Source organism: Bos taurus, chromosome 14, assembly GCF_002263795.3.
Source record: "Bos taurus isolate L1 Dominette 01449 registration number 42190680 breed Hereford chromosome 14, ARS-UCD2.0, whole genome shotgun sequence".
Taxonomy (NCBI): domain Eukaryota; kingdom Metazoa; phylum Chordata; class Mammalia; order Artiodactyla; family Bovidae; genus Bos; species Bos taurus.
In genome coordinates, this window is record NC_037341.1 from 61813097 (window position 1) to 61884951 (window position 71855).

Below are 71855 nucleotides of genomic sequence, written 5' to 3' on the forward strand. Positions count from 1 at the left end.
GCCAGGCCTGGCCATGGAAAGCTCCTGCGCCTGCTGCTGCTGCTGCTGCTGCTGCTGCTGTTAAGTCGCTTCAGTCGTGTCCGACTCTGTTCGACCTCACAGACGGCAGCCCACCAGGTTCCGCCGTCCCTGGGATTCTCCAGGCAAGAACACTGGAGTGGGTTGCCATTTCCTTCTCCAAGACATGAAAGTGAAAAGTGAAAGTGAAGTCGCTCAGTTGTGTCTGACTCTAAGCAACCCCATGGACTGCAGCCTACCAGGCTCCTCCATCCATGGGATTTTCCAGGCAAGAGTACTGGAGTGGGGTGCCATTGCCTTCTCCGATGGAAAGCTCCTAAGGGGATCTAAATGGTAAAGACCTGGATCCTGCAAATGCAAGACATCACAAAACCTGAGACTCAGGCACCAGGAAGGGGAGCCCCCTCAGGGCGGACCAGCGAGGGTCAGCTCCCAGGCCCTGGGCAGTGGGCCAGGCAGACAGGGCTTGCGGAGGAGCAGAATTGCTGACTGATACGTGTATGACACAAGCAGAGGCTGGAGGGCTTTTATGGGGGTAGAAAGCAAAAGCCCAGGAGAGCAACCTCTTCACCTGGCTGGAGCCCTCTGCAGGAAGAAAAGAAGGTGACTCCAGAAAACACCCTCTTTTAGATGTCCCCTCTGTCTGGGCTGTTCTCATATACTTTGTAGGCTCAGTGGAGCTTGTGACTAGGACTAAGAGTATTCAAGGGTTTCATTCTGCCATCTTTATTATCGTTATTATTTATTTATTTTTTTTGAAAGTGAAAGTCTTGGTCGCTCAATCGTTTCCAACTCTTTGAGACCCCATGGACTGTAGCCCGCCAGGCTCCTCTGTCCATGGGATTCTCCAGGCAAGAATACTAGAGTGGGTTGCCATGCCCTTCTCCAGGGGATCTTCCCAACCCAGGGATTGAGCCCTGGGCTCCGGCACTGTGGGCAGATTCTTTACTGTCTGGACTTCCCTTGTGGCTCAGCTGGTAAAGAATCCGCCTGCAATGCAGGAGACCTGCGTTCGATCCCTGGGTTGAGAAAATCCCCTGGAGAAGGGAAAGGCTACCCACTCCAGTATTCTGGCCTGGAGAATTCCATGGACTGTATAGTCCGTGGGATCACAGAGTCAGACACAACTGAGTGACTTTCACTTTACTTTACTTCACTTCTTTACTGTCTGAGCCACTAGGGAAGCCCCAGTTGGGGGTTAATTGCTTTATGGTGTGTTGGTTTCTGCCACACATCAACATGAATTCTTCTGCCATCTTTGAACTCAGTTTAGGTCTTCTCAGATTCAGTCATAAAGCATAAATTGAGAGTATTTTTAGAATTAATTTGCATATCGAAAAGTGGGTTAGAATATAATATGTATTCTTTTGTATCTTCCTTTTTCTCACTTAAGCAATTCCCTCCAATACAACTGGCCTGGTGCCCATGCATCCTTCTGTGGCTGTCGCATAATATTCCACGGTGTGTGTATTCTATTCCTGTTCATGAGTGTCTGCAGCATTTCCAATTTGTCTTTTTTAACGGTTATGAAAATTTCTACAATAAACGTTCTTGTACATCTGTCCTGAGGCACAAATGCTTTTATTGCCATGTAATGGATTCCCAAGAATAAAATTACTGCACCATAGATGAACCTTGAAAAACACAATTCTAAAAGACTGAAAGAAGCCAGTCATGGAGGACCACATGTTGAACAATTCCATTTACATGAAATGTCTAAAAATAGGCAAATCCAAGGACACAGAAAGTAGATTGTTGGCGGTTGTCTAGGGGTGGGTGGGGAGAGTGGTGGTAGAGAACTGGACTGATTGCTCATAGATTCGGGGTGGGGGTTCTTTTGGAGTGATGAAACTTCTAAAATTGGTTGTGGTGATGGTTACAAACTGAATATACTAAAACCATCAGATTGTATACCTTAAAGGGACACGTGAATTATATGTGTGTTTTTTCTGTTTTGTTTTGTTGGGGTTTTTCAGTTGAACTGTGCAGCATGCAGAATCTTAGTTCCCTGACCAAGGATCAAACCCATGCCCCTGAAGTGGAGCGTGGAGGGTTAACCATTGGCTCGCCAGGGAAGTTCCAATGATGTGTTTTTATTGTAGTAGATGCCATCAGACTACTTTCCAAAAAGGCTATATAGCTTTTCCCATTTCTACTGAATGAGAATAAGTAAAGATAGTGCTAAGTGACTCTTGCAATCGCACAAACAGTAGCCTGCCAGGCTCCTCTGTCCATGGGATTCTCCAGGCAAGAATACCGGAGTGGGTAGCCATTTCCTTCTCCAGGGGAACTTCCTGACCTAGGAATTGAACCCAGATCTCCCGCATTGCGGGCAGATGTTTTAACAACTGAGCTACACAGAAAGCCCTGATACCCCCACCCCTCTATTGCTGCCAGCAAAATGTTTTATACATTTTTCCAATTTCACCGATCTTGATTTATAAAGTGATATCTCATGTTTACTTTAATTTGTATCTCCTGGGTAGATTCTCATTATAAAAGTTTAAATAACACTTCAGTGCACAAAGTAACCAGAGAAGGCAATGGCACCCCACTCCAGTATTCTTGCCTGGAAAATCCCATGGATGGAGGAGCCTGGTAGGCTGCAGTCTGTGGAGTCATGAAGAGTCAGACATGACTGAGAGACTTCACTTTCGCTTTTCACTTTCATGCATTGGAGAAGGAAATGGCACCCCACTCCAGTGTTCTTGCCTGGAGAATCCCATGGATGGAGGAGCCTGGTAGGCTGCAGTCTGTGGAGTCATGAAGAGTCAGACATGACTGAGAGACTTCACTTTCGCTTTTCACTTTCATGCATTGGAGAAGGAAATGGCAACCCACTCCAGTGTTCTTGCCTGGAGAATCCCAGGGACGGGGAGCCTGGTGGGCTGCTGTCTATGGGGTCACATAGAGTTGGACATGACTGAAGCGACTTGGCAGCAGCAGCAGCACAAAGTAACAAGTACAAAACTCTTTTCGCCTCTCAGGTCTCCCCTGAAATAATGCTTCTCAACAGTTAGTTGGGTTCCCAGGCAAATTTTGATTGCTTTTAGTGTATTTATAAACTAATCCACGTAGACATATCATTGTATAATTGATAAGTTGAATCACACTATAGTGCTATTCTATGACTTTTTTTTTTTCATATAAGGGTATGTCTTGGGAGACCTTTCCAAATTAGGATGTATTGCTCTAGCCCATTCTCTTGTTGAATGAGACAGCACGCTGAGGAGAGTCCTAAAGGATTGCTCTCTCATCCTGCTCTGTCCCGCCAAGGCAGCCTCCCAAAGAAAAACTTCAGTGGAAACTTTCCACCTTGCCCTGACCTGGGCACGAGAGAAGGCTGGGGGGTTACAGCTGATGGTGTCCCTCCTGGATGACAGGCTCGGGGCGGGTGCCCGGGGCGGGAGGGACACGGGCGCTGAACCCAGGGCGCGCAGGGACCGCTGTGCGCCCGGCGTCTGTCGTCTGTTAGCAGAAGTGCGTCTGGCTGTGACCTCAGCGGCTCCACTGAGGCTGGAAGCCCCCAGGACGGGTGGGAGCCGGTGCACTTGCCCGCCCCTCGCCTGGGTCAGGAGAGGCTTCTCCTGAGAGACCGAAGGCCCCACCAGCTTGGGTGGAAGTGGTGCGAGCCCCAGAGACGGCTTACCCCACTTAGAAGGTCCCCCGCGGGCCCTTAGTGGGTCAGCGCTGTGGGTTATTTTTAACCGTGGCTCGGGTTTCAGACGGCCTTTATCCCACGGTCGGAACAAGCCCTGCGGGCAGACGGCCTGGCGGGTGGAGCTGGCAGGAGAGGGGGGGCCAGCTGCGGCCAGGCCAGGCTGACAAGCGGGGAGCCGCCAGCGCCTCTGGCTGAAGTGCAATTACCGCCGGCACGAACTTCAGAAACGGCCAGCCCCCCCGCGGGGTCCCCTTTCCCCTCGGGGTCCCCTCTCCCCTCGGGAATTCCACACTTTTAATAAGAAAGGCATCAGAGGGTTCAATTGCTGAAACTGGAAGGAGCAGGCGTCATCACATCTGCAGTGCAGGGCAGGGGCGCACTAGGGCCAGATCTCAGGTGCTCCCTGGGGGCGGCCTCTGGCACATCTCAGCAGACCCGGTCAGGGGCCGAAAGAGTTTATAAGCAAATAAGCAAAGGGCTGCGGAAGCAGAAGTGTGGTGCGTGGGATGGGGTGGGGGAGGGACTTGTGGCTGGGAGACAGGAGAAGGGGGCTTGAAGGCTGGACCTTGGAGGGTGGATAGAATCTGCCAGGCAGTTGGGAGTGAGCAAGAACTGAGGAAGAAACAGCCCGAACCAGAAATAGGAGGGATGAGGACCGCTGGGGGACGGTCAGAGGTTCCCGTATGCTGTGTTTAAGGGAGTAGTCCTGAAGAAAATGCTGGAAGGGTAAATTATCAAGGAATTTAAGCCAAAGGCAAATGGAATCAAAGGGTTCTGAACAGGGAGTAATGTGATCTGAGTTATTCTTTTAAAATGTTTCTTGGATGGCTGTGGGTCAGGCTGGGCTGGAAGGGGAGAGCTGGATGCAGGGAGACCAAGCAGGAAGCTAGCAACCGAAGAACAGCCCAACCCAAAGTTTTATAAGCAGAAATGTAATTCACTAGCTCACCAAACTGTAAAGGCCAGGGGTTCTGGCTTCAGGCACTGCTTGATCAGGGGCTCCCATTTTGTCGGTTCAAGCTTGCATGCTAAGTCGCTTCAGTGTGTCCGACTCTTTGCGACCCTGTGGACTGTAGCCCACCAGGCCCCTCTGTCCATAGGATTCTCCAGGCAGGAATACTGAAGTGGGTTGCCAGTTCCTTCTCCAGGGGATCTTTCCAACCCAGGGATCGAACCCAGGCCTCCTCCATTGCAGGCAGATTCTTTACTGTCTGAGCCACCAGGGCTCAATTTATGTAAAAATCCTTAGGAGGCTTACATAAATCAACATTTATGAAGTGCTTAGAACAGGGCCGAGCTCAGGGTATGCACCATATAAATATTTATTGAACAGATATGTTGACTGGGCCTGAGTCGCACGTCTCCTGTGGCCACTCCCTTAGACCACGGTGACTGTGTGGGGAGGAATAGCAGGTGTGGGACAAAGGGGAAACAGACCCAAAGCAGGCAAGAGACTGTGTTCTCTAAAGGGCTGGAGAAAGGGGAATGGAAGGACTCGTGGTTGGATATCGTGGAAGGACAGATTAAGGAGGAGGGGTGGTGACTGTCGTCAGAAAGGGGGTTGGAGGCCTTAATGTTCCCTGAAACTGGGCTCACCTTTCGGTTGGTGTTGAGCCAGTAGGCACAACCAAGCCAAAGCTCAGGAGAAGGAAGGATTTATTATTACTTTCAGCAAGTAAGAAGAACCCTGGGGATCTTGCCCAAAGCAACGTCTCCCCAAACAGCAAACTTGGAGAAATTTTAAGCTAAGGGTATCCATTCACGAAGGGGCTTGAGCAGAAGAGAGTTCAACATAGAAATGGGGCAAAGGTCCAGAGTCCAAGCTTTAGTGGATTGAAGTCACAGACTTACTGTTATGTAAATATATCCCTTGAGGAGGAGGAACTAGGGCTCTGCACCAAGGTTTGACTGCTTTTTTTTCTTTTGCTGCATTCCTTTGTTCCTTTGAGATTATTCCTTTGTTCTGAGACTTGTTCAGAGACAAGCAATTCGGCAAGGCTTAGATCACAGAATGGTGTGTGTATGCTAAGTCACTTCAGTCCTGTCCGACTCTGCGACCCTATGGGCTGTAGCCTGCCAGGCTCCTCTGTCCTTGGGATTTTCCAGGCAAGAGTACTGGAGTGGGTTGTGGTGCCCTCCTGCAGGGGATCTTTCTGACCCAGGGATTGAACCAGCATCTATTATGTCTCCTGCATTGGCAGGCGGCTTCTTTACCAGTAGTGCCACCTGGGAAGCCCTAGATCACAGAATGGCTTAGGCCAAAATGGATTCTCTTTTGTCAAGAAAGCCATTCCTGGTTCTTTTCCCCCTAACTTATCTGCTTAACATTACTGATGTTGCAATTCCATGATGAAGAGGATGCAAGAGTGGAGATGTTTTGGGTTACAAAGCAGAGTTGGGAGGTGAAGACAGCCTTAAAGCCAGGTTATTGAAGATTTAATCTGTGACAATCCCTGGAGACCTTTATCAACTCAGGCTGAATTTTGTTCTAAAAATGATATTTTCAAAGATTTTTTTTTAATACTCTAGGTTCTAAATATAAATATTTGGGGTTAGGATTTAAATAGCTCAAAGTTTCTTTTTTTGTTTTTTCTTTTGTAAGTGACCTGTCTTTCTATAGTTTTTTTCCTCTAAATCAATTTCACAGAACTTTAGAGCCCAAAGATGTCTAAGAGCCCACATCCAGCTCCTTCAGGTCTTGAGAGTCAAGGGTTTTAATAGGATAGTGGTGGTGGTGGTTAGTCGCTAAGTTGGGTCTTACTCTTGCAATGCCCTGGACTCCAGCCCACCAGGCTCCTCTGTTTTTGGGTGGTGGGGAGGATTTACTGGAGTGCTGGGCCCAATCCCTGGCTGCTCCCCTCCCCTTCCTCTCCCACTTCTGGGCTTTGGCAGATAGACAGGAGGAACCACAATCAGCAAATTAAAGCACCAGTTTCATTACAGGTGAAATTAAACCTAAGAACTCAGAGGATACTCGGAATGGAATTCTTCTTTGAACGTCTTTGGGCTTCTTTGAACGTCTCCTTCCAGAGCGGATGCTGCAGGTGGGTCCGTGGCTCCAGGGCAATGCAAGCGGGTCTATCTGGATTCTGTTTTGTTTTTGTGTTTAATATCTATTCATTTGGCTGCACTGAGTCTTAGTTGAGGCACACAGGAGCTTCAGTGTTCATTGCTGCTTGTGGGATCTTTCACTGTGGCACGCAGGATCTAGTTCCCTGACCAGGGATCGAACCCAGGCCCCCTGCATTGGGAGCCTGGAGTCTCAGCCCCTGGACCACCAGGGAAGTCCCAGGCCTATCTGGATTCTGAGGCAAGGCTGGAACCAGGAATAAAGTGATCACAGGACTGGGGATTGCTAGGAGAAATATCAATAACCTCAGATATGTGGATTACACCAGCCTTATGGCAGAAAGCAAAGAGGAACTAAAGGGTCTCTTGATGAAGGTGAAAGAGGAGAGTGAAAAAACTGACTTAAAACTCAACATGCAAAAAACTAGAATCATGGCACCTGGTCCCATCACTTCATGGCAAATAGATGGGGAAAATATGAAAACAGTAACAGACTTCATTTTCTTGGGTTCTAAATTCACTGTGGACGGTGACTGCAGCCATGAAATTAAAAGATGCTTCCTCCTTGGAAGAAAAGCAACGACAAACCTAGACAGCGTGTTAAAAAGTAGGGACATTACTTTGGTGACAAAGGTCTGTATAGTCAGAGCTATGGTTTTTCCTGTAGTCATGTACAGATGTGAGAGTTGGACCATAAAGAAGGCTGAGCACCAAAGGACGGATGCTTTTGAACTGTGGTGTTGGAGAAGACTCTTCAGAGTCCCTTGGACAGCAAGGAGATCCAACCAGTCCATCCTAAAGGAAATCAACCTTGAATATTCATTGGAAGGACTGATGCTGAAGCTGAAATTCCAACTCTCACATCTGTACATGACTACTTGAAAAAACCATAGCTTTGACTATACAGACCTTTGGCCACCTGATTCAAAGTGCCGACCCATTGGAAAAGATCCTGATGCTGGGAAAGACTGAGGACAGGAGGAGAAGGGGGCAACAGAGGATGAGTTGGTTGGATGGCATCACTGACTCAATGGACATGAGTTTGAGCACACTCTGGGAGACGGTGAAGGACAGGGAAGCCTGGTGCGCTGCAGCCCATGGGGTCACAAAGAGCCAGACTTGACTGAGCGACTGAACAACAACTGTAAGGACTGGGGAGCAGGCAGAGCAGCCCCTCATCTCCAAGGGGAGCCGGAGGGAAGGAAGAGAAGGTTGAGTTTGCCAACTCGAGCATCCCAGCACTGCTGTATTTGTGGTTCTCATCCTCTTGAACCATGTATCTATGGAGAGTCCTTGGAAAACCCAGATTATTCTTTTGCTAAAGCATTGCAACTTTCTTGCATTTTAGTTTAGAAATCTGATTTGGGAGATTTCATCCTCCTTCCCATTTGTATTCCTGCTCTGCTTTCTCTCAGTGTCAAAACTTGACTAAAGGGGCGGGGCCGGGGAATTAGAAGCTGGGGCTTTGTCATCGCACACCTGGACTGAACCCCAGTTGCTCCCGAGCCTTGTGACTTGGGAGAGACTTTTCTGGGGAGAGATTCTCTGGTCATCAACTTCCTTATGTGTAAAATGGGGGTCCTAGCAGCAGTTACTTCATGGGGCTAGGCAGGGGGGAAGGAATTGAGAGGTGGTTAGATGGAATAGTATCTGCAAAGTGCCCCCACATGGCCCCCAGTAATTAGTCAATAAATGTGAGTGATCGTTTTATTTCCTGGAACATCTGTAAGAGATTCACATGGAGGATTCCTCTTTGTTTGGGCCCTGCCCTCGGCCTCACTGGGGAGTACTCTCCTGAAACTTGAATCTTTGTTTTGCAGAGTCCCAGTGGTTTAGTCCCCAAGTGAGCTCACAATTGTGTAGTCTCCAAACCACTTCCATAGCGATCTTGCTTGCCCAGCGTTCATCCTGTTTTTAAGCAGTTGCCTCTAGTGATTAAAACAGAAAAACATTGCAAGAGCAAATAGAAAATACGTGCTACGTCAAAAGCTGTTTTGAGGTGTAGTATTTCTTCTTGAAAATTTTTTCGTTTCTCATTTCATGAGAAGCAAAGATTTGATAGCTGGGACAATTTAATAATAAAAATGCATTTTGATGTCTGAAATAAAAGTGTAGTCACCATAATCCAGTATAACGTCCATATGACAAATACGCTTAGAACCTAAAAATAGAAACATTTAGAGGGCTATTTTATTACTTGATTTCATTTTTAATATATCAAACCTGAATTTATTTTAGATTTTACCTTGTTTAAAATGTATTTTATGATGTTATAAATTTTAAAAAGTCCTATTTTGAGGCTTAAGATGGAAGTTTTTCCTGGGCGCAGATTACTAGGGAAACAGCTTATTTTACTTTGGCATTTTCTATGGCTATGAACTTAAATCTAGTAGCTGGCATCCATGTTCTAAAAAGCAGAATATTCTTTCTACTTTCTTTATTTTTGAACTCAAACTATTTAACTTTTATACAAATGGAAAAAATAGTTCAAAAGCAACATCTCTTCTTTAGTGTTATATATCAGCAATTAACATCTAATTTACAGCTCTAAGTGGGAAAAAAAAATCAATCCCTCCCTCAAATATGAGAGTCAGGTCTCTTATGCTGCAGGGGCTTCCCAGGTGGTCTAGTGGTAAAGAACCCACCTGCCAAAGCAGGAGACACTGGAGACACAGTTTCAATCCCTGGGTCGGGAAGATCCCTTGGAGGCGGGCATGGCAACCCACTCCAATATTCTTGCCTGGAGAATCCCATGGATGGAGAGTTGTGGTGGGCTACAGTCCATAGGGTTGAACAGAGTCGGACACGAGTGAAGTGACACCATGCACGCACGCTCTCGTAGTCTGCAGCTAGACTCAGCGCCATTTCACTAGATTGGTTTTTTGGCTGTTTATTTTAAAAATAACCTTTCCTTTTTCTGATTGAAATGTAATCAATGCTTTTAAGGCAACTTGAAAAACAGCATTATCTCTCTCATTAAAAATTTTTTATTGGAGTATAGTTGATTTACAATGTTGTGTTAGCTTCAGGTATACAGCAAAGTGATTTAGTTATACATGTATACGTATTATTCTCCACATTCTTTTCTCAAATAGGTTATCACAGAATATTGAGTAGATTTCCCTGTTCTCTACAGGAGGCCCTTGTTGGTTATCTATCTTATATGTAGTAGTGTGAATATGTTAATCTCAAGCTCCTGATTTATCCCCCCGACCATGTTTCCCCTTTTGTAACTGTAACTTTGTTTTCCATATCTATACGTCTGAAAAACAGCATTATCTCTTGATAATTTTGAAATAATTTGTCTTTTAAAAATCTTTCCTCCAAGTTGAGGACAAAAACAATATGTGGCTCCTAAAGCAATGATTTGAAATACAGGTAGAGATTTAATTCAAAGATATTGTTTCATTACAGCAAGATGATGTAATAAACACATTTTTCATTAATTATGATGAAAAACTTCAAGCCACCTAGATGTTAGGAAAATATGGTCAATCCATGTAAAGTGCACCTACTATAAATAATTGTTGAAGCTCCAATACTTTGGTCACTTGATGTGAAGAGCTGACCTCATTGGAAAGAATTCTCATGCTGGGAAAGATTGAAGACAGGAGGAGAAGGGGGCGATAAAGGATGAGATTGGATGGCCTCACCAACTCAGTGGACATGAGTTTGAGCAAACTCTTGGAGATAGTGAGGGACAAGGAAGCCTGGCCTGCTGCAGTCCACGAGGTTGCAAAGAGTCGGACACGGCTTAGTGACTGAACAGCAATATAAAAAATATAGTGTGTAGCATTTTCCCTTTTCATTAAAGCTTCTTTTTATTTATAAATTAATTCCATACAGTACATGAAAAAGCTTCATAACACAAAGGCTACAAAGAAAAACACATTTTTTAAGGACTTAGAGAAATGCTCACAATTCAAATGGAAAAATGAAAACATAAAATTCAACACACATCTTGATTTTAGTTACAGGCCTAGTGGTGATATTCCATAAATAAGACAGGCTTTCTCTGGCTGGTAGAATTCAGATGATTTGTCATTTTCTTTCCTTATTTTACTATTTCACGTATTCCCACCTTTATGGCAGAAAACAAAGAAGAACTAAACAGACTGTTGATGAAAGTGAAAAAGGAGAGTGAAAAAGTTGGCTTAAAACTCAACATTCAGAAAACTAAGATCATGGCATCTGGTCCCATCACTTCATGGCAAATAGATGGGGAAACAGTGGAAACAGTGAGAGACTTTATTTTTCTGGGCTCCAAAGTCACTGCAGATGGTGACTGCAGCCATGGAATTAAAAGATGTTTGCTCCTTGGAAGAAAAGCTATGACCAACCTAGACAGCATATTAAAAAGCAGAGACATTACTTTACCAACAAAGGTCCATCTAGTCAAAGCTATGGTTTTTCCAATAGTCATGTATGGACGTGAGAGTTGGAATATAAAGAAAACTGAGCACCAAAGAATTGATGCTTTTGAACTGTGGTGCTGGAGAAGACTCTTGAGAGTCCTTTGAACAGAAAGGAGATGAAACCAGTCCATCCTAAAGGAAATCATTCCTGAATATTCATTGGAAGGACTGATGTTGAAGCTGAAACTCCAGTACTTTGGCCACCTGCACAAAGAACTGACTGAGTGGAAAAGATCCTGATCCTGGGAAAGATTGGAGGCAGGAAGAGAAGGGGAGGACAGATGATGAGATGGTTGGATGGCATCACTGACTCGATGGACATGAGTTTGAGCAAGCTCGGGGAGTTGATGAAGAACAGGGAAGCCTGGCGTGCTGCAGTCCATGAGGTCACAAAGAGTCAGACATGACCGACTGACTGAACTGAACTGATATTCCCAAATCTCTATAATAAGTAATGTATACTTTTATAATCAAAAGGTAAACTTTAAAAAAATGTATAATAAAAGTGATAAAGAAAATACAGAAGCCAAAGAAATGTTTAGACATTAGGGCCACAGGCCACACCAGTTGATAAACATGTTTTGGACTACATGAACAAACCTCAGCCCAGGGATAGTTTCTGCTGTCACTAACAAGCTTCCTTCCACCAGTAATGTTGCTCGCATCTTGGCCCAAGTGCAGACATGCCTAGCCACTTCATCCTCAAGGCCTCAGTTTCCTCTTCTGAAGGGTCCATATGGTGTTAAAGTCCTAAGATTCAATTTGATAGAATTTAATACTTATTTTTATAACACCATCCATTTGAAAATATTTCCGTTTGGCTAAGAGGGTGGCATTCAGTGGAACAAACTTGCTGGGGGGAGCTGGGAAGGAACATCCCAGCTTTAAAGACGTTTCCATCTGACAAGAGGGCTGACTGTGAATAGGTGGCGGGACCTATTAGAAATACTCAGGGAGCTGAGAGCACGGAGATGTGAGTCTTGACCAGCCCTGGGTCTGGAGAGTCAGGGGAATCAGAGACGTTCTCCTGGAAGAGAGGACACCCAAGTTCGGTTCTAAAGGAAAACAAGGTAGCCAGAACCGGGAAGGTACAGATGGCTTTCCATCCCAGCAGCATACTGGCAGTGCTTACAGAGTGAGAGTGATCAGTTTAAAATGTTAAGGAATTTGAGGCAAAAAGACTTTCCAGTGGTTGCCCAAAAAGAAGGCCACAGTGACCACAAATAACAAATGTTGTGAGGATATGTAGAAAAGTAGGAACCCTCATACACTGTTGGTGGGAATGTAAATTGGTACAGACACTTTGGAAAACAGTGTGGAGGCTCCTCAAAAGACTAAGAATAGAATTACCAGTAATACATTATTGCTGGATTACCATCAGTCCCAAGAGTAGAACATTCAGAAAAAAATGAAAGCTCTAATTTGAAAAAACACATGCACCCTAATGCTCATAGCAGCACTGTTTACAATAGCCAAGATACCGAGGTAACCAAAGCATCCATCAACAAATGAATAGATAAAGAAGATGTGATACATGTATAAAATGGAATACTACTCAGCCATAAAAAATGTTTTGCCATTTGCAACAACATGGATAGGCTCGGAGGATATGCTAAGTGAAAAAAGTCAGAAAAACAAAGACATATACAGTATGTTATCACTTATTTAGAGAATCTAAAAAATAAACTAGTGTATATAACCGAAAGGGAACAGACTCAAAGATATAGAGAACAAACTAGTGGTTATAGGTGGGGGGAGGGACAAAATAGGGGGAGGGGATTAAGAGGTACAAACTTTGGGTATAAAATAAGCTGTGAGGGTTCATGCTCAGTCACTTAGTCACGTCTGACTCTTTGCGACCCCATGGACTATAGCCCATCAGGCTCCTCTGTCCATGGGATTTCCTAGGCATGAATACTGATGTGGGTTGCCGTTTCCTACTCCAGGGGATCCTCCCAACCCGGGAATTGAACCTGAGTCTCCTGTGTCTCCTGCATGTCCTGCACTGGCAAGTGGAATCTTTGCCACTGAGCCACCTAGAAAGCCTGCCTCTTTATTCACCCCCAAATAAATTCAGATATGTCAAAGATTTTTCTTATTGCCTTGGAGTAGGGAGGGCCTTTCTAGAAATGATTCAAAACCCAGTATAATCAGTCTGACAACATAAAGATAAAACACATCTGCATGGGAAAAAAAATAAGCATAGTGAAAGAGAAATGACAAGCTGAAACCATACCCAAAGGACTAATTTCCTTAATAAATAAAGAACACCTATAAATCAATAAGAAAAAAAACCCCTAACAAACTGAAATGGCCAAAGGCTACAAATAGTTCCCAGAGAAGAAAATACAAATGCCTTTCCTTTAAATATTGAAAAGATGCCCAACTCAGTTAAATATAAATTAAAACTATAATTAGATACCAATTTAAATGCTTTCAAATTGGCAAAGACCAGAAAGTATGATGTCAGCATTAGTGAGGGCGTAGGGAAACAGATCTGTATATATATGTTGCTGATGGGAGTGAAACCAAGTTACCCTTTATGGAGAGTAATCTGGTAATTCTGTCAGAATTTAAATTTCATGTACCCTTTGATATAGTAGTGCCCCTTTATGAATTTAAGGGGCACAAATAAAAGGATGGTTAGTTAAATTACAATAATGGCATATAAGTGAATACAGGGTCAACCCTATATATGCTAACATGTAACATTTCCCAAAGTAGGAAAAAAAAAAAAAAAAGAACTGTATGCATTTACAGTGTGTTCTTCTCTTTGTTTTTTAAAGAGTAAGTTGTATCATTTCCATGGACTTTCCAGGTAGCTCAGTGGTAAAGAATCTGCCTGCCAAACAGGAGACTCGGGTTCCATTCCTGGGTTGGAAAGATCCCCTGGAGGAGGAAATGGCAACCCACTCCAGGACTCTTGCCTGAGAAATCCCATGGACAGAGGAGCCTGGTGGGCTACAGTTCATGAGGTCACGAAGAGTCAGACACAACTTAGTGACCAAATAGCAGCAGCAGCGGCATCACCCCCATTCTACAATTGCAGAAAGTGAGGTTTGGAAGAGCTAGGTAGCTTGCCCACAGTCATCACACAGTCAGTAGTTAGATAATGGACAGAGTCTGGGCCAGGCCAAGAGTGTCTGGTCTCTTTGGCAATAAAATCCAAGTCTTTGGGGTTTTTGTTTTGTTTTGCTTTGCTTTTTTTGGGCTGTGCTGCTCGGCTTGCAGGATCTTAGTTCCTCAACTAGAGATGGAACCCGTGCCCTCTGCGGTGGAAATGCAGAACCCTAACCACTAAACTGCCAGGGAAGTCCTGAAATCCAGGTCTTTAACCACAAGCATTAGAGCCTTCCCTATCGTAGAATACAAGAAACTCTCCTACACCATTTTCTGCTTCTCCCCATCACATACCTTTCCATAAGCTAAACTGAATTTTTCCACATTCCTCCACACATCCCTTTTCCCCAAACCTCTACATCTGGTTCATGCTGCTTGAGCCAGATCAAATGTTACCTCCTCCAGGAAGCCTTCCTTTGTTCTCCCAGGCAAATTAATCTTGCCTCCTCCAAATGCTTGAGCATTTCATCTCTTTCAAGGAAATCTTTGGAGGGTAGGGTCTAGAAAGAATAAAAGAAAGGAAAGGAGGAAAGAAACTTAAGTATTTATCATGGGCCTGTGCCCTTTGGACTGTAGCCCACCAAGCCCCTCTGTCCATAGGATTTCCCAGGCATGAATACTGGAGTGGGCTGCTGTGCCGTTCTCTAGGGGACCTTCCCAACCTAGGGATCAAATCTGTGTCTCTTGCGTCTCCTACGTTGGCAGGATGATGCCAATTTACCGCTAGCACCACCAGGGAACCCAATCGTGGGCCTACTTTGTGTTAAGCATAATGTCACTGCTTTCACACGAGTCTTCTCATCTGGTATTTAAGTATTTATCATTGGGTCATGTGTTGTTGGTGGCAGGATCCACGTCTGATGGACGTGGATATCTCACTGAAGACCTAGCACAGTTCCATTCCTCATGCAAACAATTTTTGTTTAACTTTTTACTTTGGGGACTTCTCTGTTGGCTCAGATGGTAAAACTTCTTATTTTGTATTGGGGTATAGCTGATTAACAGCATGGTGATAGTTTCAGGTGGACAACAAAGAGACTCAGCCATACACACACAGATATCCCTTCTCCTCCAGGGTCCTCTCCCATCCAGGCTACCATGCAACATTAAGCCAAGTTCCCTGTGGTATACAGTAGGTCCTTGTGGGTTATCCATTTAAAATATAGCAGTGTGTACATGTCCATACCAAACCCCCTAACTGTCACTTCCCCACAACATTCCCTTCAGCAGCCATAAGTTTGTTCTCTAAGTCTGCGAGTTTCTTTCTGTTTTGTAAGTTCATTTGTATCATTTCTTTTTAGATTCACATACAAGGGATGTCATATGATATTTCTCCTTCTGTCTGACTTACTTCACTCAGTATGACAATCTCTAGATTCATCCAAATTGCTGCAAATGGCATTATTTCATATTCTTTTTAATGGCTGAGTGATATTCCATGGTGTAGATGTACCACATCTTCTTTATCCATTCCTCTGTTGATGGACATTTAGGGTGCTTCCATGTCTTGGCTGTTGTAAACAGCATGCAGACAGTTTTTGAGATGCTACTGCGTATCAGGTACTGTGTGTAGTGCTGGGAATACAAAGATGAGTAGGATGAACAGAGCAGAGTCTCAACTGTCTGTCTAGGAGGGAAGCCAAATGTATGACCCAGTAAATCACATTTACTGTTAATAAGGTGGTGGCAGAGGTTTGTTGGATGAATGGATGCGTGCTTTTGAATGCGCCCCGTCTTATCCCTCCTTTCACTTCAAAACTTGCTCAATTCAACTTGCATCCAGTCCTGAAACCACCCTTTTCCTGCACAGCCCTGGGGTTACAAAGTGTTCCTATTGTCTCTCTAGAACTATATGGTCCAGTACCATAGCCAGTGTCCACATAGGGCTGTTTAAACTTAATGACAACTTCAAAGAGCTGGAGAAGTTAGAGTTGGGCAGCAGCATTGCCCTGGTCTGTTTTCCAGCACACCCACAATCACAGAGAGCTGTAGCCACGGCCTAGAGAAGGGGGCAGGGCGGCAGGCTCTGGGGTCCCCCGGGGAAGCTCACCCAACAGGAAAACATTGTCTCTGCTTGGGATCGCCCCAATCTTCCCTCCTCCCACTAGGAGGAGGGAAACAGAGACTCATGAATGGAGGGCCTGCCAGCAGCCCAGCTGGGTGACCCTGTGAATGTGGGACATGGGACCACAGAGGATTTTCCCTTCTTATGGCATGCCCAGAGGGGTGCAGATGGGTGAGGGGTGCCCTGAGGTCTCAGGGCCCCTGTGTTCGTGTTCCACCTGCAGCACAGAACCTTGAGGCAAGGGAGTTTCCACACTGCCTCCCCTGGTGTGTGCCAGCCTTCCCTCCCAACCTCCCCAGGGCTCAGGGCCCTCTGGTTTTTCTTCCTGGGAATGGGGAGGGCACCAGAGGGGCTGGCAGTCCGGTGGGAGGGATTTTCCTTTCTCCCTCTCCTTCAGCGCTGGGGATCTTATTTCTCCCTCTCCCCTCTCTCTGCTGCTGCTGCTGCGTCACTTCAGTCGTGTCCAACTCTGTGCGACCCCACAGACGGCCCCCCACCAGGCTCCCCCGTCCCTGGGATTCTCCAGGCAAGAACACAGGAGTGGGTTGCCATTTCCTTCTCCAATGTATGAAAGTGAAAAGTCAAAGTGAAGTCGCTCAGTCGTGTCAGACCCTCAGCGACCGCATGGACTGCAGCCTTCCAGGCTCCTCCATCCATGGGATTTTCCAGGCAAGAGTACTGGAGTGGGGTGCCATTGTCTTCTCGCCCCTCTCTCTACTCCATGGCTTTTGCCAGCTACCGGGACCAGAGCTGGCCACTAGAGGGTAGCAAAACCCCTCTTTTTAATTCTGAACTCGGTGATTGAGAAGGACAGCTCCAGGGAGTTCATGGCTCCCCAGCCCTGCGGAAGTGAAAATGAAAGAGCAAACATTTAAGGAAAAAAAAAAAGAATGCAAACCCTATTTTCATGTTTTACAGAAATTTCCAGGTAGACATGAATCAAAAGAAATTCCTCAGGAACCAAATAAGAAATCTCCCAAAGCAAGATGTTCCATGTCCAATTATTATTGTGGGATCTACAGTAATAAATTCTTCTAATAAAGGGTTCTCCAAAACCCTGGAAACTTAATAACATTGCGATCTAATACCGTGTGTTCTTAGAAGGTATTTTACACAAGACCAACATGCAGGTTTCTTTCTCTCCCTTGGCATTCAGCAGTCTCTTTCATTGTATTTGTCACTTGGTTTAAAAACTAAATTTAGAAATGAAAATTCAACACCTGCCTCAGCCTAGTTCTTGACAATTAGCTCTGTGCTGTCTCTTGGAACTGCTGCAGGGAGAGCAGAATCACTTTGCAGTCCTGTGTTTTATTTCTGCAAACTGATGCCTCCTAGTGGCAACACCAAAGCCCAGATGTTGACATGACCTTTAACCTTTCACCTGGCAAAGTTGGGTTTTGTTTTTTTAATCAATAGAATTGAAAAATTCATCCATCTACTTTACTGTCTATCTTTTGGGCTATACTGTGTATCTCTATTTTGGAGAAGGCAATGGCACCCCACGCCAGTACTTTTGCCTGGAAAATCCCATGGGTGGAGGAGCCTGGTGGGCTACAGTCCATGGGGTCACTAGGAATCAGACACGACTGAGCAACTTCACTTTGACTTTTCACTTTCCTGCATTGGAGAAGGAAATGGCAACCCACTCCAGTGTTCTTGCCTGGAGAATCCCAGGGACGGGGGAGCCTGGTGGGCTGCCGTCTATGGGGTCGCACAGAGTCGGACACGACTGAAGCGACTTAGCAGCAGCAGCAGCATGTATCCCTATTTATTACTTCTTCATCTCCTGTTTCTTTGCAGATCTTTGTTGTTGTTTACCCACTAAGTCACATCTGACTCTCTTGCACCCTATGGACTGTGGCCTGCCAGGCGCCTCTGTCCATGGGATTCTCCAGGCAAGAATACTGGAGTGGTTTGCCATTTCCTCCTCCAGGGGATCTTCCGACCCAGGGACTGAACCTGTGTCTCCTGAACTGCAGGCAGATTCTTTACCACTGAGCCTCCAGGGAGAGAAGTAAATTCTACCCTTTACGATGTGGTTCCATGTCTTCTTGACAATCAAAACAAAATAAAAAAATCTTATTGTGTAAATCCTGTTAAAGAGAAAAACCACAGGCCCCAAACTGTATCGCTTGTGCGCATGATACCAAACCTAGACCCAGCTGCAGCTTCAACCTTTCCCAGGTACGTAGTCTTTTTTTCATAATTTTTATGGGGAGTATGGTTAATTTACAGGGTTGTATTAGTTTCAGGTGTACAGCAAAGAGAATCAGTTAAAACTGGGCAGTCTGGAACCTTCTGGCCCTCACCACTGAGGGCCCCACGGGACTTCTCCACCATCAGCACCAAGCCCCACTCCAAGGGAAGAAGAGGTAACCTGCATGGGAGACCCTGTCCTTCTTCCGAAACAAGGTGCCAGACCTGAAACAGTCCTTTCTTTTCTCTCGCCAGTGCCTTCCTTGCTGCACCCTCCTTCTTCCTATTAAAACCTCCCATTTTGTGCTGCCCCGCGGAGTGCCCTTTACCACCATCACTGAATAAAGCTGGTCAGATCTTTGAATTTGCTTAGCTGAATTGTTGTTAACAATCCTAAGAGCTGGATTGCACTGTGTAATTTTCCAAAGGGCCCTGAAGAAACATATTATTCTCCCTCTTTTGTAGATGGAGAAATGGGTCCCCTGGACGTGTGTTGGCCACAGCCACCCAGCTATTCCCTGGTGACATCCAGGTTTGAAACCTGATTGCTTTGGTCTCCACTCTGATGAACTCTTTGTAGGAAGAGAGTGTGTTGGGTCAGAATCCCTGAAACCCATGGCACTTGGCTGCCCAGCTGGTACCTCCTAGGCCCTCGGAGCATGTGGATTAAGAGGAGGGCGTGACCAATATGGAGAGAGATCAGAAATCACCAGAACCCTAGGGCCCTGCAGGATGGTCTGCTTTGGTTAGTGCACTGCCGGAGGGTGGGGGAGGGGTGGAGAGGGGGGGTGGGGGGTGGGGTGGAAGGCCGGGTGGGGGGGTAGAATGCGTGGTCTGCGGTCTTCGGGCCCTTTCTGATGCTGATTTCATTTTGCAATTCTCAGCTCCAGCCTAGTCCTCAGAGAATGAAGGATATGAGATGATGGCCCAGTGTGGGCAGGGAAGAAGGCAGAGGAAGTCCAGGGACTTGCCTGGTCATATCCCAGCTGATGCTAGCCCCACTGTACCTGGAGCTACAGGGCTTTCTCACCTTCAGCCAGAACCAGTGTTTACTGAGGACCTGCTTGGTGTCTAAGGTGCTTAGCAGAATTAGTTTCTTTAGTGCTTTCAAAACCCAGCAAGGTCGTATCCTTGTTACAGTAGAAAAAGGAACCCTCAGAGAAGCTAGTTCTTGTCCAAGAAGTAGGGAAACTTTTTTATTTTAACACACATGTTTTATTTAAATAAGCTACTTAAAAAAAAAAAAAAGCAAATGAGAGGGAAGGAAGTGGAGAAACTGTGGATGTTCTGTTGCTGAGAGGCAAAGGGTGGAGGAATGAGCTGTTGTGGTTCTGTTAAATCAGAGCCTCTGGTCAGTGCACTGCTACAGCAAGAGAGGAAGGACCAGCCCGAGGCAGGCTAGGGGTTGTGGGCCTGTGAGCAGGAGAGGGGACAGACTCTGGTGCCTGGGAACCAGCGGGGCTCCACAGGGTGCAGGCAGGAAGCCACTTACTTTTTTTTTCTCCCAATTGCCTTTTTCACCCACACTGTAGGCAGTTCCTTCCAGGCCCTGAGTGAGATCTCAGGCAGATCCCACAGCTTTTCAGCTTATCTTGGGTGGGGAAAAAAAAAATCCAGGCTGGGCTGATGTGGAAACTGACTTCGGGTCCAGCTGAAAAGCTCTTCCCCACTCAGCTTGGGCCTGCTTTTCACACACTGGGTGAAAAAAGAACTGTGCTCGTTACTCTTCTCTGTCCCTTCGTGCCTGTCTTGTCACCCCCCAGCTGCTGCTTTGGGGGGCCGAGAGGGTGGAGGGAGGGAGGTAATTAGCCGAAAAGGTCGTCCGTGAGTGCTGCAGGCCTCAGGTGGCCATGACTGTGACCGTGACCTGGGCGAGTGTTCCACCAGATTTTTCCTCAAGAGAGGCGCTTGGTGAGGACTTACTGGACTGCCATCTCTGGGGGCGTTTTACCCACTTGGTAGTGCCTCCCCAGCTTTCTGCCTACCATCTTGCAAGTCCAGGTGGGCCATGGCCCAGCAGGTCTCACCTGTCAGAAACGGAGAGCTTCGGCTCACCTATACCTGTTGAATCAGAACGTGAGAGTGTGTGTGTGTGCGTGCTCAGTTGTGTCCAACTCTTTGTGACCGCATGGACTGTAGCCGCCAGGCTTCTCTATCCATGGGATTTCCCTGGCAAGGACACTGGAGTGGGTTGCCATTTCCTACTCCAGGGGATCTCTCCCACCCCTGGATCGAACCCGCATCTCTTGCAGCTCCTGCAGTGGCGAGCAGCTGCTTTACCAGTGTGCCACCTGGGACGGCCACGTTGAGTCAGAACCTACATGTTAACGAGAGCCCAGGTGATGTGATGTGCGGTCAGGTTTGAGGAGCTCGGGCTTCCAGCCACCCCCAGCCCCTGACTCCCAGCAGCATCTCTCTTCAAGGGTTCACCAGACGGGCTTCACCCTGTACTTTTTAGAGCCTCCAAGTCCAGCCCCCTTCCACCCACGTACAAGTATGAGGGGAGTCTCTCCTCTCCCCATGGTAGGTTCTCTGGCTGCAGCTCTGGAAATTCGACTTACAAAGACAAATTAACAAGAGAAATCAAGTTTATTGACATGCATATGCATGGGAGCACTCAGCTATAAGGAACTCAAAGGGGTGGTAAGAATTTGAGCTTATGCAGCATCTTAACAAAAGAACGATACATTTTTAGAGAAGCGTCAAGACATAAGAAAAGCATTTGGGGCTTCTGGGAGTGGCAAGTTGTGGGACTGCAAATACATGAAGGAATCAATGGTAGATGAGGTCTGGTTTTAGCAAAGTTTGTTATGTAGATTCCTGCCATACTGCTAAGGGTCTAGATTATCTCCAATGATTAACTTCAGTCCTTCTTGATAGAGAGGGGAGAGGCCATAGCCCCTCCTGACCAGTCCCTGGGGATCTCACCCACCATGCTTATTAAATGTTCCACAGGATGAGCAGACTGTAGTCCATTCAGCTGTTCCCTCATTGAGAGATACTCAGGTGGTTTTCCGACTTTCATCTCTTCAAGCCAAGCTTCAAAATGTGTCCTCTGGTTTGTGTGCTCCAGAGCTCTCGTTTCTAAGGGTCACCTGCAGTAGAACATGGCCTCCAAAAATACATGCCTTTATAGTAGAGAATGTCAGATTGTTGTCCAAAAGTTTTAGCAACTTACACTTTTACCAGCAAGAAATGAATGTGCCCTCTTAACCGCAAGACAGAGTAAAATAGTGTAGCTGTTTATGGTTTAAGCTAATTTGATGTGTGAAAAAGAGTATGCCGTTAATGTTTTAGTTTGCTTCTCTACAATGACCACAGGGGTCAGGGTGTTTTTGTTTTTTTTCATGTCCACTGACCACTTACATTTCCTCTTCTACAAATTGCCTTCTTTATTATTTTAAAATAAACTTTCTCTTTGACTGCACTCTGTGGCTCGTGGGATCCTAGTTCCCTGACCAGGGTCTGAATCCAGGCGCTGGGCAGTGAAAGTGTGGAGTCCTCACCTCTGGACCACCAGGGAATTCCCAAAATGAACTTTATTTAAAAGAACAGCTTTAGATTTACAGAAGCATTGTGAGGACCTGCAGAGGTTCCCACAGAGCTGCGCCCACTCTCCCCATTAGTAACACCTTACATTACTTTGCTGCATTTGTCATGGTCCATGGACCATTACGGATCCATTATTATTAATTGAAGACCTTCAAATGTCCTTAGTTTTTCGCCTAGTGTCTCCTTTCTGTGCCAGAAAGTGAACTAAAACATGAACGGCATACTCTTTTTCACCACATTCAGTTCAGTAGCTCAGTCGTATCAGACGCTTTGCGACCCCGTGAATCGCAGCATGCCAGGCCTCCCTGTCCATCACCAACTCTGGGAGTTCACCCAGACTCACGTTCATCGAGTCAGTGATGCCATCCAGCCATCTCGTCCTCTGTCGTCCCCTTCTCCTCCTGCCCCCAATCCCTCCCAGCATCAGAGTCTTTTCCAATGAGTCAACTCTTCCCATGAGGTGGCCAAAGTTTTGGAGTTTCAGCTTCAGCATCGTTCCTTCCGAAGAAATCCCAGGGCTGATCTCCTTCACAATGGACTGGTTGGATCTCCTTGCAGTCCAAGGGACTCTCAAGAGTCTTCTTTAACACCACAGTTCAAAAGCATCAATTCTTCAGCGCTCAGCCTTCTTCACAGTCCAACTCTCACATCCATACATGACCACAGGAAAAACCATAGCCTTGACTAGACGAACCTTTGTTGGCAAAGTAATGTCTCTGCTTTTGAATATGCTACATTACACTTAGTTATTTCAGCTCCTTGGGCTCCTTCTGGCTTTGATGACTTGTCAGACACTGCTTGTTTTCCATGACCTTGACAGTTTTGAATAGTGTTGGTCAGGCATTGTGTATAGTATGTCCCTATCTGGGTCTTGTCTTTTTCTCCTGACTAAACTGGTATTAAAGCCCAAATTATCAGCCTGGCCTTGGCATCAGCCTTGCACACCTGGCAAGGCGGTGTTTGTCAGATTCTCCCCTGCAAAGTCACTCTCTCCCCGCTTTTTCCACCCTCTACTCTTTGGAAGGTAGTTACTATGTATGAAAGTGAAAGTCGCTCAGTCATGTCCGACTCTTTGCGACCCCATGGACAGTGTCCATGGGATTCTCCAGGCCAGAACACTAGAGTGGGCAGCCGTTCCCTTCTCCAGGGGATCTTCCCAACCCAGGGATCGAACCCAGGTCTCCCGCATTGCAGGTGGATTCTTTACCAGCTGAGCCACCAGGGAAGCCCAGGTCCTATGTAAAACCCACACCTATGGAGTAGGGGTTATGCCTCATCTCCTTTAGGGTAAAGTACATGAAGGATTTTGAACCCTTCTATATGAAAGAGTTGTCTGTTTCCCTTTGTTTACTTAATTATTCATTTACACATATCCATTCGGATGCCTGGATATTTACCTTATACTTTAGGTTATAATCCAAAACTATCTTATTTTCTTGCTCAAATTGTTCCAGCTTGGACCATTTCAGATGATGCCCATGACCCTTTGACGTACTACCATCAATGTGTGTGTGTGTGTTTTTTTTAAATTTATCTATTATTTATTGAATTTTTGGCCACCCCCTGTAGCATGTGAGATCTTAAGTTTCCCGACCAGGGACTGAATCCACGCCCTCTGCTCGGAAGGCGGCGTCTCAACCACTGGACCGCCACGGAAGTCTGGGCTTTATTTTTTTGATCACATCCTTGCCTTCTGGCATTTCAAGGTGCTCCAGGTTCTTCTTGTGTCCTAGAATCAGCTTGCTGTACCCTAGAATCAGCCTTTTCTGCAAATAGTTCTAGTTTCTTTTATGAGAGAATGGTATTGGAAAACAAGGTCTGGGTACAAGATTGCTCATTGCTATTGGGGTGTTATTGCTTCCAGTTTCTTTCAGCACACAGAGCAAGGTAATGTATGTGAACTTATTAACCAGTGTGTCTATACACATTTACAAATATCTCTATATGAATATGAATTCATTCCTACATCCACAGCTCTATCACTACATGGAATAGTCTCGCCTCCTTCCCATGCTTATGTGTAAATGCCCACTCCAACAGTGAGAATCCTGGCTCCCTACAATATTCACTTCATTGTTGATTTCTAGTACACATGTATATCAGCATCAGAATTATTAACCCTACCCTGATGGGAAAAACTTCATCAAACAGAGTACAGTTTTATGCGCAGTTCTTTTTGCCTTTAATCTTATGGCTCCATTCATTTCCAAGGTTCCCTCAGTCAGCACCTATCCCCTCACCTCCTTCAGGGAGGCGTTTTGTTACATTTCCAGTACAGATTATTTCATCCGAGTCTGCATTCAATCCTGGAGTCCCTTAATCTCCTAGATGATTTACTTTAATGTGTATGCATTGGTTCACTATTTGTGCTGTGAAGTTCTATGGATTTTGACAAATACACAGTGTCCTATATTTACAAGTAGTGTATCATATAGAATAGTTTCACCATCCAAAAACAAAAATTGCATACTTCTTCTATTCAACCCTCTACCCCACTCCTATCAAATTCCTGCCCATCACTGATGTTTTTACTGTCTCTATAGTTTTACCATCTCCAGAATCTCATATAGTTGGAATTATACAGTAGGTAACTTTTTCAGATTAGTGTCTTTCATTTAACAATATGTATTTGAGGTTCACACGTGTCTTTTCCTGACTTGATAGCTTATTATTTTTTTAAATCACAGAATAATATCCCATTATGTGGATGTACTACAGTTTATCCATTCCATGTTCTATTGAAGGACATCTTGGCTGCTTTCAGTTTTTAGAGATTATGAATAAAGCTGCTATAAATATTCTTGCCTATTTTTAAATTGTCCTTTGCTTTTCAAATTGTTTGCTAAGGACTTTGAACTTCATCAGGTTTCAACTATTTTTTTTCCTACTCTATTATTTATTTCCTAGTCTATTATTTCAACTATTTATTTCCTAGTCTATTATTATAGTCTATTATGTCTCCACTGACTTCATGATTTTTGCCTCACAATATTAAAAAATGTCATTGAATATATCTGTAATTTTTGTTATGGCTTCTGGGTACCCTGACTTGCCCAGATTGTTTTTCTCCATCCCAAGGTTGAAAGATGTTTTCTGAATCTGTCTTCCATTACGTATTAAGGAAGAGTGCGGAAGAGTGCGTAGGTTTAAACAGGAGATAGAAATGCTGAAGAATTACAGAGTGCCTGCGGTACAGTGACTTGGGGCTGAGACGCATTCTGCCTCTGAATTCCGAGTGGTCCATCACCTGGGCTTCCTAGGGTGATCCCCGAGAAAAGGTGTTCACGGGGTCCCTTCAGACACACGTAGTTCTGGAAGCAGGGACCCATGTGGCCTGACTTTGGCAAAGCAAAACCAGGCCCCAGGCTTGTTTCCTGAGCTCATTCGCCCCTATGTCTCCTTATTTTGTTTCCTTCCTAGATTGTAAGTGCCATAAAGTCGAGGGCCAGGTCTGGCTTACTGATCCTTCATTCCTCAATGCCTGGCATGATGCCCTGTGGGCAAGCAGGTGAGAAGGAAGGAAAGGGCGTGGGTGATTTCCATTAACTCTGAAGTTCCACGTGAAGTTCTGCTGTAGGCCCCGGGTGGCTAACCTCACCTCCAGCTCCCCCACTGGGTGTGGCCAATGGATACCCAGTCAGGGGTTTGGAGGCTTGGAGGAAGGGGAGGTGGGAGTACTGATCGCTGTCACGCCTCACGGGCTGGGCAGGCCTGGCAGCAGCAGGTTCTTATGTACTCACAGCTCCCGTCCTGCGGCCCTCCTCCCAGGATGCCAGCTTTCACCCAGGCACCCACACCACACGTCTTCCTCAGCCTCTGCCGCTCAGGTGGGCGAGCCCCTTCCCTCCGTGGGCAGTGGCTGTGGGTATCAGCGTCTCTTACGACTTAGAGGAAGCTTCCCACACCTCTGTAAATAGTCACTTCACTAAGAAACCTTCTCATAACCCCCAATGGAGTGTGCTTTCTTTGCTGCCTGGACTCTGACGGGGCCTTAAAGGGGGAGAAAAATAGGGAAAGAAGCAAGAGGAGCCTGGAAGGATAAGAGGTTCCCTCAGAAGCACTCACACAGGCCCGGGAGAAGCAGTCCTTGTCATTCCCTGTGCTTACCCCACTACGGGAGAGGACTTAGGACCGTGCGAGGCAAAGCGATGGCCGGCCTGAGTCAGCCCAGCTCCCCCTGGGCTACTGGCTCTGTCCTCTGTTCCCTCAGTGCTTGGTTCTATCTAGACAAGAAATCTTGATAAAGTGAAATTATAACTTACCCTGTATAGGCCTATCTCCCTCACCAGACTGGAACTCCTCAGAGGCAAAGATTTGGGTTTTGGCCATTTCTGGATCCTGCCCATTTTCTTGTTTTCTTTTTTTTTTTTTAATGTTTATTTTTATTTATTATGTATTTTGCCGTGTGGGGTCTCAGTTGTGGCACATGAAGTCTTTGGTCTTCGTTGTGGTCTGTGGGATCTAGTTCCCTGACCAGGGATCGAACCCCAGCCTCCTGCATTGGGAGTGCAGAGTCTTAGCCACTGGACCACGCCCCTCTCCCGCCCCCGCCGGGGGAAGTTCCCTGTCCAGTTTCTTCCAGGCTGCTGGGCACAGAGGAAGTCCTTGAATGGATTCGCATGAAGAAGGGAGGAGGGTTTCTCCCACAAATGAACCTGTAGGCCCACCCTTCTAGAACCCACCCCGTTCCTTGGTGGTGAAACCACCTCAGAAGCCAGTGGCCAGGTCCTGAAAGCTAAAAAGTACTTGACACTGATGATATCAGAAGATGACTAAGCTGCTGACTCAAGAAAACCAACTTCCTCTTCCAAGATGGCTGCCGGTTCGATTATCATGCTGTTTCGCCCACACACATCCTGGCCTCGTGCCTGCCTGCCACCTTTGCCTCCTTCTTCATGGGCTGCCAGCTTGGCTCCAACAGCTTTCTCCTTGTACCTTTCTGTTCTGTTGCTGTCTCAGATGTTGTCCGAATGATCCGTACTAACCCCTTCACACCTGCATCAGGAAACCCTCACCACACAAAGTCCACAGTGTGGACCACGTTCTCCCATCCCCAAATCAGGATACAGTCATTTGAAACCGGGGCTGTCCCAGAAAACCTGAGATATCCATTGGATTTATAGAAGCAACACTAAACCTCGATTCATTTTTAACTTAAATGATTTTGATAACCACAAATGTATGAGGAGGAAAAACAGTGAACAAAGCTTAATTGTGTCTGGCTGTAGTTTTCATAGGCAGTGGTGACCAAATGCCTGTAACTTTCTAATGCAGTGGCTTTCTAAAATTTTAATTGTATTGGCATATAGTTGATTTACAATGCTGTATTAGGTTCAAGTATACAGCAAAGTGATTTGGTTATACGTATAATCATTCTTCTTTAGATTCTTTTCTATTATAGGCTATCACAGAATATGGAGTAGAGTTCCCTATGCTATACAGTGGATTCTTGTTGGTTGTCTATTTTATGTATAATAGTGTATGTTCATCCCAAGCTTCTGATTTATCCCTACCCTCTTTGTTTAGTTACTAAACTGTGTCCAACTCTTTTGTGACTCCATGGAGTGCAGCCCACTAGGTTCTTCTCTGGGATTTCCCAGGCAAGAATACTGAAGTGGGTTGCCATTTCCTTTTCCATCCCCTCTAATGCAGTGTTAATTTCAAATGTTCCATTAGTGGAAACATTTTTATTTTATTTTATTGAAGGATAATTGCTTTACAGAATTCTGTTGTTTTCTGTCAAACCTCAACATGAATCAGCCATAGGTATACATATATCCCCTCCCTTTTGAACCTCCTTCCCATCTCCCACCACATCTCACCCCTCTAGGTTGACACAGAGCCCCTGTTTGAGTTTCCTGAGCCATACAGCAAATTCCCATTGGCTATCTACTTTACATATGGTAATATAAGTTTCCATGTTACTCTTTCCATACATCTCACCCTCTCCTCCCTTCTCCCCATGTCCATAAGTCTGTTCTCTATGTCTGTTTCTCCATTGCTGCCCTGTAAATAAATTCTTAAGTACCATTTTTCTAGATTTGGTATATATGCATTGCTGCTGCTGCTACTGCTAAGTCGCCTCAGTCGTGTCCAACTCTGTGCAACCCCATAGACGGCAGCCCACCAGGCTCCCCCGCCCCTGGGATTCTCCAGGCAAGAACACTAGAGTGGGTTGCCATTTCCTTCTCTAATGCATGCAAGTGAAAAGTGAAAGTGAAGTCGCTCAGTCGTGAAGCGACCCCATGGACTGCAGCCTACCAGGCTCCTCCATCTGTGGGATTTTCCAGGCAAGAGTACTGGAGTGGGGTGCCATTGCCTTCTCCAATATATGTGTTAGAGTACAGTATTTATCTTTCTCTTTCTGACTTATTTCACTCTGTATAATAGGTTCTAGGTTCATCCACCTCATTAGAACTGACTCAAAGGTGTTCCTTTTTATGGCTGAGTAATGTTCCATTGCATATATGTACCACAACTTTATCCTTTCATCTGTCAATGGACATCTAGGTTGCTTCCATGTTCCAGCTGTTGTAAATAGTGCTGCAGTGAACAATGGGATACATGTGTCTTTTTAGATTTTGGTTTCCTCAGGGTATACCTAGGAGTGGGATTGCTGGGTCATATGGTGGTTTTATTCCTAGTTTTTTAAGGAATCTCCATACCATCTTCCATAGTGGCTGTATCAATTTACATTTCCATTTGTGGAAACATTTTTGATGCCGAATATCATCATTCATGTTGTCATATTATTTTCAATAAAAGCTGTTATTTATGTGTATAATAAACTGTGACACTTTGTATACCATTGTAAGATTTTTCATCTGAAATCCCAGCCCAGCCCTGGAATCATCCCAGCCTGGTGCCAGACGGTGAATGAAGAAGCCTCTAGAAGACTCCAGTCACCTGAGTTTTCCCAAATGGAGCAAAGACAAGGCATCCCACCACGCCCTTCCTAAATTTCTGACCTGCAAATTCATGAATGTTAGAAAAATGATTGTTTTATTTTTTTTTGATTGTTTTATTTTTAAAAAATCACAAAGTAAAACTCTTCTCTGGTTGTTGTTGTTGTTTTTTTTTTTTTGAACGTTTTTCTTAGTATATGAAAATTCAGTGAAAACTGAAGTTTTAGAAGAAGAAAAGGAGTATTTCTGCACCCTCCCACCCTGAACCTTCCAGATTGAACTTTCAGATGTTCTGATGCTTGGTGGTCCCTATTCCACCAAGAGCAGAAGTTAGTCCAGCCACACAGGGTTATGCCCACATCCCTGGGGCACTCTCTATACTGCAGAGAGAAAGATGACCTGCTGGAAGGAATTCTAAGTGGTGGGACCAGTTGTCTATAGAACAGTGAATGCTGGCTTTCAAATGCCCTGTCTGGCATCCTGGCTCCAGGACCCTTGCTGTTACTGACTTGTCTGAAGCACACCTAAAGCCCTTGACAATTAAATCATGGTGTTAGTCTTGCCTTGACTGAACAAAGCTCCTAGAAAGGTACTTCTCATTGACAACCGCTCCTGGCACTATCATTACAGGTACTCAATAGAGAAACACTTGCCTTTATGTCAGTTTTCCCTGTGAGGATGATGAGCAGATTCAGGCAACTAACCCACCACCACAGGCCAGGCTTCCAGCTGAGGGGTGGCCTCTGGCTTCCCTGAGGGATCCTGTGAGGCAGTGATATCATCAATGCATTTTTCAGAAATGCCCAAGGTGCATCCAGCATGCCCCTCCGGCCTCTCCTAGTCCTTGTAAATTCAGTTTCTTCAGAACTCCCTCCTCTCCCAATCTCTCCAAGCACCTTCTTGAATTTGAGGCATTGGTGAAGAGGGTATAGAACACAGCATCTGGTATTTAAATGGATAAGTCTGGCTTGGCAGGTTAGTAAATGAATGAATCTGGACCAACAAGAGGGTGAGCAGGTGGGTAGGTGAATACAAGCATGAACTGTCACCAGGCATGCCCTGGAATGGCACCTTCCAGAGGACAGGGATTCCCACTTATTCAAGACCCCAGCTGGATTCCATTGACCCAACAGCATGAAATTTTTTCAAAATCTATTTTAAAAATGTGTTACTTAGAAACTAGAATATTTATGAACATGTAATCAAAGTGTGGCAAGACACTTATAAAGGTAACTCTACCATTTGGTACATACAAACATTCATTTATACCTAGTTGCTAGGTAATAAATTTTTGAAATGTTCAATATTTTATATCTACCACCTGTATTAGTGGGCCATTATTTCCCTCAACTAAAAGCAAACTATGTTTTCTATCACCGTCAATATTCTTTAAACTTGAAGGAAACTTTTAAAGAAACAGGGATGGGAGAGCTTTAAGATCCCATCCAGGGTTTCTCAGCATTACCTGTGTGATTCAAAGTCTTACCTGGGAAGACTTTAAAAAATCTCAATGTATTTTTTTTTCCTTTTTAAAAACATTAAAATTTTTTTTTCTTGTGTGCATTGTGTGTGTGTGGTTTGTCTTTTTTCTCTTTATGGTTTGGCATCCATGTTTTTAAAGTTTCCCAAGTGATTCCCATGTGCAGCCAAGGCTTTAACCCACGTGCAGCTGAGACTAGTAAAGAGACTTACTCTGCAAACGTGTAGGCTTTACATTCCTTGTAAAAGTCAGACGTGAAATCAGCCCACGTCCTCATTCTGATCCCGCCCCATCATCTCCCTCTTCTTTACACTTATTTCTGTCTTGGTGGTTTAGTGACTCATGGGCCGTGTCCGTGAGGATCCAAGTTCAGGTGAACTATGCTATCACTTTGTGAAAGCTGTACTTTCCACTCATGAACGCTGGACTGAACTTTTGTGCCTTGAAGTAGTTTTAGGGACTGAGGAAAGCATAGTTGAAATAAATCCTGAGAAGTTTGCAAACCACCCTGAGCCACAGCTGGCCCTTCCCCCAAATCACAGGAATGTTGAGAAACAGCAGCTGTATGGCCACCCTACCCTTTGTCAGTGGGCTTGCTCCCCCCATACATTTGTACTCTGTTCGTTACCCCCAGTCAAAACCCAACCATGTGTCCCTTGGAGAGTCACTTTCTCTCCAATGCTCCCTACCATAGCAGCTTTGAAAAAGTGCTTGTCTTCAACCCTAACTAGTCTCGTTTTCTGCTTTGACTGTTTAATTTCTGGACTAGGTCATGTCACTGACTCATTTGGAAAAGCAACATGTGAGGATGCCCACCCACAAAATATCTTTTCCCGGGCTTTGGCATTAGTGGGGTGTGAAGTAGCACCCGGGAGGGCAGACTTCACCATTCACCTTCCCTGCCCACCCCTCATCCTTCCAGTGCCCACTAACCAGGTGGGGCTCGGGGCGGGGGTTGAACCAAAAGACTTGCACATGCCAGTGGGTTGCAGTTATGTATTCAGTTTCCTATGTCCTTGAATAACACGGGCCATGGGAAGGGGGAGAGAAACACTGGAAGAGCTGCCTGGCTGGATACATGACTTCTACTAAGTCCTAGGTTCCTACACTTTACAAGATCATCTTCCTACAGGAAAACCGGCTCCCACAAGGATAGCAGGGGTTACAGGGGTCACAGGGGTTACAGGGGCTGCAGGGGCTACAGGGGCTGCAGGGGTTACAGGGGTTACAGGGGCTACAGGGGCTGCAGGGGTTACAGGGGTTACAGGGGTTACAGGGAGACGCGCAAGGGTAGCAGGGAGACTCGATCTTGACGCAACTGCCGAGCCCGTAGGAGTAGGTCACGTCCTTCTCGTCCACGCACGGGGGCAAGCTGAACTCTTTGCAGATGTTCATGTAGCTGTATTTTTTCGACCCCAGGCAGTCGTATCTGTTCTCGCGCTCGGCCGACACACACACCTTTCCGTCCTTCACTCTAACCTTGACTTGATCCGGTTCAAAGCCGCACACGTTCACCGATCCTAAAATGTTACTGCTACAGCAAGAGGAGGCCAGAATTCTATTTGTTGTTCTTCTCAGTCTGGAGTTTAGGAAAAGGAAAGGGTAGGAGGGAGAAGCTCAGATGGACTCAGACACAACTTGACAAGCAACATTTTAACCTCTATTGAAAAAAAAAAACACCAAACCAGCAGAAGTAAATACTAGTCACTGTGGGGAGTCAAACTTTACAGAAGGGTGTGAAGTGAAAAATGAGAGTCGGCCCATGGGAACCACACCCTCCACTCCCAGGTAAACCCCTGTTAACTATTGGTGAGTGTTTGGTCTTCCAGATCTCTCTGGAAGTTTTTTATTTTTACTGTTTATTTTTAAAATTTTTTTCTTTTTCTTTCCAGTTTTATTGAGAGATAATTGACATACAGCATTGTAAATTTAAGGTGTACAGCATAATGATTTGACTTAACATACATCGTGAAATTATTATCTCAGTAAGTTTAGTGATTATCTATCACTTCATATAGATACCAAATTAAACAGAAAGATCTTTTTCCTTGTGATGAGAACACCTAGGATTTAGTCTCTTAACTTTCATATACAACCTACAGCACTGTTAATCATATTGTATATTACATACCTAGTAAGAGTCAGACACGACTGAGCGACTTCACTTTCATACATTGGAGAAGGAAATGGCAACCCACTCCAGTGTTCTTGCCTGGGGAATCCCAGGGACGGCAGAGCCTGGTGGGCTGCCATCTATGGGGTCGCACAGAGTCGAACACGACTGAAGTGATTTAGCAGCAGCAGCAGTACTTATTTTGGAGAAGGCAACGGCACCCCACTCCAGTACTCTTGCCTGGAAAATCCCGTGGACGGAGGAGCCTGGTAGGCTGCAGTCCATGGGGCTGCCAGGAGTTGGACGTGACTGAGCGACTTCACTTTCACTTTTCACTTGCATGCATTGGAGAAGGAAACGGCAATTCTACAGTGTTCTTGCTTGGAGAATCCCAGGGATGGGGGAGCCTGGTGGGCTGCCGTCTCTGGGGTCGCACAGAGTCGGACACGACTGAAGCGACTTAGCAGCAGCAGCAGCAGCAGTACTTATTTACCTTATAACTGGAAGTTTGTACCTTTCGACCACCTTTATCCAATCCTCCCCCTTCCTCACCCCTCTAGTAGCCACAAATCTGATCTCTTTTTCTGTCTGTGTGGTTGGTTTGTTGGTTGGGTTTTTCTAAAGTATAATTGACCTACAACATTCCTGGTGCACAGCATAGTGATTTGATACTTTTTTCCATTACAAAATGATCAGCACTTTCTCTTGCATTTAAATCTCAACTCCTTGTCTTATTAGTTATGGAACCCTGGGCAGGCTTCTTAACCTCTCTGCCTCAGTTTCCTCATCTGTAAAACTGGGACAATACCAGTAACCTATTTCTAGGGATTTCATGAGACAAATTAGTTACTGAATGAAAAGGGTCTATACTGGTGCTCGGAGCATGGTTAGCATGGTTAGGCTTTTGTCTTGTGTGTGAGTCCCACAGCGTGCCATGGAAAGTACTAAGCCATTGGAGGCATTGTTTCATTTGACCTGCATGAGAACCCTGTCACGCAGGTGGAATTGTCCCTGTTTTGTAGATGGGGAGATGCTGAAGGTGGTGAGTGCAGAGCCAGGATTCAAATCCAGGCCTGTTTAATGCCAAAGTCATGATTTTAACCATCACTTAGACTGAGCTCTCAGCATGAGGACCCAGACACTCAGTCTTGGAGGCCTGGCATCAGCCCTGCCTGCTCTGGGTCTCCTCAGGGACCAATTTCTTTCTAATTGCCTGAGCCTTCCAAAGATAACCTAATGCTCTGAAATGCTCTTCTTTTTACTCCCTTACCATTAAAAAAAATCTGTATTCTAAGAGCCACTCCTGGCAAATCTTGCATCTTTGGCCTCCAAAGGGAGGTCTTGGCATGTGTGCTTTCTAGAACCTCTTCTGGTTTGAGGAGTCTGGACTCTGATTGGGTGATTAATCTCAGATATATTTTTTATTCTGACTTTTTATACTGAATAGTTTATACACTTACTGCTTTTTGTTACATAAGTTATTACAAGCTCACTGTAGAAAACTCAAAATGTGCTGTGCTCAGTCGCTTTAGTCATGGCCGACTCTGTGACCCCGTGGACTGTAGCCGGCCTGGCTCCTCTGTCCATGGCATTCTCCAGGCAATAACACTGGAGTGGGTAGCCGTTCCCTTCTCCAGTGGATCTTCCTAACCCAGGGATCAAACCTGAATCTCATGTCTCCTAAATTGGCAGACAGGTTCTTTATCACTAGTGCCACCTGGTAAGCCCAGAAAACCCAAAGTCCAGATAAACAAAGAGATGGACTATTTTTTCTTTTTTCAGTTCAGTTCAGTCGCTCAGTCGTATCAGACGCTTTGCGACCCCATGAATTGCAGCACGCCAGGCCTCCCTATCCATCACCAACTCCCGGAGTTCACTCAGACTCACATCCAGTCAATGATGCCATCCAGCCATCTCATCCTCTGTCGTCCCCTTCTCCTCCTGCCCCCAATCCCTCCCAGTCTTTTCCAATGAGTCAACTCTTCGCATGAGGTGGCCAAAGTACTGGAGTTTTAGCTTTAGCATCATTCCTTCCAAAGAAATCCCAGGGCTGATTTTCTTTTTTAACAGACCACAAAAGCCCTCTTTGTCTTCTACAGGAGATAGATCTGGGAGTCCAATCTACAAGCCAAGGCCGACTTCCAGATCCATCTCCTCCTCTCAACAATCTGAATCTTGGGGTATGAATTCATGTTTGTTTTGGGTTTTCCTTAGATTTCCCCCTCTTCCACTATTCCTTCCTATTCCAGAGGGGGTCACTCTGGCCCCCTCTCAACTGCAGCAGATGCACGGGGGTCTCACAAATATGGATCTTCAGGAAATTGCCCCAGAAGTCTTGGCTGGATCAGGTTTCTTCTTCCCTTTGCTCCTAGGTCAGGTGCAACCTATGGGGATGTGTGGGTTTAGGAGAAATTGCAGGAGCCTCATTTTACCCATTAGATTGAGCTCCGAACTTGCAACCTGACTCCTGCCTGGCAATGTACCATCACCCTACATAAGATTTTCCCTGGGTCTGTGAGGTTCTGAGAGATGTTCTGCTTTACTGTGATCATGAGGACAGAGGTTAGTCATGGTCAACAGAGGCAAGTCAGCCTCTTCAGTGGATGGCAGAAGCCTCTTAGGAAAATTGGGGAAGAGCGAGTGGGCAGCGCTGTTTGCCTGCCACTCTGGGGTGTCACCTCCCCTCCCGACTGAAACTGGATTTCACCTGAAGGTATGACCACGCTCCTGAATGTGATTCTGCCCAGAGCAAAGGGGAGTGATACCGCCAGCCATCTTCACAAAGAGATGAATCGGTTTTCTGCCGAGTGATGAATAAGGTGAAGAGGATGACGAGAACGCCAGTCTCTACACTGAACCACAGGATGGCTGTCCTTCCTCTAGTTACTTTTTCTCCTTAGACCCCTGCGAGTAACCTGTTGAGCTTGCTTGTTCCTTTCCAACACATCTTTCCCTCTTCCTTCTTTTCCCTCTTCCTGTTCCTTGCCTTGTCTCTCTCCTGATTTTGGATGATACTGGAGAAGTATGACTCTCAGCAGGAGCAGGGTGGCACCACACAGGTGCATCTGAACACCTGTGGCACTGTTCAAACACAGGTGCCTGGGCCCCACCCCCGGAGTTTCTGATTCAGCTGGTCTGAGGAGGGAACCAAGAATTTGCATTTCTAACAAGTTCCAGGTGATGCTGGCTGCTGGGTTCAGACAGCAGATCACTCTGACCACTGCTGACCAGGCAATTTAAGCACATCGATTCCAGAACTCAGGCAAACCTGGTCTCAAGTCCCGGCTCTCCCATATCCTGAGGATCAAGAACGTTGCCCTGACTCTGTTTCATAATCTCTAAATTGGCCAAGATGTTGCAAGGATTAAATGAAGATGATGTGCTAGGCACTTGGTTTTCACTCGATAAAGGTAAGTCTCTTTATCAGGCTCCGCCTTACACAGACTTCCCCGAAATATGAGGCTTTAAGTGGCCAAGCCCCAAGTCCTGTGTCATTAAACACTAAGGCTAAATAATGGACATGCACTTGGCCTGCAGGGGCAGCAACTCCTGCTGCCCTGGGTGCCTGGGCCATGAGACCTATGGGTACAAAGAGATTGCGGTGAGAGGGGACGAGGGGCCCAGCTTGCTTCCAGCTCTGCAAGGTCACAGAGGGAAACAGCAAGCTCTCCTCTCTGTGGGAGAGTCAACCTGCCACCAGCCGTAAGGTAAAGCCGCAGAGTTCCTGGGTTCCTCTCTGCTGGCTTCCCACAGTGTGACTATGCCCTGATCTTTGGGTCAAAGAATGAGGTGGGTTGAGGGGAGTGGAATGATTTGCCTGAGGGCTTAAAACCCAGGGAGGCACTGCTAAACCACAAAGAATGCACTCTGGGGGCTGACAGTCATCAGCCTCCCCCAATGAGGGTGATGCAGGGGGAACTTCATACTCAGAGTGTGAGGGGTAAAAGGAAATGAGAAGGCTGGTTTCAAAGTTCTCAGAAGATGATGCCTCTGAGGTGGGGGTTTTTTTAAGGGAACTTCTTGAGCTGCAGGTCAACCAAGGATACTTGGATGACTGGACGGAAGCAGTCTCAGGATGAATTTCCAGGTACCTGCAAAGGGCCCAGCATTGAGCCTAGGGCATTCCTAAGCGCAGCTGCAAATCAAGGTTCATTTGCCCACGCAACACTAGACCCAAGTGTTGGAGCCACTCCAATATGAGCTATAGTTAGATAATGAACCCTAAGGGCAGGATGGCTCTTACCCAGAGGGTAAAGCGTCTGCCTGGAATGTGGAAGACCTGGGTTCGATTCCCAGGTTGGGAAGACCCCCCTGGAGAAGGAAATGGCACTCCATTTCAGTACTCTTGCCTGGAAAATTCCATGGAAGGAGGAGCCTGGTAAACTACAGTCCATGGGATTGCAAAGAGTCGCACACGACTGAGCAACTTCACTTCTAAGGGCAGGATTGAGGAGGGGCTGGCTTTGTTTCTACCATTTGCGTACAGAGGACAGGAAGCCCATGAAATGCAGGGGTGAATCGAGTGCAAACTTACATCAGGCTGGTCACATGGTTTCCTACAAGAGAAATCAAACTCAGTAACTTCAGTCTCTCTCAGTTCAAGAGAGGAAGGAAGGAAGAGTCAGGGAAAAGGCTAGTGGTTAGAGTACGAAAGTAATCTGGGGAGAAGAAAAGAATTTCAAAGAAGCTAATGAAATGGAAGTACTTACTTGGGTCTCCACTATTGAAGATACTGTCAAGGTGTCTTTAGAAGTAGCTGCTCAGTAAACAATGGAAAGAATTTGGGCCTTCTGTACCCAGACTAAAAATACACACACACACAATCAAATACACACCAATTAAATACACACTCAGGAAGGCTCAAATGACTTTTAGGGGAAATTACATGGTCTGCCAAAACTTCTTGCCCATTATTAACGGAACACCCAGAGACAGAGCACATAGACTCTCACACAGAAAAACAATTCCAGTGGGGCCATGGCAACTATAGACCAAGGAATCTTCTCCATTGGGCAAAGAAGCTTCTGGATAACATGTCCTGGCATCTAAGAGGACATGTCATACCTAATCAAACTGCTGGCTTTTGCTTTAAGGGGTAAAAGGTCACGTGCATATGTTTTCTAAATTCTAAAAGCCTTGGGAAGGTTTCACACCAAAGATTGTTTTAAATCGAATCAACATGATATTTCTCAATCCATTCAGTCATGGGTTGGGAGCTGAGAGATAAGAAAGGAGGCATTTCACTGAAAAAAATGATAATGGGAGTCCTCTGGGACTAGAGCTGGACCAGGCTTTAACATTTTCATTCATATTCAGAAATTGAATATTTAGGTTTGCAGGTAACTCTAAGCTTTTCAGGACAGTGAAATGTCAAGCTGTTAGAGCATAGGAGTTTCCCAAGGTGGTCTGAATAGGAAGAAAAGTAGCTGGGAAGAGGGCAGACCTGAGGTCATTTCTGAAATGAACTCAGGATTATCAGTTCAGAGATCCCAGAAGACCTCAGCAGCTTCATGTACTGCTTCAGGCAACAGAAAAAAATTAGCGAAAAATCCAGACATCATCAGGGAAAGTATCACAAACCATAGCAAGCGTTACCTCTTGTATAAATAAACCACACTGCTTAGATTTAAGCTTGAAATCGTGTCTACTGCAGATCATTAAGTAGAGACTCCCAGAGTAGGCGGAGGGTGCCCAGCTGGTGAAGAACTCACCTGGAGAGCCCGGAGAGTAAGACAGCCTGGAGACAGAGACTGAGCAGACTTGGAGCAAGGGTGTTTGAATAGTCAGAGGCATAGGGAAGTAGACACAGGCTACTCGCAAGTAGCCCTTCATTTAGACCAGATATTTTTTAAAAATGACCCTTACATGAAATTTATGTAACTTGATACTTGATGGGGTAAAAATTGGTTCAGATTGAGTATAGATGAGTTTATTTGGCAATGGTCCCATCTCAGACTATTGAAGGAAGTTCATTACTGACCTTTGGTGACCAATGACCTAGACAATAATTGTTCTATTGCCCTTTCCAGGGAATCATCACTGTCCTTTGTTGTCAAGGGCTTCATTCTCTCTCTTTCTGTCTTCATCCATCCATCCGTCGTCATCTTTCTTTTTCTTTTCTTTCTTCCTCTCTCTCCCTCTCCTCTCTCCCCTTCCTTCCTTGTTTTCTTCCCTCCTTTTTCTTTCTTCCTGTCTATTCATCTATTAATATATGTGTCTCTCTGTCTAATCTATCATCTAATCTATTAATCTTACCACTGGGATAAGAAGGACATTGTTTAAGGATACAAACTGGCAATGAGTAGTAAGTCCTAGAGATCTAATCACAGTATAGTAAATGTAGACAAAAGAAACATTGTATTATAATCATCAAACTGGATAAGAGGCTAGGACTTAATCAATCCAATCACTAAAAAGCAATAATTATATAACACAGTTTGTTGTTGTTGTTGTTGTTTAGACTTCAGTCGTGTCCGACTCTGTGTGACCCCATAGACGGCAGCCCACCAGGCTCCCCCATCCCTGGGATTCTCCAGGCAAGAACACTGGAGTGGGTTGCCATTTCCTTCTCCAATGCATGAAAGTGAAAGTGAAGTCGCTCTGTCGTGTCCGACCCTCAGTGACCCCATGGACCGAAGCTTTCCAGGCTCCTCCATCCATGGGATTTTCCAGGCAAGAGTACTAGAGTGGGTTGCTATTTCCTTCTCTGGGGAATCTTCCCAATCCAGGGATTGAATCCTCATTTCCTGCATTGGCAGAAGGATTCTTTACCACTGAGCCATTTGGGAAGCCCCTGTGTAGCACAACGGAGATAGCTAATTATTGCTACAATGGCAATCATATTATAATATATAAATGTATGAAATTTGCAACATTGTACAACTTAAATTTATACAATGTTATGTCAAATATAATTAAAAAGATCATCTATTTGTGCCATCTTTTAAAAAATAGTAGCATATTAAGTAGTTTTTCTGTACCTTTTTTCACTTAGTATGACAATACTTAAAATGCTTCATCAGTTCTTTTTACAGCTACATATTATCCCAATGTATGAATGTACCATAATTTGTTTAACCAGGTGACAGTGCTTTCAACTATTTTTTTCTATCATAGTTACAGACTAAATGGCATAAGTAGACAGAAAAAGAAAGTTTTCTCAGGCAAAAAGTAAAATGTGATGAAAACCAAAAAAAACTTGTAAAGTGAATTTAAAATTATCCAGTTCAATTAAAACCTTTTCAACTGTATTCTGAACACTGTGGCTTCAGTTCTGTAATTTCTTTACACAATCTTTACTATAGTTGAAGGGGGAGGCAGACAATAAACCCAATACCAGATGAATTTGAAGTCATCAAGAGTTGGAGAATAGGAGAAAGGATTTCCTACAAAACCAAATAAATGCCTCTATTGTTCAATTTGCTCCCCTGCTCTTAAAGCCTCTGGCAAACGTTTGACTTGATCAATTATTATTACTTCTCCCATAGTCATTTCTGTAAGCCGAAATACACTCAAATCACTTTACTCATAACCAGAAAAAATGTTTAGTTTGCTGCTCCCAATAGCTTTTTAATGACACCCCCTGTTTCTTTCCCTCATTGAAGCCACATTATTTATCACGTTGGTGCTCCTGCCATAAGCTGAAAACAACCTTGCCAACCGACATCATTACACTGTCTTTTGAGAATCTTACAGTTCCCATTATGGACCCTTTTACTCTTCTTTTCTTAAATCTTTTCTGTGTCACCAGAGTCATTATCTTGAACCCGGTTCATCTTTGTTCAAGTATCGATTGTCACCCTCTCCTCCCTTATTCCAACCTAGGAGGCTAATGCACCAACTCTAAAAACCTGAAGATGTTGTCTTACTTGGCAAGCTCTCTCTTCTCATCCTCTATGGCTCTAATGGCTTTCCTCTCCAAACTTCTGAGAGACGGGCGAAGACAGTAAAGCTTAACATCACACAGGCAACACGGGTAGAGATCGCACAGGCCGCAGGACCGTGATCGCTTTGAGTAGCACAGGCAGTAGGGGTAGGGGTGCAGGTCGCAGCAGCAATATGGGTGCATGTATAAGTCGCACAGGCATCGTGCGCTGAGCTCGTCGATGCATCTCAACTGCCTTAGTTCTCTGTCCACCTTCTTGATGTCCCTTCTAACACTGTCCAAAAGACAACTCAGTGCAGCCATTACAGTCACACCTTATTGTTCTGTGAGTACCTTTGGGAAATGGCACTCTGGGGGGAAAAAATTGTTCTAAGCTCTTCTCAGAGGTTTCTTTTAAAAATAAATGACACACACATGGTTCACTTACTTTAAAGCTTGGGTTCTATGACCTCACCACCCTCTTAAGTATGTCATAGTCTTTCGGTTACCATGAGAACTGTACACAGTCACGGTCTCCAGAGGCCCTCCTTAGAGTTACAGAGCTACTCTCAGAACCACCGTAATTAACATAAGGGTTTCATTCACCTTGATTTCATTCACCTTGAAGTGGGATGGGCCCCCCAAGTCTTCACAGTTCCTTGGGGTTTATTGGGCTAAATCGTCCTGCTCTTGACTTGTGTGTGGCCTGTGGATTAGCCACAGCAATGAAGATCTTAGTGTGCAGGGTAGAAGGAGCTGCCTGGCTCCTTCCTTCAGGTCCTTCTCGCTCCAGCCTCGACATCTAGCCTTGCCCCTTATACTCTAGGATTCATTCTGGCTTCTATTCCTTTATAGGTAGAATATTAAGAGCTCCCCAGGGGTTCTCCTTACCAAGCTAACCTTGAGTCAGCCTTTGTCCTTGACCTTCTGAGCCTCCCATCTCTGGGTCCTGCCTGTTCTTTATCAGCTGGCATCCTGGCTATCCTAGGACCTCAGTTCTCCTGTGACTGGGGTCCTGCTCTTAAGCTCCCATCTCTCAAAGCTCCGAGTCTTGTCCTCATCACCACTTCCCGGCAACTATGCCTCTGGTCTTACATCCAAGCTGCCAGATGCCCTATTCCCAAGTGCTTCCCAAGTGCTGGTCCTTGATACTCAGAGCCAACTGCCTGAAGTTGCCTGAGACCCTGACTTGGGCCAGTTTCCTGTGTTCTCAGCTGGGTCAACATGCTGGACCTGGGGCTCAGCCCTCAGCCTTGGCTTGGCTACTTCTGCTCCTCTGGGCCATTCCCCTCAAACTGCTCTCTGCCTCTCAAATTCCCTTTTAGTGGACCAAAGCATAGGGTATTTGAGGACAGGTGGTTGGAGGTGGCATTGGAGAGGGAGACCAAGGGCTGGGTTTAAAGGGACTTCTGGCCAGTTAGGGCATTTGAACTTTATTTTGAGTGCAGTGTAGACTCACTGGGTTTCCTTTCTGTTGAGAGAAGTTGGAAGGCAAGCCACACTGAAGGTGGAGCATGAGGGGAGAACAGTAGCAATGTCTTCTGCGGGAAGGCAGGAGACAGATTCAGGGCTGGGGACCATGGCCATAGGAGTGGCAGGAAGGAAGCCAATGGGCCGTCTTCCTCTGCCTTCCCACATCCGCTCAGGCCCTACCTAATCCACTCTCCACGTTTTAGCCAGAGTGATGTTCATACATAAATCTATTACCCTTCGACTCTACCCTCCCCTCAAAGTCTTCAGATTCTTCTCTGTCCTCGTAGGAGAAGGCCCAACATCCTCACAAGGTGGTGAACAGTAGGGCCTCTGCCCACCTCTCCAGTCTCTTCTGTTATCATTACTCCTGCAACTTGTTCTGCATGAGCCACAAAGGCTTCCTTGAAGTCTCTCTCATTCCACCTCCTTCTGGACTGTGTTCTGTCTGCTTAGAAGTTCAACGCCCTAACTAGTCGATCTAGTTAACTCCTAAGGCATTCTTTAGTTCTTCTCTTAAATGTCCTTCCTTCAAGGGCTTCCCTGTTCCCCAGAGGACATGCTGAACAGTCCACATATGTCTTTTGTAACATTGTTTGTTTCTCCAACTGGAGTGTAAGCTCTATGAGGGCAGGGACCAATTATTTTTGCTCACCATTAGATCCTCAGCATGATGTCTGGCACAGAATAGGAAGTTAGAATTGATTCACCAAATGAGTAAAATTAAATAGCATTTAGTGAACAGAATGAGGACAGAGTGAGGGAGGTGTAATGACTCGTAAGTTTCTAGCTGGATTGAGTCATGGTGCCATTGACTGAGATATGAAACACAGGAAAAAGAGTAAGCTTGGAGGACATGCTGAGTTTGAGGTGCTGGTGACAACTTTAAGGTAGAAATGTGGAGTACCGTGTGGGTAAGTGGGTCTGGAACTTGAGAGAAAGCTGGGTCAGAGATATAAAATTCAGGATCTTGACTGGGCTAGATCACTCAAGAGGAGAAATAGATTGAAAAAATGAAGAGGACTAAAGCAGACTCCTGAAGAACAATGATAAGAAATGAGAGAATTAAAGGAGCTCATGAAAGTCTCATAGAAGAAATACGAGAAGAAAGAATTCCCACTGCCGAAGTCCATTGTGTATCACTAGACCAAGTCCAGTAGACCCCAGTCTTGACCTATGAACTCCCTTTCTGTAGAGATGAAGCATTTTAGCAAAGAAAGCAAATTTCCCTGAAGATATTAGAATGAGGGAGGCTGGAGTCTGAGACACACAGGATGAGTTAGAAAAACAAAGAGGGGTAGTACTCCTCTGTGGACAAATGGTGAAGTCTTTCAAGAGTGATTCCATCCAATTCTGAAGGTAGATTGTGTTAATAGGAATGTGGCCTGTTCTCTTCCTGAGGGTTCATTGTGGAGCTGTTCAGATTTCTCTAGTTTCAAGGGATGGACTTTGAACTTTTATATCACCACAAATTCCATCCCTTAGCAAATGTCAGCAAAGGTCAAAACAAGCAAGCTCTCAGTTTTAAATTCATAAATATATAGGTTCAGGAATTTAAGCATGCACACATCTGTATTATACATGACACATTATGAAGATAGTTATAGCTTTATTTTAACTGGGATTCCCCCATGATTCCATCCTCCTAGTAACTGCACTCTTTATCATGATGCATATTCTTGACATCATTTCAAGTGACTTAACAAAGGTAGTGACCCCTTTAAAGATCAGAGGGAAATGTGGTCTATTCATGTCAGAAGGGCAATGTAGAATTCATTAGAACCTGCAGAAACCCACAGGAACAATCTAGAGTCACAGTTCCCTGCAGCATAAACACAAGAAGATTCCTTGGACATTTGTACAGTGGAAATGAGAGGCTTTCCTTATATAGGACTATGTCTGGGGAAGCTTCCGCCACTTTGGCTGGTGTCCAGATTGAACCTTCTATGGGATGGAGGGTAAGTAGATGCTTGGTCCCCAGTATTGGTAGAACTATGTGCCCAAAGGGGTCTCCTCTGTCTCTTTCACTAGGTGCGACAGCTAAGTCATTTATTAGGCCAATGGCACAAAAATGTTCCTCTAGCAGTTACTCAGAGAAGGCAATGGCACCCCACTCCAGTACTCTTGCCTGGGAAATCCCATGGACGGAGGAGCCTGGTAGGCTGCAGTCCATGGGGTTGCTAGGAGTTGGACATGGCTGAGCGACTTCATTTTCACTTTTCACTTTCATGCATTCACTTTCACTTTTCACTTCCATGCATTTCATGAAATGGCAACCCACTCCAATGTTCTTGCCTGGAGAATCCCAGGGACGGGGGAGCCTGGTAGGAGGCTGTCTATGCGGTTGCAGAGTCGGACATGACTGAAGCGACTTAACAGCAGCAGCAGCAGCAGCAGTTACTGGTGCTCAAACATCAAGTTCAAAGTCACCCTCAAGGATTAAGTGTGGTCATATCTCAGTAGTGGAATTAAAGATGGTTTTAAAAATTCTGTTCCTAGACTTTTGTCATTTCTTAGTTTCTTCGATAAGAATATCACCAATTTTTTAATGAAACAATTTCTGATGGAATGCTGTCTGCCACACTATCGGTTTTGACCTGAATTGCTAAGCCCACCTCCAGCCTCTTCTTTTATAATCCAGGTGGGCTCCAGGGCCATCTCTCTGAGCAGATTTGCCGCTGGGTCTTCCTGAGTTGACTCATTGGAAAAGACTCTGATGCTGGGAGGGATTGAGGGCAGGAGGAAAAGGGGATGATAGAGGATGAGTTGGCTGGATGGCATCACTGACTCGATGGACATTAGTTTGAGTGAACTCCGGGAGTTGGTGATGGCCAGGGAGGCCTGGCGTGCTGCGATTCATGGGGTTGCATAGAGTCGGACATGACTGAGCAACTGAACTGAACTGAACTTCCTGTAAGGGACATTGAATACTTTTCCTAGCCATCATCCATGGCATCCTCTCCTGATAAAATAACTCTCTCTTCTCTTCCCCTGCCCTCTGCCATTCAGTTCAGTTCAGCTAAGTCGCTCAGTCGTGTCTGACTCTTTGCGACCCTATGAATTGCAGCATGCCAGGCCTCCCTGTCCATCACCAACTCCCAGAGTTCACTCAAACTCATCTCCATCGAGTCGGTAATGCCATCCAGCCATCTCATCCTCTGTCGTCCCCTTCTCCTCCTGCCCCCAATCCCTCCCAGCATCAGAGTCTTTTCCAATGAGTCAACTCTTCACATGATGTGGCCAAAGTTTTGGAGTTTCAGCTTCAGCATCAGTCCTTCCAAAGAATACCCAGGACTGATCTCCTTTAGAATGGACTGGTTGGATCTCCTTGTAGTCCAAGGGACTCTCAAGAGTCTTCTCCAACACCACAGTTCAAAAGCGTCAATTCTTTGGTGCTCAGCTTTCTTCACAGTCCACCTCTCACATCCATACATGACCGCTGGAAAAACCATAGCCTTGACTAGATGGACCTTTGTTGGCAAAGTAATGTCTCTGCTTTTGAATATGCTATCTAGGTTGGTCATAACTTTCCTTCCAAGGAGTAAGCGGCTTTTAATTTCATGGCTGCAATCACCATCTGCAGTGATTTTGGATCCCAGAAAAATAAAGTCAGCCACTGTTTCCACTGTTTCCCCATCTATTTGCCATGAAGTGATGGGACCAGATGCCATGATCTTCGTTTTCTGAATGTTGAGCTTTAAGCCAACTTTTTCACCTCCTCTGTCACTTTCATCAAGAGGTTTTTTAGTTCCTCTTCACTTTCTGCCATAAGGGTGGTGTCATCTGCATATCTGAGGTTATTGATATTTCTCCCGACAATCTTGATACCAGCTTGTGCTTCTTCCAGCCCAGCGTTTCTCATGATGTACTCTGCATATAAGTCTGCCATTAGGTACCATCAATAATGTTGCCCGGTAAAGGGGCAGACATGTAACAAAAGCTGGCCTATCCGACTTTCCTCTGGGGGTTTGATCTTTCACAGAGAGACTTCGGATGTTTGGAGCTGATTCACGCGGACAGCGTGACACCTTCGTTACGGCCTTGTTCTGTTGTTTTCAAGTTGGTTCTCTGGCTTTCCTTTGAGTCTCTGAACTCTTCCATGTCCTTCCAACACATTCCTGCTTCTCTTCAGTTATCCAGTCAGATTCAGTTACCTGTAACTGAAGAACACAACTGACATGACAAGGCTGTTCCCTGGACTTGTCCGAGAGGACCACTCCAGGCCAAACACGTGGGTCTACCTTTGCGCCAGTGCATGCTGTCTGGCACTAGTCTAGCTCCTCCCTCTATATTCAGAGCTAGCTGCATCAGGGCAGCCACCAATCCTGAAGGCCCTGAAGGTACTAGGCAATGCGGATGACTCAAACTAGGGAAAGTGTCTGGAAACACCCACAAAGGCTCATCCGTGGACATTATCCCTGGAGCAAGAGAGAGACTTTCCTGGCATTTGGAGCCTCAGAACTTTAGCTTTAGAAAATCTAAGTCATCCAGACCACTTCCTACCCAGCAGGGAATCTCTGCTGGAGCATCCCAGGCAGATAAGGATGGAAGAGCTGAGGGGCTTGTGTAAGTGATGGAGTGCTCCCTCACTGGGCTAGTGCTCCCTCATCAGGGCTCCTATGGCCAACCATATTGGTCCACGTCATTTATCTCCCTCTTTCTTCCTCCCCACCTCCACAAGGAGCTTTGACAAATATCTTCCTGCTAAATCAGGGAAGGGATACGGAGGAGGAGGATGTTGGTAAGTTACTCTTAAAACTGCACCCAACAAGGGTGAACTCAGGTCCAAGCGGTTGCAGCACAGTGGATGTTCTTGGTTACCAGGATCTTGAAAGAGCATCTCATGAGGTGTTTTCCTTTTTTTTTTTTACAGCAAATATCATCATTCAGGCGTTACTGAGAAGGAGTCATGAGAATTTGGGGGCTTCCTAGGTGAGGCTAGTGGTAGAGAACCTGCCTGCCATGCAGGAGACATAAGAGATGTGGGTTTGATCCCTGGATTGGGAAGGTCCCCTGGAGGAGGGAATGGCAGCCTACTCCAGTATTCTTATCTGAAGAACTCCATGGACAGAGGAGCCTGGGGGGGTACAATCCAAAGGGTTGCAAAGAGTCAGACACGACTGAAGTGATTTAGCATGCACATACATGAATGAAGTCCCTCATTAATATCTAAGGAGCGGACAGGGATCTTTGTGATCATCATCCTGGTTTGTCTGGGATGTGGGACTTTGGTAGTGCCAAAACTGGGGCAGGAGATGCAGGTTGAAAATGAGGTGGAAGTACCAAGTGGCCATGGTAGTCCATCCAATTTGTCCAGTTTAAGTGATGCAGCTAGACTCAGTGGGGTGCAAACCTGTATGTCAACCCCTGGTCTTGAAGGTGGTATTGTTTAGTCGCTAAGTCATGTCTGACTCTTGCCACCCCATGGACTGCAGCCCACCAGGCTCCTCTGTCCTTGGGATTTTCCAGGCAAAAATACTGGAGTGCTTTGCCATTTCCTTCTCCAGGGGATCTTCATGACCTAGGGATCGAACCTGGGTCTCCTGCATTGCCAGGCAGATTCTTTACTACTGAGCCACCAGGGATGCCCAGCTTTGAAGGTAGAGTCATATTATGAACTCTGGATTCTCTGTGACAACTATACTTTATAATTCCTTTCTCTCACCCTCTCAAATCTCCAATTGCTCCTTCTCCCCCTGCTCGTCTCCAGCCTCATGGATTCACCAAACAAAAATTGTTAACTGCAATTTGGCTTGTTCTTGAAGACAGAGACAAAAAAGCTTCCGTGAACTCCACACTGGAATCATTCAAACAAGAAAGGGTATGTCTATGTCCTCCTGGAAACAGAAGGACTTGCTTCTGCTGCAGATGGTGGCCTGATTACTTCGGGGGTGAGGGGTGAGAATTTTCATGTCCCTACCACCACCATAGCTGCCTACCTCTTAATAGAGACTTACTTGAATAATATTTCACATGTAAAGAGTGCTCAAGTTGTGGAGCTGTTTATTCCCATTTTACAGATAGGGAGACTGAGGAATGGGGAGTTCACACAGCAAGTGACAGAACTAGGGTTCCAACCAGGTGGCCAGCCTCCTCTCTCTGTCTTCAAGTCTAACAACTCTTGAGAAGAAAATTTCTCTTTATGTTCACCTGAAAGATGAAGGAGGAATTAGATTTGAACACAGGGACTTCTGGGTTGCCTGCTTCTGTCATTATCCACACACCTACAGCTTGATTCCCTGCACATGTTGCTGTTCAAATGGAGTAACGTGCTTTTCTGCTCTGGGCCCCACCCCACCCCGTGTCCCTCCTGCAGAGATGGGGCTGCTTCACACCGGCCTCCAGAGTGATCACGTCCTCACTCTCCCCTCAACCACAGGTGTTCTCCTGTCTCCTAAAGTAATGTTTCTTACCGAGAATTCTTTCCTTCCCATAGCATGGTTGGCTTGTTTTGTGAAGTAAGAAGTTTTGTTTTCAATCATTACCAAAGAAGATGGAATCAGAACAAAACGTTCCCACTGAAGACTCCCAAGTCTTCCTGCCTGGGTTCTTGGTCCAGGGGGTAGACTCTCTGCCTCAAGCAGTGCGTGTGTGCTAAGTCACTTCAGTTCTGTCCAATTCTTTGCAACTCTATGGACTGCAGCCTGCCAGGCCCCTCTCTTCATGGGATTCTCCAGGCAAGAATATTGGAGTGGGTTGCCATTTCCTCCTCCAGGGGATCTTCCCCACTCAGGGATCGAACTGGCATCTCCTGTGTCTCCTGCACAGCAGGTGGATTCTTTACTGCTGAGCCACCAGGGAAGCCTCCAGCAGGTGTTGCTCTTAACCCCAGAATGTGAAATTCGAAGCCCTCTTCTTACTTCACGTTCTGTCTGACTCAGCTTTCCAGGGAACTGAGATACATTCAGATTCCCCAAGTCTTTCTCAAGTCCCTGCAGAAGCCCAGCAGAAAGAGATCAGCACAGGGCTCTCAAAGCAAAAGCTAGAGACAGGCCACACCCAGGGTCCCTTCAAGCTGTGGGACAGGAGGCCCAGGAGGAGGGGAACAGAAGAGAGGAGGGAGAGAGGGAATGTAGTACCATCTTCCTGCTTTCGTTCAGTGGCTCTCAAACTTCTTGGCCTCAGGACCACTTTACACTCTGAAAGTGGGGATTCCAAAGAGCTTTTGGTCATGTGGGTTTTATCTATGAAGACTGAGCCTTATTAGAAATTAAAACAGACGTTTACAGAATATGTAAGCATTTAAAAATAACAATAGTAGGACTTCCCTGGTGGTCCAGTGTTTACAAATCTGCCTGTCAATGCAGGGGACGGGGATTCAATCCCTGGTCCAGGAAGATCTCACCTGCCTCGGGGCAACCGAGCCCAAGCACCACAGCTACTGAGCCCATGTGCTCTAGAGCCTGCGCTCCGCAACAAGAGAAGTTACGGTAATGAGAAGCCCAGGCACCGAATCGAAGTATAGTCCCCGCTTGCTGCAACTGGAGAAAAGTCCATACAAACAGCAACAAAGACCCAGGACAGCCAAAAGTTAAAAACCCAGTTGTGAATAAAGCATGTGTGCGTGTGCGTGCTTGTGGGGGTGTAAAATAAAGAAAGAAGAGAGAAGTTGATTGGTTATATGTGATATTTTTTTAAAAACCTATGTAGCAATGTCCTGGCTTCAGCTAATTTGGAACCCCTTCAAGGAATTTAGTTGGGTCTGGATCAGCCTGTGGACTGGAAATGGTGAGTCCAGCTGGGCTCCATTTGCTTCTGGAGAAAGAACTAGAGGAGGAGGGGGTATAAAGCTCAGATTGGAGGCAGGCCTAGACTTCAAGTGCAGCCTGGTGCCTGTGGCCTGATTCTGTTCTCAGCCTCTATTACATCCAGCCCCTCCACTGCATGGACCCGTACTGGAGTCTGTAGTTGGTCAGGATGTATGACATCAAGAGAAGAACTCAAATTGGAGCTCTTTTCATTGGCTACTCTATAAAACGAGGGGTTCAGAGCAGCAGCGATGGCTACACATCCAGGCGGTAGTCTAGGTGCTGGTCACGTGTTTGTCCACTAGATCCTGTCGCTCAGTCCTTTGAGGTCGGTGCTAACACATTGTCACTTTTTCACAGAAGAGGAGACTAAGGCAAAGAGCAGCCAAGTCACTTGTTTATGGCTGCCCAGTTGGCAAGCCCTGGACGCCAAAGGTGTACTGGTGATGACCTGGAGCTCCAGGTATAGCCACCACGCAGCACTGCCAGGCTGTGGGCCCCTCCCCAAGCCCACCTAACCCTTCCAGGTGGGGGAAATTATATTCTTAAAGGCTGGTGCAGGAACTTGCCTTAGAGACAAATATCTCTTTGTGCCAAAAGAGTAGGTGAAGGGGAGAGGGAGAAACCCAGAAGAGTGAACACTAAGGGGGCAGGAGCCAGGGCGGCAAGACCGCTCATGTCTTGTGCCTTGCTAAGTCGCTTCAGTCGCGTCCGACTCTGTGCGACCCCATAGACGGCAGCCCACCAGGCTCCCCCGTCCCTGGGATTCTCCAGGCAAGAACACAGGAATGGGTTGCCATTTCCTTCTCCGATGCATGAAAGTAAAAAGTGAAAGTGAAGTCGCTCAGTCGTGTCCGACTCTAGTGACCCCATGGACTGCAGCCTACCAGGCTCCTTCGTCCATGGGATTTTCTAGGCAAAAGTACTGGAGTGGGGTGCCATTGCCTTCTCCGTCCTGTGCCTTAGAGACCAACAAACGGGACTGGTGAATTGCCACCAGGTGACTCCACGTGTCACCAGCACCTCCATCGAGAAACAGAACCTTCTGAGTACCCCCTGTTCATGCCTCCTTCTGACTTTAACAACCCCTCCTGCTCTCAAGCAGCCAGAACTCATTTTGCCTGGTTTTGTATAAATGGAAATATACAAAAACCCATCTACTCTTTGGTGTCTCACTTCTCCCAGTCAACATAAGGGTTGTGAGTTTCATTGTTGCCTGATATTTGTATTTCACTCCTTTCTGCTGTAGGGCGTTCTCTTGTGTAAATACACCACAACCTACATATGCTTTCTATGTTCTTGGACATTTGTAGACAGACATCTGGGCATTTTTTCATCTGAGGCTGTTGTTGGCACTATGACCATAGGGTTATTCTCCTACACGTCTCGGTGAATATTCATAGCATGCCTGTGGGATGGAATTGGTGGGTCAGGGTATATATGCAAGTTTCAGCTGGGCTAGACATTGCTGAACCGTTTTGCAAAGCCTGTGTACCCAGGTACAATCGCTAGTGGGTTATTTTTAAGATACAGGGAAGTCCAATCTCTTTATGAGTTTATGCTGCTGTGATAAGGGCTTCCCAGGTGGTGCCAGTGGTAAAGAATCCACCTGCAAATGCAGGAGACGAGTTCATGGGATGCAAGTTCAATGCCTGGGTTGGGAAGATCCCCTGGAGGAGGGCGTGGCAACCCACTCCAGTATTCTTGCCTGGAGAATCCCATGGACAGTGGAGCCTGGCGGCTAGTCAGACACGACTGAAGCAACTTAGCACACGCACATGCTGCCATGATATAAACCTCTATCTGCCCCCTAAGTGTTTAGTAATGCCTAGCACATCTCACTGATCACTAATATGAATGACAGGTCTTTTTGTTTTTAATAAAAATCAAAGAATGAGTTGAGGTTCATGGCAGGGCCAAGATGGTGTGAAACAGAAAATGGCATGTGTGAGATGGTGAGGGACCCACACGCTGAGCTGACTGTGATGCCAGGAGCTTTGGCCCCGAGGTAACAGTGCCAGCCTCCTCTGGGGACCTTGGAGAGTGCCTCAGGCTTGCACAGAGGGGTCCAGGCTGTGAGTTGCCAGGGCCAGTGGGACCCTAGCTGACTTTCAGATCATGAAGAAGACAAGATCACACAGTCTCCCCTCTGTGACCTGAAGTAGGGGATGACTTTTGTGTGTCAAAATTTCCAGAACACAGAGCAAAGCTCTGTCCCTTTCCAGGCTTCAGTACATTAACACAGGTGCCCAGAGCCAACCAGGACGAGGTACCCATAGGACTAAGCAGAGGGACCCAGGAGCACTGTCCTTCCAGGAAACTGCAAGAGGCAGCAGCAGTGCAGAAGCCCCAGGACACGGCAACCTTGGCAATGATGCCAGAGTCCTCAAGATAGAACAGCCCTGGGGAAGGTGACTTCTGGGCCACATGACCAGGACCCTCCATAGAATGAGCTGGAGCAGGATGTGGGCAGAGTGGTGGGACTCCCAGCTGAGCCAGAGAGGGCTGTTGTGAGCTTCTAGAGACACTTGTGCAAAGCTCCCAGAAAAAAAGTTGAGAAACACCAGGCAGAAGGCTGGGTGCTCAGCCATGGTGGGCGCCAGCCAAGAACATGGGGTTTGTTACTGTTTAAGTTCTGCCTCTGGGTGGCCGGGAAACCGGGGTACAGTCAATACTAGCAATGCCTGAGTTTATGTTTCTCTTTTTTTAATCCCATGTACTCCTATTTTTGCAAACAAATATTTATCTCTTACATAAATCAATCTGGAGTGTTGTTTTCCCAATGTTTGTCAAAGTTCAGTCCCCAAACTCCGGCCTTTACCGCAGTCCTAGCTATGTTCCCCTGCCAACAGCAGCGCAGTTCCCCACTGGAGGCAGCAAAACAGGAAGGAGCGGGGTCAGAGGCTGCAAAGCCCCCCTCGAACTTTCCTACACGCTCAGCTGGTACCCGCAGAGGGGCCTGTGGTCTCCACTGGGGTCTTTCCTGCAGCTCTTCTGCCCTCTCCTCGTATATTCTGACTGACTCCCAGGCTGGCCTCTCTCCAGGCTCTTCCTTTCTTGAAATGCTTGCCGTCAGCAACCTTCACCTCAGCACCCTCCCCGTAGGCCATAGGCCCCTTCAGCCTCCATCATCTCCCAGAAGTGCTTCACTCTCGACTCTTAATGCTGGAAGTTCTACTCTCTCTGGTCATGGTCTCTCACCCTGCAAGGTTCTCATTCTCTTAATAATCACTGAAGAGTTAAAAAAACTAACCAGGGACTCTAGCCTCTTAATAAGCTCCCCAGCCCTCACACCACCTTCTTCCGGTCTATGAGTTTTCTCTTGCCTCTTGCCGCCTCTCCACCAAGCAGGACTCATCAGAGTGGGGGCTGGGGGGTGGTGGCAGGAGAAGTTTCCAAGAAGGGAGCACTGCCTGAAGACAGCAGAATACGCCCTGCCCTTTCTACCTCAGTGCCTTTGCACGGCTGTTTGCTCTGTGTTGCCCACACTTAACTCCTCTCCACTCAGCTAACCCTACTCAGTGGTTCAGATCTCAGTTCAAATAGCTCTTCCCCAGGGTCAGCCCACTCTGTCCTCTCATGGCCGGCCCTTGTCTCAAGGAGGCATGCCAGTTTTCGTGGCTTGCGTATGTGTGCAGGGACCAGGCTGCCACGTGCACTGCCACACTCTTGGCACTAGCATAGTCCTGTCACATTGATGGATGAGTGGGCTGATGGGAGAACAGGCAGGAGGCAGCCAACGGTGCAGACGCCAAAGTGGTGTGGGAGGGCCGAAGTAAGCTGTCTGTCAGTGTCAGAATGGAAGACTCATGCTCAGGGAGTGCTGACCAGGGGCTCCTCAAGCCAGAGCACCCAATGTGATTGTACTTGGACATAGGACCTTTAAGGAATTAAGGTCAAATGAGGTCATACGAGTAAGCTCTAATTCAGCCTGACTGGTGTCCTTATAAGAAGAGGAAGGGATGCCAGGGATAGGCAGGCACAGAGGAAAGGCCACGTGAGGACACAGTGATAAGGCAGCCACCTGCAAGCCAGGGACAGGAGCCTCGGCAGAAACCAACCCTGCTGACACCTTGCCTTTGGACTTCTAGTCTCCAGGACTCTAAGAAAAGAAGTATGTGTTGTTTCAGCCACCCAGCCTGTGGTATTTTGTGATGGTGGCCTGAGCAGACTTAGTGACACAGTTATGATCCAACCTTCCATTAGAGTAACTTGCCTGCAGTGATATGGTGGTAGGTCTTAACAACTGGCCCTCCGGGGACAAATGACCTGATTTGTAGAATCTGCCAATTACTGCAGTGTCAGTACTGCCCCTGCCGATTTCAAGCTATTGGTGTCACGTCACTGATGTCAAGTTGGGAAGAGATGTGCATGTATGGCTCGAGCCCGTCAGCACCCTGGGGCTGGCTCCAGCGCATCGCTGTTTGTCAGCCAATCCCTCCAGCAAATATTTATAGCAGCTCATTTACGGCAGGATCTTGTTTTTTTTTTTTCTTTAGTAAACTAGGATATTACTAGTTTTCCTTTACTCCCATCCCAAACATAACACACAAGGGCACTGACATGCTCCAGGCTTGCCTTCTTGCAACAGGAGTAGCTTGAAAATAAAGCAGTCCTTGCATTCAGCCAACAAAAGTCCATCTAGTCAAAGCTTTGGTTTTTCCAGTAGTCATGTATGGATGTGAGAGTTGGACTATAAAGAAAGCTGAGCGCTGAAGATTTGATGCTTTTGAACTGTGGTGTTGGAGAAGACTTCTGAGAGTCCCTTGGACGGCAAGGAGATCCAATTAGTCCATCCTAAAGGAAATCAGTCCTGAACATTCATTGGAAGGACTGATGCTGAAGCTAAAACTCCAATACTTTGGTCACCTGATGCGAAGAGCTGACTCATTTGAAAAGACCCTGATGCTGGGAAAGATTGAGGGCAGGAGGAGAAGGGGACGACAGAGGATGAGATGTTGGATGGCATCACTGACTCAATGGACATGGGTTTGGGTGGACTCTGGGAGTTGGTGATGGACAGGGAAGCCTGGCGTGCTGCAGTCCATGGGGCTGCAAAGAGTCAGACACAACTGAGCAACTGAAATGAACTGCATTCAGCTGTCCTTTACCCCTTGTCTTTCATGCTGGATCTGCCCAACATATTAGAGGAACATGGGAACAGAGCAGAGCTGTACACTGTTGGCTGCTTTTGCTTCAGGAACAACCAACTCTCCCTGAGGACCACAAATACAAAAGATATTTCCCACTGGATCTGGGGTCTGCCTTGTTCTCTCCTCCCACCCCATCTCGTTCTTTCTTCACGCACGCAAACGAGGTAATTCCCAGAAATCTCTGCTTTCTTTCCTATTATTTACCTAGCACATTTTCACCTACCTGGGAAAATACGTGCTAATTTTACATCCATCATGGGTTTCACACCTCTCTCCAGAGCAGGTTTTAAGAGGTACTTGAAATGCATAACCGAGTATCATGGTTCCTTAGACACAAATTTGAATGATTAATTGGATCGTTTCCACTCCAGTTCGTGTTGTGCAGGCTCTGTCATCCTAAGCTCTTCCCCCTAATATTGCAGAATCTGCTTGTCCAGTCGGGCTCCCAACTACAGCTCCATTTCCTTTTTCATGAACTCTGTAGTGGGTGATTATGAACAGAATTTGAAGAGAAAGAACCCCTTCCCCCACCTGAAGTTCTTCATTCCTGTTTCCACTGCCTGTCCCCACTTCCTTAGGGAATAGGGCTCTGCCTTAGGTGGGCTGCCGGCTCCTTGACAAGGGACCTTGTGCTTGCTTGAGCATTGCTTGTGGCTCCCAGCATGGTACCCAGTGATGTCTGCATGCCTGGTGGGGAGAAGCCCGCCCTCAACCACACAGTCAGTGTTACTCTGCCTGTCTCCATCCCACAGGGATTCCAGTATGGTGACATTTGCGGCAGATACTGCTGAATTTGTTTCAGGAAGGTCTCCTTTGAATTTGGGGACCATCCCGAGGTGTGCTGGAATGGGTTCCTTCCAGCAGAGAAGAGCCGACTGCATGTATCTCCTCTCAGTTTCATGCTCGGTGACATCATGTTAGTAGCTTGCCAGAGGCCACGGAAGGAGGATTTACTCCAGGGAAATCAGTCAACGGTACGTATCATGGCTTTTTCTTTCTTTTTTCCCTGTAAGCACCCACTTACAACACACCACTGGAAATACTGCTTTAAAACAAAGAAAGAAATTCCCTCACAGGAGCCAGCAGCCCGTGCAATTAAAATCTTCATCCCACCCTCCCTATCATTTTACAAGCTCCTGCTACTAAAAGGGAGCAAAACAAATTCAAATTAAGCAGCCTCTTTTAATGGGCTGTCTTTCTTTATAGTTCTCATCACTCACCTTCCCCTTGTCAGGAGAATCTGGTAGAATCTAGGGGTTCAAGATCCTGGTTCCCCTGCCATCTGATGTCTAGCTTCTTTTCTTTGCATTGACTTCTCTGTAGGTTTATTTCTAATAATTTCATGATCCAACAAGCAGTGCTCTCTGTTCTCAGTGGTTCCTGATTCCCCAGGAAGGATTGCCACGAATAGACATTTCAGGGCCCAGCCTCCAAGACACTCTCCGTCAATGGCTCAGGGCCGGGCTCCAGAAATCTGTATTTTTAAGAAGTTCTCTGGATGACCCTGGGTTGAGTTGACACTTGGGAACCCCTACTGGGCTTCCCTGGAGGCTCAGTGGTAAAGAATCCGCCTGCCAATGCACGAGACACGAGTTCAAATCCATGAGTTGGGAAGATCTCCTGGAGGAGGAAATGGCAACCCACCCCAGTATTCTTGCCTGGAGAATCCCATGGACAGAGAAGCCTGGCGGGCTACAGTCCATGAGGGTTGCAGAGTCCAGCACGACTTAGCAACTGAGCACAGCACACACAATAACGTCTGCGGGTACGCTGGGCTCCTCAGCAGCTCCTGAGAGCAGAGCAGGACTCACTCCGCCCGTTCTGTTTCCCAGATCGACAGGCAGGTCTGGCCTGCTATCCTCCCATCCACACAACAGAGGGAGTCTTAGTGACTTTCCTGATTACCCAGGGACACAAAGCCTGGCTCTGAGGTACAGAGGGGGTGAACCGAGGAACTGTGCCTCGTGAAAAGCTTAATTGCACATCATTTTCTAATTTGTCATCCAAATGAAGCACAGAGGGGTGTCAGGTGAGCACATCGCTCTCCAAGTGACTCACTGTTACACCCCAACCCAGCACTGATGATAAGTGGGTGTCCTCTCCCTCCCCATGTTCCTCCTCCACCCCCCACCCCACCCCCCACCCCACCCCCCACACCCCTAGGGACTCCCAAACTTCAGGATGCAAATGAATCACCGGGGAGCTTGTTAAAAGCCGGATCATGGGCCCCTGCCCAGGTTCCTGTTTCAGGACAGCCAGAGTGGACCTGGGAATCCCCTTGTTTAACAAGCTCCCCAGGTGAATTTATTTGACACGCAGCTCGTTTTATTTAAACCATAAAGGTTTTCAGGAAATGTCGGCTCTTAAGAGTATTATCGGAGAAGGCAATGACACCCCACTCCAGTACTCTTGCCTGGAAAATCCCATGGACGGAGGAACCTGGTGGGCTGCGGTCCATGGGGTCGCTAAGAGTCGGATACGACTGAATGACTTAGCAGCAAGGGTATTATCTTCCCTTAAGGAATTCCTCTGGAGTAACAATGAATCAGCTTTTTCTTTAAAGCCCTTTTAAAAAATAAATACTGTGTTTCAGAAATCCAACCATGCATTTCAGCTGAGGCGAGTTGAGTACTGCTGGGGGCCATCTGGCCAGCCACACTTCCACTCGGAGAACTGGTCTCTGGTGAGTGAGAAGGGAGCACCCCCAAGCGGGTGGGCTCCTCCCTCGAAGGGAGGAGGGCGGAGGGGACAGGCCGCCCTGGTTCTAACAGCTGGATGGAATGTCCCCACACCAGGGTTAATCCCAGTGGTTTCTTTTTGTGAAGATAATCACCAAATTAAACGTTTTAATTACCGGAATTATATATGCATTTCTTCCGAGAAAAGAGCATCCTCTGGACACAGCATCCACTTCCCAGAGGGTCAAGGGGCTTTGCTTGGAGGGGAGGGGGGTGTGTGGAGGAGTCCATTTTAATTTCATTATAGAACCGGCTTGAGAAATAAAGGCATAGATTGACATGTATTCCCAGCCAGCTGTGACTTAATGAGCTCAATTCAGAGCTTGGAAGCTGCTAGCCACATCCATATTAATATGTCTGTGGAAAAAAACAACAACAGAGAAAGTGACAAACTGCTATTCCTAGTATTGGAAATGAATTTTAAATGACGGTTAAAATGGCTAACGCGGGTGAGCCTGACTCTGAGGCAGCCCAGCTGGCTGCCCCACCGGGCCTGTCAATAACACCCTCGCTGCAGAGGCAGACGTGGCCCTTGGAAGGAAGGAGCTGTTTTCAGCCCAGATCAGCAAACCCTGGGGCCTGGGGACAGGGTCTACGGCAGCCCCCTCCCAACCCTCACCCGAGGCTTTTTATCTTGAATTGTTTGTTGCATAACCATCTAAGTCATCAGGATCACAGAGTCTTTGTGATCCTGGTTTCCCAGTCATGAGCACAGCAACATAATACAAATGTCTTGTTCGAACATTTCGAGATCCTAAAAATAAAAGGTGCTGGGTAAGCCTGCCGAGTTAATAAGCAGAAGGGGAGAGGGAGGGTGTAGGTGGGGGAGGGCAAAGGAAATGCACCAGAGAAACCTCGGTTGGTGGATTTTGAAGTTCAACTGCAAAATAGCTACCTGGTTCGGTGAGAAGAGGGCCCCTAGGCTGCTGAACCATTCCTGTAGTACTGCATGGGAGGGGGAAAGCCCCTTTTTCAGGTCTGGAGAGAGGGTGTGAGCATTCTCCTGGGTAGGTCTTTGCATTCCCTTGAACTTGAACTCTGCTGAGTTTTTGGTGGTGGTTGTGTGTGTGCATGACAGGGGAACAGTCAAGATTCAAAGCATAGCCTTTCGAATCAGACAAATCCTGCCTCTCTCACTTACAAAAGATTCAACTGGACTATCAGTTTTCATTTTTTTTAAATCTGGAAATGGGGCTAAAATATTAATACCAATCCCATCAGGCGTTTTCGGATAATTAAATGAGAAAATACACGCTTAGACTCGATTTGGCAGAGGGTAAGCCCTGGATGATTCTTGCCACCATCTCTGACACACGTCTCAGAGGCACAGAGTTTCCAGGTTATTCTTCATTTAAAAACAGCTCTCAGTTACTCCCCTGGTGATGCAGTGGCTGTTTTCACTTTCGTCTCAGGTTCAAAGGATTGGTTAACAAAGTAAGCCACTTGTTATATACAAATAAATAACACAGATATTTATTAGAGAATTATCTAGCTTACTTTCAATATGCTAGTATTAAAAGAAAAGTAGAAAGAGCAGAGAATACATCACCAAATTGGGTTTATGACCAACATCCAGACTTAATCAGCGCTGGGAATCCCGTGTCACAGCTCATCTGGAGTCCCAAGTGGGAAAGGGTCCCAGGCAGCACATCTGCTCCGCTGGTAAGACTTCACAGATTGCAGTTCAGGGGTTCCCACTTGTAATCCCAGGACGCAAACTGATATTATCATCAATCTGTGACCAAATTGTAAGCCTATTTTCCTATTAATGCTGTCTGTCTTGTTGTGTAAAACTTGGAATGTAGTGAAGCCTGGGGCTTGGTTGACCAGGCACCCTCCAGGGGTTCAACAATCTCAAGATTTCTCCCCCATCTTATCTATGGCGCTGCAAGCCTTGCACTCACAGCAGGCAGTCACTCCAAGTCAGGACAGTGTCCAGGCAGGTTAGAAGCAAGGTCAGAGGCCTGCTGTGCTTTGTATCTGAAGCCTAAACCAGACTATTCATTTAATTTCCCTAACAGTGGCTAAGACTCCATGTTCCCAATGCAGGGTGGGCCTGGGTTCTATCCCTTGTCCAGAAACTAGATCTCACATGCTGTAACTAAAATTTAGTTCATATGCCACAATTAAAGATTCTGCATGTGGCAACTGAGACCTAGCGCAACCAAATAAATATATTTTTTTAAAATCTTTCAGGGAAATCCCCTGGCAGTCCAGTGATTAAGATTCAAGCTTCCAATGCAGGGGCCTGGGTTCAATCCTTGGTCAGGGAACTAAGATCTCATATGCTGTGGAACACGGTTAAAAAAAAATAATAAGCTACTGTATATGGTGATTATGAGGATATTTTTAAAAAGCAACAACACCCCCCCCCACACACACATCTTTCAACACATGTTAAAGTGAAGTCGCTCAGTTGTGTCCGACTCTTTGAGACCCCATGGACTGTAGCCTACCAGGTTCCACCATCCATGGGATTTTCCAGGTAAGAATACTGGAGTGGGTTGCCATTTCCTTCTCCAGGAGACCTTCCAGACCCAGGGATTGAACTCGGGTCTCCCACGTGGTAGGCAGATGCTTTACCATCTGAGCCACCACATGTGGCTGCTGCTGCTGCTAAGTCGCTTCAGTTGTGTCCAACTCTGTGCGACCCCATAGACAGCAGCCCACCAGGCTCCCCCATCCCTGGGATTCTCCAGGCAAGAACACTGGAGTGGGTTGCCATTTCCTTCTCCAATGCCTGAAAGTGAAAAGTGAAAGTGAAGTCGCTCAGTCGTGTCCGACTCTTAGCGACCCCATGGACTACAGCCTACCAGGCTCCTTTGCCCATGGGATTTTCCAGGCAAGAGTACGGGAGTGGGTTGCCATTGCCAGGCACTTTGAAATCAGTGTTTCAACTCAATGCCTAGTCAAAAATCTCAGACAGCTGTGACACCTTCAGGAAAAAGGGCAAAATATTTCACTTCTGCTTTCACACAATGCTCATGGTTAAATCAAGATAAAAGATGCGAGCCAGTGAGTCATTTCTAAAACCAGGAGAGGGGACTATCACCATAATCACTGACTAGAGTCTAAGCCCACTGGGAATAAAATGGGAATGGAAATGACGTAGTCACCAGCACAAACAGCAAACCCCATTTTCTCCAGTAGATCACAGCCAGAAACCGAAAGGAATCGAGTAGTAGTCTACTGACTTCATCAGGCCTCCATTTCCTCATCTGTGACATGGTCACAATAACACCCGGCTCACAAGAGTAAATGTAAATTTAACAGGTGGTGTCTGCAAACAGGTGGTGTTTGCGATGTGCTTGAGACCGCACCATGAGCGAACAGCATGCACCACACGCTCGCTCCTCCTCCAGCGAGGCGCAGGGACTCGGCCCCTTTCATAGCCCTTAGGCCTGTCCAGTCCCCTGGGGACACCTGGGTTCAGCACTCATCCAAACCCTAGCACCGTGGACACTCTTAGTTGCCATCAGTTATGTGTTATATCTTCCCCCCAAAATAGATTGAAGTTCTACCCCCAGTATTTCAGAATGTATTCTTAACTGGTGACAGGGTCTTTACAGAGGTAATCAAGTTAAAATGAGCTCATTAGGGTGGGGCCTAATCCAGTCGGAGTGGTGTCATTATGCACATGGAAATTTGGACGCAGGGAGGATATGAAAACACATGTGAAGATGGAGGACCGGAGCGATGCATCTATAAACCAAGGATGATAGAGAGTGCTGGCAAACCATCAGAGGCTAGGGTGAGAGGAGGAAGGATTCCCCACAGGTTTCAGAGGGAGTGTAGCCTGGGCAAATCTCGATTTCAGACTTCTGGCTTCCAGAACTGTGACAGAATAAATTTCAGTTGTTTTAAGCCATCTGGCAGGACTTCCCTGGTGGCTCAGATGGTAAAGTGTCTGCCTACAATGCAGGAGACCCAGGTTCGATCCCTGTGTTGGGAAGATCCTCTGGAGGAGGAAATGGCAACCCACTCCAGTACTCTTGCCTGGAGAATCCAGTGGACAGAGAAGCCTGGTGGGCTACAGTCCGTAGGGTCGCAAAGATTTGGACATGACTGAGCGACTTTCACTTACTCACTCAACACAGTAGTGAGTTGCATGATAATTGGCACTTTCAGATGGTAAATATACCGAGTTGTGCTCAGTTGTGTCCGACTCTTTGGGACCCTATGGACTGTAGCCCACCAGGATCCTCTGTCCATGAGATTCTTTGGGCAAGAATACTGGAATGGGTAGCTATGCCTTCTTCCAGGATATTGAACCTGCAGCTCTTGTGGATCCTGCATTACAGACAGATTCTTTACCACTGAACCACAGGGGAAGCCCAAGACATACTGTATTTATATTCATTTTAATATTTATTTAATATTATTGATATTAAATACATTAAAATCTATTCATTTTAACATTCATTATAGTTTTGGATGCTACTGGATTGGCTTTCATACTGACGATAAGAAATACTGGCAGTTGGAAGAAAATGTTAGTGATTCCATTTTTAAGACAAACATTTTCTATTACTTTTCTTTCAAGCTTTTAGATCAGTTTAATTGAAGGTTATCCTGGGGTTGAAAAGCAAGCAGCTAAAAGCTGTTAATGCTTGCCATCACACGTGTATGGGATTCAGGATTTTATTGAGTTCATGTAACAGAAATATAACTCAGGATAAACTTGATGCTGAGGCCAGTCTAAAGCTAATTTTAAAAAATGTTTTTTTTAATTTATTTTTATTTTTGGCTGTCCTAGGTGTTCATTGAGTTAGACAAGGATGTGGTCCTAGTGTGATTAGATTGACTAGTTTTCTGTGAGTATGGTTTCAGTGTGTCTGCCCTCTGATGCCCTCTTGTAACACCTACTGTCTTGATGAAAGTGAAAGTGGAGAGTGAAAAAGTTGGCTTAAAGCTCAACATTCAGAAAATGAAGATCATAGCATCCGGTCCCATCACTTCATGGGAATAGATGGGGAAACAGTGGAAACAGTGTCAGACTTTATTTTTTGGGGCTCCAAAATCACTGCAGATGGTGATTGCAGCCATGAAATTAAAGGACACTTACTCCTTGGAAGGAAAGTTATGACCAACCTGGACAGCATATTCAAAAGCAGAGACATTACTTTGCCAACAAAGGTTTGTCTAGTCAAGGCTATGGTTTTTCCAGTGGTCATGTATGGATGTGAGAGTTGGACTGTGAAGAAGGCTAAGTGCCAAAAAATTGATGCTTTTGAACTGTGGTGTTGGAGAAGACTCTCAAGAGTCTTGACTGCAGTCCCTTGGACTGCAAGGAGATCCAACCAGTCCATTGTGAAGGAGATCAGCCCTGGGATTTCTTTGGAAGGAATGATGCTAAAGCTGAAACTCCAGTACTTTAGCCACCTCATGCGAAGAGTTGACTCATTGGAAAAGACTCTGATGCTGGGAGGGATTGGGGGCAGGAGGAGAAGGGGACGACAGAGGATAAGATGGCTGGATGGCATCACTGACTCGATGGACGTGAGTCTGAGTGAACTCCAGGAGTTAGTAATGGACAGGGAGGCCAGGCGTGCTGCGATTCATGGGGTCACAAAGAGTTGGACACGACTGAGTGACTGAACTGAACTGAGGTGTTCATTGCTGTGCCTGGGCTTTCTCCAGTTGCAGCGACCATGAGCTGTTCTTTAGTTGTGATGTGCGGTCTTCTCACTGTGGTGGCTTCTCCTGTTGCAGGGGATGGGTTCCAGGGCACAGGGGCTCAGGAGTTGTGACGCACAGGCTTAGTTTCCCTGAGACATGTAGAATCTGCCCAGACTAGGGATGGAACCTGTGTATCCCCTGCATTGGCGGGTGGATTCTTAACCACTGGACCACCGGGGAAGTTCCCTAAATCTAACTTTAATTTGTATCTGAACAGCCTCATTTCTCTTGTGTGATTACCGTAAGTGGTAAATATTGCCACTTGAAATAAATTTATATGGATAAAAATGGATTTATACCTATTGGAATTCAGTGTAAAGTTGCTTCTGAAAACAGGTAAAAGATCTGGACACCACCATACCCGACTAGTACCACCAGCACAGATTGTTCTGGATGAGTTGGACAGAGCTCATTTCCCACCCCTTGACTGCCCTGATGCTCTCTAACCTGTGAGCATGGATCAATTTGGGGATGGTTACTTCCAATCAAACATGCAACCTGCTGCAGAGCATCTCAAGAGGTGGGACGTCAGATGCTGTGTTGGGAGGACACTCCACAGGCCACCCTTTCTGCCTGCTCCCTGTAAACCCGCGCAGGGCTTCTGAAAAGTCTGATTCAGCCTGTGGCAGATGAAAGCATCCTCCTGAAAATTCTCTGCTCTGATGTGGTTCTGAGCAAAACACAAGGACTTTTCTTATAGAAATCCTCAGTTTGATTGCAACTTCTCCTGGTGAGAAAGACAATGAATTGCATAGAAGTGAGTCTGCTTTATGGAATGGAGAACTTTTATTAGTGATGCATGTATCAACTTGATTGGAGGATTAATTTTTCTTTATAGAACTGGTTTTAAAAAAAGCTGATTTTCTTTATTACATGGTTAATACATGTTCATTGCTGATCAATGAGAAAATGCAAGTAGCAAGAATAAGAAGTAAATGAAAATATTCATAATCTAAATAATTGGGGGAAACCACAGTTGACATTTTGGTATACATACTCTAAATCCAAGGTCAGCAAACTTTCTCTGTTAGGGATGAGATAGTAAATATTATAGGCTTTGCGGGCTAAGAAGTGGGCTTCCCAGATGGCTCAGCAGTAAAGAATTCGCCTGCCATCCAGGGGACTCAGGAGACGCAGGTTCAATCCCTGGGTTGGGAAGATCCCCTAGAGGAGGAAGTGGCAAATCACTCTGGTATTCTTGACAGAGAAATCCTGTGGACGGAGGAGCCTGGTAAGTCTACAATCCAAAGGGTCTCCAAGAGTCAGACACAACTGAGCACAGCACAGGCCAAGAGGTGAAACAGAGAATATTATGTAGGCACTTACATCAGTACAACAGAGAATACCAACTGTCATAGAATTCTTACTGATAAAATTCAAAATATAATAATACAAACAATAATGATAAATGAGTTCAATTTTTTGTAATAAAGGTCTACTTACAGTAAGAATGGAATTTTTGGGGGTGAGGATCACATTTTGCTGAATTGGGGTTCAAAGTTAGTGTTCCCACTAATGGACACTGAAATCTCTTGAAACACTTATTGTTATTACTGATATGTAATGGAATTTCATGTATTTTATCCTGGAAAATGTCTTTTTACACAGCAAGGTGCTACCAAATACCGATACCAGTTTTCAACCATACAATTTTAATTGAGCCTATTCATTGTTTGGAAGGCATTTTTAGAATTCTATTCCTTCTGTTTGTATTTGGATGGCTAAAAATTTCATTCAGGTTTTCCATGAAATGGTATAGAAAAACCTGAAAGAGTTTTTTGGTCAACCCAATATTGGCCCTTGAGCATGTCATTGTCTTTTTTCCCTAGTGGCTCAGACAGTAAAGAATCTGCCTGCAATACGGGAGACCCAGTTAGATCCCTGGGTTGGGGAGATCCCCTGGAGAAAGGAATGGCAACCCACTCCACTATTCTTGCCTGGAAAATCCTACGGACAGAGGAGCCTGGTGGGCCCCAATCTGAGGGGTCGCAAAGAGTTGCACACAACTGAGCAACTAACACACACACACTCATGTCTTTATAATTCAGATTAATCAGTTCCAATTGAAGATAAGGTGGAAGCTCCTCAACTACAGATAAGTGGATTCTGAAATATGGAAATTCCCTTTATACTTGCATGGAACTTCAAAAAATGCTGCTGAAACTACAGTATGAGCTGAGTATATAAATACACCCACTGAAAATTTGTGTGGGAATGGAGATCTCAATTATCACTTTAATTTTTAAAAGCACAGCAACCGTGTAAAGCAGTATGACATTACTTGTGATCCAAATTAATGTTAGTTACCATCAAGATGATCTCATTGCAGTACATAAGTTTTGTACATAAACACTGTTTTGTCTCTTAATTTTAGATTGAATTCATTAAGCATTATCAAGTCTGCAATAGAAGTTAATTTTCAAAGCCATTCAGTGTTCAATAATCATGACTGCTTAATAAATAAATAAACAAATAAATGAAAATAATCAAGGGAAGTAGTTCTCACTCAGAAACATTTCAATCTTAGGTTCAAGTTCAAAAGTTGCAATAAAACTTTACAACTGCTAAGCCACAGAACTGTGGTCATGGCTGTGAGATACAGGATATTTAACTTCAATTTGTGACAAAAATTCACATAACCAACAATGGTTAAGTCCACAGCAATAAATAGCAGTATAGATTCAATAATACACGATAGATTCAAGTATTTTCTGCCAAGTACTCTTGATACATAATGTGGTAAAGACCATAGGTTTTTAATACCCTCCATTTTCACAAGCTTCGTAAAGTTTTCTGACTGATACTTTCTTTTTCTGCTCCACACATTTTTCTTTTTTTTACCACCATCAGTTGTTTAGTAGTCAGTACTAGTTAGTTAGAAGTTAAGAATTAGAGGTTAAAAAGAAACTGTAAAATACACTTTAAGGTTTATTTATCTCACATGCTAGTTGAGTAATGCTCAAAAGTCTCCAATCCAGGCTTCAGCAATATGTGAACCGTGAACTTCCAGATGTTCAAGCTGGTTTTAGAAAAGGCAGAGGAACCAGAGATCAAATTGCCAACATCCGCTGCATCATGGAAAAAGCAAGAGAGTTCCAGAAAAACATCTATTTCTGCTTTATTGACTATGCCAAAGCCTTTGACTGTGTGGATCACAATAAACTGTGGAAAATTCTGAAAGAGATGGGAATACCAGACCACCTGACCTGCCTCTTGAGAAATCTGTATGCAGGTCAGGAAGCAACAGTTAGAACTGGACATGGAACAACAGACTGGTTCCAAATAGGAAAAGGGGTACGTCAAGGCTGTATATTGTCACCCTGCTTATTTAACTTCTATGCAGAGTACATCATGAGAAACGCTGGACTGGAGGAAGCACAAGCTAGAATCAAGATTGCCGGGAGAAATATCAATAACCTCTGATATGCAGATGACACCACCCTTACAGCAGAAAGTGAAGAAGAACTAAAGAGCCTCTTGATGAAAGTTAAAGAGGAGAGTGAATAAGTTGCCTTAAAACTCAACATTCAGAAAACTAAGATCATGGCATCTGGTCCCATCACTTCATGGCAAATAGATGGGGAAACAATGGAAACAGTGTCAGATTTTATTTTTGGGGGGCTCCAGAATCACTGCAGATGGTGACTGCAGCCATGAAATTAAAAGATTCTTACTCCTTGGAAGGAAAGGAGTCTATGACCAACCTAGATAGCATGTTAAAAAGCAGAGACATTACTTTGCCAACAAAGGTTCGTCTAGTCAAGGCTATGGTTTTTCCTGTGGTCATATATGGATGTGAGAGTTGGACTGTGAAGAAGGCTGAGCGCCGAAGAATGGATGCTTTTGAACTGTGGTGTTGGAGAAGACTCTTGAGAGTCCCTTGGACTGCAAGGAGATCCAACCAGTCCATTGTGAAGGAGATCAGCCCTGGGATTTCTTTGGAAGGAATGATGCTAAAGCTGAAACTCCAGTACTTTAGCCACCTCATGCGAAGAGTTGACTCATTGGAAAAGACTTTGATGCTGGGAGGGATTGGGGGCAGGAGGAGAAGGGGACGACAGAGGATGAGATGGCTGGAAGGCATCACTGACTCGATGGACGTGAGTCTGGGTGAACTCCAGGAGCTGGTGATGGACAGGGAGGCCTGGTGTGCTGTGATTCATGGGGTTGCAGAGAGTCGGACACGACTGAGCGACTGAACTGAACTGAACTGAACTGATACAACTTTATTGAAGTTGGCATCATTCTAAAACATACAGGCAAAGATGAAAGGATCTGACTACATAAAAAATTTAAGTTTCATTATATCAAAAGAACAGTATGAAAAGGCAAAATGATAGGATACTGAAAGAGAAACTCCCCAGGTCAGTAGGTACCCAATATGCTACTGGAGATCATTGGAGAAATAATTCCAGAAAGAATGAAGGGATGGAGCCAAAGCAAAAAGAATACCCAGCTGTGGATGTGACTGGTGATAGAAGCAAGGTCCGATGCTGTAAAGAGCAATATTGCATAGGAACCTGGAATGTCAGGTCCTTGAATCAAGGCAAATTGGAAGTGGTCAAACAAGGGATGGCAAGAGTGAATGTCGACATTCTAGGAATCAGCGAACTGAAATGGACTGGAATGGGTGAATTTAACTCAGATGACCATTATATCTACTACTGCGGGCAGGAATCCCTCAGAAGAAATGGAGTGGCCATCATGGTCAACAAGAGTCGAAATGCAGTACTTGGATGCAATCTCAAAAACGACAGAATGATCTCTGTTCGTTTCCAAGGCAAACCATTCAATATCACAGTAATCCAAGTCTATGCCCCAACCAGTAACGCTGAAGAAGCTGAAGTTGAACGGTTCTATGAAGACCTACAAGATCTTTTAGAACTAACACCCAAAAAAGATGTCCTTTTCATTATAGGGGACTGGAATGCAAAAGTAGGAAGTCAAGAAACACCTGGAGTAACAGGCAAATTTGGCCTTGGAATACGGAATGAAGCAGGGCAAAGACTAATAGAGTTTTGCCAAGAAAATGCACTATTCATAGCAAACACCCTCTTCCAACAACACAAGAGAAGACTCTATACATGGACATAACCAGATGGTCAACACTGAAATCAGATTGATTATATTCTTTGCAGCCAAAGATGGAGAAGCTCTATACAGTCAGCAAAAACAAGACGAGGAGCTGACTGTGGCTCAGATCATGAACTCCTTATTACCAAATTCAGACTGAAATTGAAGAAAGTGAGGAAAACCACTAGGCCATTCAGGTATGACCTAAGTCAAATCCCTTATGATTATACAGTGGAAGTGAGAAATAGATTTAAGGGACTAGATCTGATAGAGTGCCTGATGAACTATGGACAGAAGTTCGTGACATTAAACAGGAGACAGGGATCAAAACCATCCCCAAGAAAAAGAAATGCAAAAAAGCAAAACGGCTGTCTGGGGAGGCCTTACAAATAGCTGTGAAAAGAAGAGAAGCGAAAGGCAAAAGAGAAAAGGAAAGATATAAACATCTGAATGCAGAGTTCCAAAGAATAGCAAGAAGAGATAAGAAAGCCTTCCTCAATTATCAATGCAAAGAAGTAGAGGAAAACAATAGAATGGGAAAGACTAGAGATCTCTTCAAGAAAATTAGAGATACCAAGGGAACATTTCATGCAAAGATGGGCTCAATAGAGGACAGAAATGGTATGGATCTAACAGAAGCAGAAGATATTAAGGAGAGGTAGCAAGAATACACGGAAGAACTGTACAAAAAAGATCTTCAGGACCCAGATAATCATGATGGTGTGATCACTGACCTAGAGCCAGACATCCTGGAATGTGAAGTCAAGTGGGCCTTAGAAAGCATCACTACGAACAAAGCTAGTGGAGGTGATGGAATTCCAGTTGAACTATTTCAAAACCTAAAAGATGATGCTGTGAAGGTGTTGCACTCAATATGCCAGCAAATTTGGAAAACTCAGCAGTGGCCACAGGACTGGAAAAGGTCAGTTTTCATTCCAATCCCAAAGAAAGGCAATGCCAAAGAATGCTCAAACTACTGCACAATTGCACTCATCTCACACGCTAGTAAAGTAATGTTCAACATTCTCCAAGCCAGGCTTCAACAGTATGTGAACTGTGAACTTCCAGATGTTCAAGCTGGTTTTAGAAAAGGCAGAGGTACCAGAGATCAAATTGCCAACATCCGCTTGATCATGGAAAAAGCAAGAGAGTTCCAGAAAAACATCTATTTCTGCTTTATTGACTATGCCAAAGCCTTTGACTGTGTGGATCACAATGAACTGAATGAGTTCACAATGAAATGATTGTGAAGTGAATGAGAACACAATGAAAGAGATGGGAATGCCAGACCACCTGACCTGCCTCTTGAGAAACCTGTATGCAGGTGAGGAAGCAACAGTTAGAACTGGACATGGAACAACAGACTGGTTCCAAATAGGAAAAGGAGTACGTCAAGACTGTATATTGTCACCCTGCTTGTTTAACTTATATGCAGAGTACATCATGAGAAACGCTGGGCTGGACGAAGCACAAGCTGGAATCAAGATTGCCAGGAAAAATATCAATAACCACAGATATGCAGAGGACACCATCCTCATGGCAGAAAGTGAAGAACTAAAGAGACTCTTGATGAAAGTGAAAGAAGAGAATGAATAAGTTGGCTTAAAGCTCAACATTCAGAAAATGAAGATCATGGCATCTGGTCCCATCACTTCATGGCAAATAGATGGGCAAACAGTGGCAGACTCTGGACTCCAAAATCACTGCAGATGGTGACTGCAGCCATGAAATTAAAAGACGCTTCCTCCTTGGAAGGAAAGTTATGACCAACCTAAACAGCATATTAAAAAGTAGAGACATTACTTTGTCAACAAAGGTCCATCTAGTCAAGGCTATGGTTTTTCCAGTAGGCATGTATGGATGGGAGAGTTGGACTATAAAGAAAGCTGAGAGCTGAAGAATTGATGCTTTTGAACTGTGGTGTTGGAGAAGACTCTTGAGAGTCCCTTGGACTGCAAGGAGATCCAACCAGTCCATCCTAAGGAGATCAGTCCTGGGTGTTCATTGGAAGGACTGATGTTGAAACTGAAACTCCAATACTTTGGCCACCTGATGTGAAAAGCTGACTCATTTGAAAAGACACTGTTGTTGGGAAAGATTGATGGCAGGAGGAGAAGGGGATGACAGAGGAGAGATGGTTGGATGGTGTCACCAACTTGATGGACATGAGTTTGGGTAAAGTCCGGTAGTTGGTGATGGACAGGGAGGCATGGCGTGCTGCAGTTCATGGGGTCACAAAGAGGTGGACACAACTGAGCGACTGAACTGAACTGAACTGAATGGTAAAGAATCTGCCTGCCAATGCAGGAGATGTAAAAAATTCAGGTTTGATCCCTGGGTTAAGAAGATCCCCTGGAGGAGGGAATGGTAACCCACTCCAGTATTCTTGCCTGGAGAATTCCATGGACAGAGGAGCCTGGTGGGCTACATACAGTCCATGGGATTGCAAAGAGTTGGACACAACTGAGTTACTGAGCACACAGATATAAGGTAACACTAAGAAGTTTCAGGGATTTGGACTTGATATTGTTTTGTTGTTTGTTTTAAAATTATTTAGTTGTTAATTTATTTATTTTAGTTGCACTGGGTCTTTTTTGCTGCATGAGGGCTTTCTCTGGTTGCAGCAAGCGGGGGCTACTCCACAGTGCACCGGCTTTTCACTACAGTGGCTTCTCCTGTTACCAAGTACAGGGCTCTAGACACGTGGGTCTAGATGTCTCCAGTAGTTCCAGGGCTCTAGCCCAGTAGTTGAGGCGCACGTGTTTAGTTGCTTTGCAGCATGTAGAATCTTCCCAGACCAGGGATTGAACCTGTGTCCCCTGCATTGGCAGGTGGATTCCCATCCACCAGGGAAGTCCTTGGACTTCCCCTTATAAATGGTAATTATTGTTGACAGCCCCCTACAAGTGGTAATGCCCAGTAGCTACAAGGGTATTATGGAGAAATAGGTGCTCACTGCTATTGGGTATGAAATTGTTAACATATTTCTTTATGGCATATTAACCTTGGTTTGCTTCTCCAGATCCACTGTCTACTCTTCTCCATCCTTCTGTGTCCCTGGGGGCTGACTTGTGTGGACTGGTCTCTGGCTAGGTGGTGTTAGTTAGAGTCATGGGAAGGAGTTGGGAGGATGGGAAGAAAGTGAGGGTACTGTTTCTTTGGTTTCTGCGGCTGCCTGGGCTTGCTGCATCTCTGCACCAAGGCCGTACCCTCTATCACATCAGATCAGATCAGATCAGTCACTCAGTCGTGTCCAACTCTTTGCGACCCCATAAATTGCAGCACGCCAGGCCTCCCTGTCCATCACCAACTCCCAGAGTTCACTCAGACTCATGTCCATCGAGCCAGTGATGCCATCCAGCCATCTCATCCTCTGTTGTCCCCACACAGTCAAAGGTGACCCTCCCCAAATACCCACCTCTGCAGGTTCTGGTAACTGCTCCCTCCCCACCCCCTCTGGCCTGGGGGTGGTAGTATCCCCCAGCACTGCACCATCCCTGGCAGGTTTCACACATTTGTACGTCGTCATTTTATTA

At 45.7% G+C, this 71855-nt stretch overlaps 1 protein-coding gene and 1 long non-coding RNA gene across 3 annotated transcripts; one reads left to right on the forward strand and one right to left on the reverse strand.

The window, feature by feature from the left end:
• Positions 1-31463: 31463 nt before the first annotated feature.
• ODF1 (outer dense fiber of sperm tails 1) lies at positions 31464-40925 on the reverse strand. Its single transcript, NM_174131.4, has 2 exons — positions 40463-40925; positions 31464-32060 (listed from the first exon to the last, which is right to left on the reverse strand). Exons 1-2 carry the CDS (start codon positions 40780-40782, stop codon positions 31592-31594), a joined length of 789 nt encoding a protein of 262 aa, NP_776556.3. The 5' UTR covers positions 40783-40925; the 3' UTR covers positions 31464-31591.
• Positions 35807-49541, forward strand: LOC104974106 (uncharacterized). Of its 2 annotated transcripts, XR_811287.4 has the most exons (3): positions 35807-36004; positions 47639-47749; positions 48365-49541. It is a non-coding gene; the product is annotated as an uncharacterized lncRNA (long non-coding RNA). The 2 variants fall into 2 exon arrangements; XR_009490529.1 differs by having other exon boundaries at positions 47639-49541.
• The last annotated feature ends 22314 nt before the right edge of the window (positions 49542-71855 follow it).

Coding starts and splice junctions, on each gene's coding strand:
- ODF1 (NM_174131.4), bottom strand. CDS start 40,782: ATGGCTGCACTGAGTTGTCTTTTGGACAGTGTTAGAAGGGACATCAAG. Junction 32,061..40,462: donor GAGAAGAGAGAGCTTGCCAA/GTAAGACAACAT, acceptor CCTAAACTCCAG/ACTGAGAAGAACAACAAATA.